Genomic DNA, 72,089 nt, shown 5'->3' with positions numbered 1-72,089 from the left:
ACACCCAGAGCACAAGAACCCACTCCAGCAGAGTTGTGAGATCATCTGTAATAAATCAAGTCCACTATGTTTGGCAATGACTGTATTAAATAAGAATCCGTAGCTGAGGGCAGTTTTGCCACCCTAGAAATACCAGAAATACCTAGCTGCATGAGATTCACACATTTATACATATTCCTGGTGTCCATCTCTTTCGGAAATTCAGTGAACTTAGAGCAGTTAAAGAGGCAAAACCTGCTTCACACAGCTTTCTTTGTTTACGTCTTGGGATCCTGCTATAGAACTGAAGTTAGAAGAATCACCAGTTCCACCTTTCTTCATGGGGTGGCTGAATGGCTTAAATCCCTGGTCTGCCTTCATGTCCCAGTAAGCATAGTACTTTTCCTTGGCATCCCATTTTACCATGAATTTTCTGTATAGATGGGAATTCTGTAATGATCCATGCAGTTCTCTGCAGATTTTAATGCATTCCCTGTGTCGAGGAGCACAGGCCAGTATGCTTATGAGTATGTGTTTATTAATTTCATTATCACTTTTCTTACATGCTTTTAAAAAAAATCATCCAGCCTCTCAACCTCCAGGGTTATTTTGGTTTGGTTTGGTTTGGGGTTTTTGTTTGATTGCTTGTCTGGAATTTTTTATTTGTTTGCATGTTGGTTTTGTGTGTGTTTGCTTTTTCTTTTGTTTGGTTTTTAATTTTTTTTTCCCTGAAGGGAAATGTATTTGTGTTATACAGCTTGATTTTAATTTTAATAGTGGATTTGCACAGATGTTCAAGAAGGTGAATTGGTTTATTTCTTTTTTGTTCTCCATACAGTTCAATGGCAATGAATACTAGTAATAATTAGAGTTCTATAAAGGAATTTCAGATTTCTTTGTTATTTGAATACCTTATTTGCATGAAGGGAAAATAAGTGAATATTTCCTCCACTGTAATAATATCTAATATCAATTGCTGTCTTTAGTGAAAAAAAAAATTAAAAATACAGCATGCACAATAAAAATGGTGCTGTATGATGTAAAAGATATGGACGGAATTTTACTGAGGCTTAGGTGTAGTTTATTAAATAACCCCTCGAGCATTTTGAAAAAAAAAATAGAAGATTGGTTTCTGTGTGTTCAAATGTTTGACCAGCACCCAGGCAGTTCAGAGCTGTGCAAATAGTTACGGGGAAGCAAGTACATGAAATGTGTGTGATTAGCAGAAGTATTAATTTAACCGTACTCACAGACACTGAGGAGAGTCCTTTGAATCTGCATTTTGTCATTTCTCTTGCTGTTGGAGTGTGATGTGTGGTGTAATGCAGTACTCTGCATTTGGGTGCTGGAATTTGCTTGGGCACTGCTCTCTTTCCTTAGGTATTCAGGTTTACTTGCTGCATTGTTTGGTGCTGTTAATAAGGATGAGCTCCTCTGTTTCCTGGATGTGTTGCTTTCAGAAAGATGTTCAAATCGAAGTGTGGCACTCTGTGGGGCTCACTGTGTGAGGGGGTTTGAGCGTCACCCCTGTGTCCCTCTGTCCGTCTGTCTGGACTGGTGTGTCCCTGTGGCTGGTCCATGCAGAGCACCTGCCTAATGTCACTCTGCTCGTGAGCCCTTGATTTGGGGTCTCATGGAGGTGTCCGTATAACGCTGGCTACATCTCTTGGCCTCCTGTCTTGTAAAATAGGCAGTTCCCTGCATTGCAGGTCTGTCACATAAGCTCGCAATCATACCTTAAATCTGTGAAACGGTTATATGGTAGTGAGGGAGATGTTAGCACCATTGAATTGTTGCAGCTCATTTCAGGATGCGTTACCGTGACTTTAATGCAGATATTTATGTGGAGTTTTTTTCTAAAATTTGCTGGCTGTTCTTCTCTTAGTGAAATGCACTGTCATTATCTGGTAACAGTGTCACAAATAAAACTGAGAGTGCATCTATCCTGGATGCCAGGGAGTGTGTGTGGTGTTTGCGATGTGAGTGGAAGGCTTCTCCCTGCTCATCAGGATTTTCTGTTGTGACAGTGCCTAAATACATCTGTGGTAGATTGAGCTAATTGTCAGGGGAAAAGGTGGGAGCAAGGAAATGCAAATTGAGATCCTGTCTTTCCTTTAGCCCAAACCATTGGAAAAGGAAAAGAACTGTGGAAATAGTGTGGTTATATTTTCTCATTTGTAGGCAATGTTTAATTAACACCTGGAATTTTAAGGAATCTCAAATTGTGCCAAGTGTGTGGCACAGTAAATTTGACCAGCCGTCTCTGAGCTGGCCATGTGTGAACACCAATTAGTGTGGTACATGGTAATATAATTATGAGAATCAAGATGCAATTAAGAAAAAGGGAAAGGTAAGCAGAATAATAGGTACTTTGTTACTATCAGGGGCTTTTAAAACTGAACTGCAGAAGCTGTGTGAGAAGCAGCTGTATTCCGAAAAGGCCTGCACTTGGTCACTTCTATCTCCAAGTTGTACGGTCCTGTGCCTGGTGAAGTGCTCTCTCAATAGCCCCTCACTGGTGTGCGTGGGAGAAGATGACTTCTCTGCTGACGATCCAAACCAAACCGAGTCAATGCTGGTGGCTGTGTGCTGCCCCGTGGAAGCTGTCTGTGCTTCTGCCTTGCAGCGGGTAGTGGCACTGCGTGTTTCTGACCTGTGCTACATCCCTGTGATGTCCCAGCCCCTCTCCTCGCTCTTGCTCAGTACCAGCCAGGTTCTTAGAGGCTGCATATCTACACAAGAGGGAGCTTGGGGAATCCTCAAAAGTTCTATGTGAAGAGTGTATTTATGCTTCATTTACTAAGTAACATGCAATGAGCAGGCAATGAATTTAAAGTGGACTGTAGTCCTTTTTTCTCCTCTCTGGATCCCTGCCTAGTGATGTTGTAATATTAGTGAAGGAGGAGGTGGATGTCAGAAAAGAGAAATACTGTTGCAGAAGGGTGAGGAATATATATGCCCTGTATAAACCATCTGGCATGGCAGGCCTAAGTGTGGCTGTGGCTCTTAAGATATTAAATCCTTTTTTCCAGCTGGTCGGCTTTTGCAAAGGCTTGAAGTCCCAAAGAAGTTTTGGGGTAATAGATGAAATGACAGCAAAATGAGTTTTCAAAATCAAAGTAGTATGTGAAATTGTGCAAAAGAACTTTAATGTCAGCAGGATTCTCTTCTAGGTAAAACTCAAGTGCACAGAAATAGCTTCAGTGCGCTATGACTGAAGAGCCCGGTTGTGTGTATAAGGACTTGAGATTGTGGATTAGGCTCTTGATTTCCCGGTCAAATAAGTGCATGGTATCAAACTTTATATTCTACACAAGTATTAGTTTCAAGCTCTGTGAATTTTTGTTACCAGGAATTAGAACACAGAAATACTTGCCAGTGCTTAAGTGCTGCCCCTGGACAATACCTCAGTACAGTCTCATAATAAAATTCATAACTCCCTTTACATCACTGTTTATCTCAGGGACACACAACTTTTGGGCATTTGGATTCTGTCCAAGAATAAAACAAGTTTCTTAGACTGGCAAAAGTTTTTTGTAAGATTTGTTTGGTTTTTTGTTTTTTTATGTTGGCTTGAAGATCACTGAGAAGGAAACCAACCTTTAATCTTTTAATGAATCTTTTAAACTGGATCTCCTTTTTAAATTCTGAGTGCCCACCCCATTCTGTTGATACCAGACATCTGAATACAGTTAAAATAAGAACTAGAAAAATAGCATGATTGCCATTGTTGGTCAAATTGCCCTTATTTGGACTTCGATGTTTCTACAGAATCTCAATAATAAAATATTATAGAGAAAATAATTTCCCCCACAGTGTGAATTTTATCTTTTTAAATAAAAATCTGTCATAGGTAATTTCCATTAGGCCAATCACAATGTTCCTGATACATTTTATAAAAAAAAAAAAAAGAAAGTTTAATATCTTACTTAAGAACACTTGTGAGAGGCAGAGTGCATCATCTGTGACTGGGTTTTATTTCTTGTCATATAATTTACTTAGCATGTGCTGGTTTATACATTCAAACTTCTTTGTGACTCCAGCATTACAAATGGGCTTCTTGGAAATTTTCAATGCTGTGGATATGCCAAGTGGTCAAATGAGAATGCCAAGCATGTGGTTTGATTTGATATACATGCAAGCGGTTCTATGATGCTTGTATGCTTAATCTTTGAAACCAAAAAGAACCCAAGCCCCTCCAAAAAACCACCAACCCATAAAAAGCCCGAGGGAGAATAGACTCAGTAAAAACACATTTTAACAGGTCCATGTCTGTTGTCATCTCCAGGTCCCTAAAAACATGTCTAGGCATACTTGTAGAGAACCCTGTGTTCCGTTTAGCCTGTACATTAGCCTTGACCTGATGCAGTGTCAAGGGGCACCTACAGTGGCTCGGTATCTGGAAGTATCAGTATGCTGTACCTCGAGGGTACAGCAGTATATTTTAGTTGACGCAAAATCTGCTATATAATCCTTAAGAAATACTGCTTTCTCCAGTTGGTGATGTTTTCAGAGGTGCCACTATTATTTTGTTGTTTTTTTTTCATTGGTGCCACTGCACCAGTCTTTCAGAATGATTACAGATTATGGGAAAAGTTTAAATTATCCAAACGGAGTCTACACTGGCTCTTTCTCCTGTGCATGGTATAAGTTTGCTGGCATGAGCTTTCACCAAGTTTCAGTGTTCATTTGCCTGTGTTCCTCTTGAGGATTTATGTGCTGTATTATTTTTTAAAAAGGACTTATGTTCACGTTTGTCTGCCATTGGCACCCTCATTGCACTTGAATGTTTGCTCCATTTCCCAGAAAACTGATGATTATGGAATACACAGAAGTCCTGTAATGGAGTGTTTTTTCACCAGACTTTTGAAAGCTTATTCCTATATTTTGTTCTTTCTTTTCTTTATCTGTTTTTAAACACAGTAATTAATCTTCTGGCAACCTATTTTCCCATATGCTATACCTAATAGTATTTTCTTTTTCAAACATTTGTTTCATTGCAGGTTTGTCATGAGAGTAAGTTGAAAGCATGAGTGCATTGATAGCAGCTAGCTAGCATAGATAATAAATGTGATGGAAATGGAATGTCAAAGCATCAAATACAGATGAAGAAGTATGTATCTTTAGCCTTTGCACAGTTGTGTGTCAGTCTGGGGTCAGTTCCCTCTTTGCATGTCTCCCTTAGTCTTTTACCTGAAGTTAACTGAGGCTGATCAACCTGCTTGCTCAACAGGTGTGCCACTGTTATGTATCAGTGCCTCTGCAGGTAGACTCTAAACAAAATGGGGGCTGGTTCAATTGAGAAAATCCATTGAGGAGACTTATATGCTGGCCAGCTCTATGATCAACACATAAAGAGGTAAAGAAACTGTTTTATTCTCTGCCATCTCCTCATTTCGTGTCATTGCTCTCTTTTTTTTTTTTTTTTGCTGATATTCTATCAGTTTGTGACTTGAGAAATTTCACAGAAATGCTAAACCAACTAGGTAATTCTTTACACTATTTTAGATACATCAAATATTTATACTGCACATATAACAACTGAAATTAAATGAACAGGAATAGACTTCCGTTTCTTGGCTGCCATTGCATTTGAAGATTCTGCTCTCTTTTGATTCAGAAAAAAAGGCTTAATCCTGATTCTTTCTTTGTCAGCCTGTGAACAGGCCTCTAAAGTGCCATTAGTGGTGTTCAAGAATGTGTGATATCATTCAGATATTTTGTAGGACCAATACCTGTGTGTTGGGCTGCATCAAAAGCAGCATGACCAGCAGGTCAAAGGAGGTGATCCTGCCCCTCTGCTCTGCTCTCGTGAGAACCCCCTTAGGGTGCTGTGTGCAGTTCTGGTGTCCTCAACATAAAAAGGACATGGAACTGTTGGAACAAGTCCAGAGGAGGCCACGAGGATGATCAGGGGACTGGAGCACCTCCTGTATGAAGACAGCCTGAGAAAGTTGGGGCTGTTCAGCCTGGAGAGGAGAAGGCTGCGTGGAGACCTCATAGCAGCCTTGCAGTAACTGAAGGGGGCCTATAGGGATGCTGGGGAGGGACTCTTCATTAGGGGCTGTAGTGACAGGACAAGGGGTGATGGGTTCAAACTAAAACAGGGGAAGTTCAGGTTATGTACATGGAAGAAGTTCTTTGCTGTGAGATTGCTGAGGCGCTGGCACAGGTTGCCCAAGGAAGTTGTGAATGCTCCATCCCTGGCAGTGTTCAAGGCCAGGTTGGACAGGACCTTGACTGACATGGTCTAGTGGAAGGCATCCCTGCCCATGGCAGGAGGTTGGAACTGGATGATCTTAAGGTCCTTTCCAACCCTAACTATTCTATGATTCTACGAATACTGTCTTATAGGTGAGAACTGAAACGCGGTTTCCTCAAACAGCAGTTCATATCAGGACAGCAGATTCCCAGGGTAGGCCTGAAAAATAATGTAAAAAAGAAAATCAGTAATCCTATAGCAAAGCTTGAATTTGGCTCATGGGACATCTGCGTGATCAGGACAGTCCATTAGATTTTAATCTTCTGAGACAAACTCAGGCTAGTATTTAAGTGACAGATACCAAGACTTCTGGTTTTGTACTCCGTTCAGTTGTATGGCTTCATATTAGCTGAAAGACTGATCTGGCATTATTTTTATCAGCAGTATGTGTATAGCATGGTAGTGTAGAAATAGCTTGAAGCTGTTAAAACACTTTACATTCTGAGTTTTCTAGGTCTCTGTCTGACATTGCCCCCTAAATTCTATGCAACCTGTGGAGGACAGTAGATGAATACTAAGTTGTCATTTGGACAGCTGCAGCAACTGCTGAGCTGAATGCTTAAATTTTAATTTTTTATAATTCATTAATAGCTTCATTCAAAGGAGTAGTAACTGCAACCGTTATAAAACCTTCATGACCTCATTATGAGTATTACTTAACTCCTGTCTTTCAGACAACTGGAGTCCATGTGCTGGACACTTGCATAAAAAGATGTTTTAAAATCTGCAGGAGGCCATGTAGCTCAGCAAATGGCTTAGCTTTATGACAGGACATAAAATCTGAATTGACACTTAAAAATGCAAAACTTAAGGCTTCATAGGTGAGTAGTTGTGTTTTATAGCTTAAAAACACATCCCAAGCTTTTCAGTAACAGAGTGTAGTTTAATCCTTCTTATGACAGGGGGATGGAGCCAGGAGGGGCTGGGCTCTGTCCCAAGGGATGGGACAAGAGGAAACGGCCTCAAGCTGCACCAGGGCAGGTTTAGATGGAGCTGAGGAGCAATTCCTGCCCCAGAGGGTTGGAACAGGTTGCCCAGGGCAGGGCTGCAGGCACCGTCCCTGCAAGTGTTCACACACCGTGGAGACGAGGCCTCGGTGCCGTGGGGCAGTGGTGGCCTGGGCAGTGCCGGGCAATGGTTGGACTGGGTGAGCTTAAACGTGTTTTCCAGCCTGGCTGAGTCTATGATTCTGTGTCCTACCATATGTCATGCAATAGTAACCATTTCAAATTCTGCTGCTAAGTGGGCAGATACCTCTATTCTGTTTAAATACAATGGGTGATGTATACATGTCTGAATTTATATTGTGGTCCTTTCTACACTGAACACTTTACATGGTATCATTTTCAAGGATGGCCATTTTGACTTGGAAGACTTGTTCTGGATTTGGTATTGTGGGACAAGAGTGCTGTGGCAGCCCGTGCATCCAGCTGTTCTCAGAGCTGGGATTAAGGGTTGCTCCTGCCTCTGAGTTGTGTGAACATGAGGCTTAGGGGACTCTGGAAAGCATGTTGCTACGGAGAAGAGAGTGAAAACTTCTAGCCTTTCTGCTGAATAACAAATAGACATGGTGAAATATTCTTTTACTGACTATGTGTAGCATACACTCATTAATTTGTGTTTTGCAGATGAGCAAGAGCTGAGTATTCTGAAAATGATTATAAACTTTTCTAGATTCCAGTATACCATGTAGTAATATAGTGGCTGCCGGGTACGAGAATTGGGACTTTACACATTTCCTAGGGAGCTACTTCGATTCTCAGTCACTTATTCTACTTTGTCAACAAAATCATTGTCAAGATAACCCTGAGATGAGCTCAGAACTGAGGACTAGCTGCTCTTGTGGTTGCTTCCTTCTGAGCTGCTTAAGTAGACACAAAGCTGATTCAAGCAGGAGTCTGAAGCTGTTCTCTGTTCATTGCACTATTCCAGCAATTCTGCTCACTGTATGCCTGAAGGGAATTTGCTGGAATCTTGGTACCCTAGTGGCACAATTTTTAATTAACTGTTCATAGAGAGTCAAACAGATCAATGGCAAAAGGCTTGTGAGTTTAGAGGCACTTGTTCAGTAGGAAGGAGCTGGTGGCAGCACTAAGTGTGTCATTAATATGAATATGATCAGCTCTTATGCTGTCAGTGCCGTGATTTAAAAGGTGGGACTTGATAACTCTGCAGAGAAATATGATCAAAAATACTGCTGGGGCTGTGACCTCCTCCTCTTGTGCTGTGCTGGGTAGGATGGTGCAGCTGAGCTCAGCAAAGTCCTGCTCAGGAGCAAGATGCAGACCTTTCTTGGGGGAGAAGTACTTTCAGCACTTGCTTTCTGCTGCCAGTCACGATGCTCATGTCAATCACAATGTCACTGAATGGCTGTTGGATGCCTCGTTCTCAAGCAGCTACTGGGTACAGGTCTTGAGTTTTCTTAGCAGACCTTAAATTTGTTAGAAGGTTATAGCCACCTTCTTGTCCCTTTTCTGGCATCCTCCTCATGACATTTGAATGCTACGTCTTTTGTTCCCTGGCTGGGACTGGGCTGTTCTTGCCTTGCCATTGTCTCTGTGGGCAGCCTAACCTGTTAAGGAACACCAAATGTGGGGTTTTCATTTTGGGTTTGGTTTTCTTTTGGCTATGGTTTGCATCCACTTCTAAGGCATCCAGCAGAAGCATACAAGGGAGCTGTTAGTTTGTACCTTCTGTGACTATTTGCAGAGTATTTTCCATCCAGCCTGAACTCAGGACCAGCTAAGGAGTGAAAGTGTTTGAAACTAGCACCCTTCATACAGGCCCTGGTTTGAAGTGAGGAGAAACCCTGCTCCCACCAGGAGCAATCATGTAGAGCTTGTTCCTATGCAGTCTGGATGCAAATTTTACCTTTAACTCACTTGCTTATCATCATACAGACCTAGCTGGATGCCTGCATTCAGTCTCTTTCCCCAGCACCATTCAGTGATGAAGAACCTTTTAGTGGCAAAAGACAGTTTTCGAAAATGACTGAAAGCACTGGAAAAACACTGAAGTGTGTCTGGGTTTATGTGATTTGAAGGTGAGTGAAGTTACGTGACAGAGCATAGGATGGTCTAACAGCTGTATCAAAACTGGAAGAAAACCCCTGTTCCTTCCTATTCCTCCTGCCTGCCTTGTGTTTATTCTGATGTTAATTGAATGGGTTTGAAATTATTCAGCTGACTAGCCCAGCAACAATAAAGAAAATTATTCTTGCTTTCTAAATTCTGACCCAGTGAACACAAGAGCTAGAGCAAGAGAAGGGATGGGTCTGTCTGGCCAAAGGATGGAAAGTTGAGGGAATGTGGCTGCATGGGCTGCTTCTTGGCACTGCTTGATTTTGTGGTTAGACTTCATTGTGGGTTCTACAAATAAGCGGATTCAAACACTGTTGTGTTTTTGTGTTTTGGTTTTTGGTTTGGGTTGGTTGGGGTTTTTGTTTGTGTTTTTGATTGTTTGGTTTTTTAAATAAGCCTTGAAGTCCAAGGGGTGCAACCTGGTATTGGCTTCTCCTGTGTTTGCACAGTTCTCCTCTCCTAAAGCTCCTGCCTCCACAGTTGGCAGCCAGTTACCATATACTTTGCTGCCTTTACTAGAGAACATTGGCATTGGTTTCTTTTGGGCTTGGATTAATATCAAGCAAATCAGCCAACCAGACAACTCCTAAAACCAGATTCGAGGAGATGATCACCCCATTGTCCAGAGTTTGGGTGTGCCTTTATCTTGCAGGAATGACAGCATTGTAGTTTAAAGATTTCTCAGCTGAATACTGGGGCTGTTGTTGGGATCCATCTGTAGCATCATGGAAAACTCTTCTGGCAAAGTTTCCAGGAAGGAAATGAACTAATAGCAAGCTGTGGTCTGACAGGGCTAAATCAATGGTGTATGTAAACCTGTCTGTGACTGCCACTGTGCTGCATTGCTGATGCTTCCATGAAGGCACAGTTGATGGTTTTGATGGCATTCAGTCCTGCCAGCATATGATGAGAGGCCCCAGTGTGGCTGTGGTCTTCCCAGACAGGAATGTGTGATACACAGTCTGGAGTTGCAGAGCCACAGTCAGCACTGCTTTTGTGTGTATCTCCCTGTACAGGATCTCTTCTGTGGAAAATCCCAGCTGTTAGTCTCACCATGTATTTCTTTTGTTTCTAGACCAGAACCCTGTTGTGACCATCCAATGGTTTTCCTTTGTCAGGGTTGTTACTCTTTTAGCTGGCTGATTTGATGAGCTAACTCAGCATTGAGCTTCAGCCAAGACAGAAATACTTGGAAATGTTGGGACTTCTTTTCCAGAGTTAGAATCTGGCAGATCTCTTACCGTTTCTGCAAGCAAGAGCTAAAATAAGTGTAGTACTTAACAACTAGATAGTGTATTACTAACTCTTAAGCAAAAGTCCCCCTTAGAGTTGTTTCTTGAAACTAAGGAAAAAAGCATATAGGGTATTATTTCAAAACAGTGAAGAATCAATAGCTGGGGGTTTGTTTTGGTTTTAGTAGGAAAATTAAATAAAAGTTAATAAATTTCTATTAAATTCAATTTAAATTTATTGTAGAGGAAAACCAGCTAATATGTCTTTTTGGGCATGAAAGGAGAAGAAATTAATTGTTCTCTGTGAACATAAAGCTTTCAGTGGTTCAAAGCAGTGAGTGCAGACAATGCATTTTATTCTTGTCACTTGGACGCAAAAAGCCAACACAATTACTGAGACATTTCATCAGCTCCAGTAAGGAATCTGAGTATCATAGATGCAGCTGCTGGCACACTCTCCTGTGATAAGCTCAGTGTAGCAGAAATGGAAAAAAATCAGTATCCAGCTGAATAAGGTAGAGGTTGATTCTTGGTTATGTGATCCATTTTAATGAAGACCGTACTTCCTTCCACTCACTCCCCTTTCACACCAAACAGTGGAGTTCCCCCATAAGCACCTGCATGGTAATAAACAGTCTCCCACAGCAATAACGAATTTCACCAACAGTTCAGAACATTTTTGTCAATAAATCCATTGAAGTTTACTTGAGGGACATCATGTTAGACGAATTGAAGGGAGGGGTGAGAAAGGGGGATAGGTTGGGGTTTAATAAAGAGAAATGGTTTCTCTCAAAAATTAATGACCCATAACACTGTAATAAGAAGTTTTGTGGGTTGTGTTCCCTCTCACAACAAGTGCAGCATAGGCATATGTAACACAGCTTTCCACACACTTATGCAGGTTAATGGTCATAACTTTCCTACTAAAAATGAACCATTTTTTATTCTGGTGCAAAATAGTGAATTACGTTAATGTAGCTAAGATCCCAATTTCTACTTTGGGGGAGAAAAATTCAGAAATGCTACATTTTATTGTTCTGTAAAATTAATTTCTTCAATGGATATTTGGATTGATATAGCTTTATTTATAATTTTTTTCTTTTCTATCAGAAATAAATATGGGAATTTCATAAATGTATGTAACAACTGAAAGATGTAACTTGCCAATATTTTTTAGTTATAATATTAAATATTGATTGTTTTACTGCATGATTGCCAAAATGAGTGTGTTCATACTGGCACACATTTATAGCAGGTGCTAAATTACATTTACGTTAAACCTCTTTTTACCTGTAGGGTTTCATAATTTAGCATTTGTCAATATCAAATCAATCCAGTGAAGATTGCAGATGCTCTGTGATTTCCAAAAAAAAAAAAAAAAGTAACTTTTTTACAACTAGAACAAAATTTCAAACTTTCAGACTGTCGTGGTTTAAACCCAGTCAGGTAACTTGTTCACTCACTCCCAGCGAGTGGTGCCGAGCTGACAACAATCGAGGTCCGTGTCCCCCCCGCACTGGGGCTCTCCCCTTCCCCGCTCCCGGAGGAATGGGGAGGAGGATCGAGAGAGTGCAACTCCTACGGGTTGAGACAAGAACAGTCCAGCAACCAATGTACAACACAAATCACCACCGCTACTATCAACTACAACAGTGATAAGGGAAAATAGCAAGGGAAGAGAATACGATACCACCGGCCAAGAAAACGAGTTCCACCCGGAAGCCCCTGTCCTTCCGGGTAACTCCCAGTCACCCCCCACCCCGGCCATGGCGTGCTGTGGTATGGAATACCTCCCTGGCCAGCCCGGGTCAGACGCCCCGTCTCTGCTTCCTCACAGCTTCCCCTCCTCCCTGGCAGAGCATGAGCCTCACAGAGTCCTTGGTCAGGGCAAACATCACTTAGCAACAACTGAAAACATCGGCTTCACCAACACTGTTCCCAGGCTGGAAGTCAAAACACAGCACTGCACCAGTTAACACAAAGGAAAAACATGACTGCTACTGCTGAACCCAGGACATTATCCACCCCTTATTCCATACCATTCACGTCGTGCTCAGATCCCACATTTTCAATACACCATCGCTCTCCCACATATATACATCCATATACATACAGACCAAGACGAAAAAATCATTTTCTTAGTGCATGGACCAATCCCTATAATGCTGCCGAGTCCATTCGGTCCATGATGTTCCAAGTTCATTCTCTGTTGGGATGATGGCTGGAGGGAAGTCAGGGCCAGTCGCTGGTGACCTGTAGACATCTAGTTGATGGGCTATAAAAGCATTACACAGCAGGCAACAGCATACAATTGAGTTCACTGGCTGTTTTCCCCTAAAATCAAATCCCCTTGAGGTATACATCGGACTTCCCCATCTTCCCGCATTACCCACCAAGTATATCCAGGTCCCTGAGCAAAAGCAATCCCACGAGTGGGTTTGCCTTTACCTGAAGCAGGAATTACCCAGACTGTCTTCCCCAGCAAATTCTTCATATGCACCATGGAAACTTTGTCCCCCTCTACAACATGTAAAAGTTCTGACTGGGCTGGGCCAGCCCTGTTGGCAGATCCTCTGGTGTTGACCAACCAGGTGGCCTTTGGTAAATGTGTATCCCAATGCTTGAAAATTCCCCCACCCATCGCTCTCAGTGTAGTTTTTAACAGCCCATTGTACCGTTCGATTTTCCCAGAGGCTGGTGCATGGTAGGGGATGTGATATACCCACTCAATGCCATGCTCTTTGGCCCAAATATCTATAAGGTTATTCCAGAAATGAGTCCCATTGTCTGACTCAATTCTCTCTGGGGTGCTGACTACAAAATCTGTTTCTCAAGGCCCAGGATGGTGTTCCGGGCAGTGGCATGGGGCACAGCGTATGTTTCCAGCCACCCGGTGGTTGCTTCCACCATGGTAAGCACATGGCGCTTGCCTTGGCGGGTTGGTGGCAGTGTGATACAGTCAATCTGCCAGGCCTCCCCATATTTATACTTCAACCATCATCCTCCATGCCAAAGAGGCTTTAACCGCTTGGCTTGTTTAATTGCAGCACATGTTTCACACTCATGAATAACCTGGGCAATAGTGTCCATTGTTAAGTCCACCCCTCGATCACGGGCCCATCTATATGTTGCATCTCTGCCCTGATGGCCTGAAGTGTCACCTCCTCCTCTGGTGACATTCCGAAATCTTTGCCCTCTGGCCAGTCCATGATGACTTCTAGAATGCCTGGACGACTGAGATTTCCTATTCGAGTTCGTTGTGTAATTAGTGCAGCCCATTTACTCCATGTAGCATCAGTTGCATAATGTGTAGAGGAGACCCTGCCTTTGAACATCCAGCCCAGCACGGGCAGCCGGGGTGCCAGGAGGAGCTGTGCTTCAGTGCCAATCGCTTCCGAAGCAGCTCGAACCCCTTCATAGGCTGCCAGTATCTCTTTCTCAGTTGGGGTATAGCTGGCCTCAGATCCTTTGTATCCCCGACTCCAAAAGCCGAGGGGTCGACCTCGAGTCTCCCCTGGAGCTTTCTGCCAGAGGCTCCAGGTAGGACCGTTCTCCCCAGCTGCAGTGTACAGCACATTTTTTACATCTGGCCCGGTCCGGACAGGTCCAAGGGCTACTGCATGAACTATCTCGCGTTTAATTTGCTCAAAGGCTTGTTGCTGCTCAGGGCCCCATTTAAAATCATTCTTCTTCCGGGTCACATGATAGAGAGGGCTTACAATCGAACTGTAATTTGGGATGTGCATTCTCCAGAACCCCACTGCACCCAAGAAAGCTTGCGTTTCTTTCTTATTAGTTGGTGGAGACATTGCTGTTATCTTGTTGATCACATCTGTGGGGATCTGTCTACGTCCATCTTGCCATTTTATTCCCAAAAATTGAATCTCCTGTGCAGGTCCCTTGACCTTACTCCGTTTTATGGCAAAACCGGCTTTCAGCAGGATTTGGATTATTTTCCTCCCTTTCTCAAAGACTTCTTCCGCTGTATCGCCCCACACAATAATGTCATCAATGTATTGCAGGTGTTCTGGAGCTTGCCCCTGTTCCAGTGCAGTCTGGATCAGTCCATGGCAAATGGTAGGGCTGTGTTTCCACCCCTGGGGCAGTCGGTTCCAAGTGAACTGGACACCCCTCCAAGTAAAAGCAAACTGTGGCCTGCACTCTGCTGCCAAAGGAATGGAGAAAAATGCATTGGCAATATCAATCGTGGCATACCACTTGGCTGCCTTTGACTCTAGTTCATACTGAAGTTCTAGCATGTCCGGTACGGCAGCACTCAATGGTGGTGTGACTTCATTCAGGCCACGATAGTCTACTGTTAATCTCCATTCTCCATTAGACTTTCACACTGGCCATATGGGGCTATTGAAGGGTGAGCGGGTCCTGCTGATCACCCCCTGACTCTCCAGTCTACGGATCAGCTGATGAATGGGAATCAGGGAGTCTCGGTTGGTGCGATATTGCCGCCGGTGCACTGTTGTGGTCGCAATTGGCACTTGTTCTTCAACTTTCAGCAACCCCACAGCAGAGGGATCTTCTGAGAGACCAGGCAAGGTGGACAGCTGCTCAATTTCCTCAGTCTCCAAAGCAGCAATACCAAAAGCCCACCGGTACCCTTTTGGGTCATTGAAGTACCCTCTCTTGAGGTAGTCTATGCCGAGGATGCATGAAGCCTCTGGACCAGTCACAATAGGGTGCTTTTGCCATTCCCTCCCAGTCAGGCTGATTTCAGCCTCCAGCACAGTCAACTCTTGGGATCCTCCTGTTACTCCAGAAATATAGATGGGTTCCAGCCCTTGACAGTTTGATGGCATCAGGGTACACTGTGCACCGGTATCTACTAGAGCCTTATACTTCTGTGGGACTGATGTGCCAGGCCATCTGATCCACACAGTCCAGTAAATCCGATTGTCCCCTACCTCCACCTGGCTGGAGGCAGGGCACCTCTAATGGTCGTCACAGGATTGCACACTTAAGTCGTGTTGAAAGGGATTATTCTTCGTTATCACAGGAGCTGGAGTAAAATCAGCTCTTCCATTCCATCTGGGAAACTGCTCACCAGAGACTGAAGCCATAGCTCTCATGGGACGATCAGTCTTGGCCCTTGCTCCCCTCTTCAGTTCACTCACCCGTTCCTCCAAAGCTGAAGTAGGTTTTCCATCCCACTTTGTCATGTCTTCTCCGTGATCCCGCAGGTAAAACCATAGGGTACCCCGTGGCGTATACCTCCTGTATCTCCTCTCTTGAACAATAGGACACCTTTTGTTAATAGCTGAGACGTGTGTTGGTACACGTGAGGAGCTGAATAAATCAGATAGATCGTCCCTCAATTGTTTGAGGTCCTGGGACAGTTTTTTCTCAGCTGAGATGATGGAAGGGGTGAGGTTGTCTTCGAACTCTCAGAGTTTATGAACCATTTCATCCACTGTTAGTGGTACTATGTCATTCCAGGTCACTGTTGCCAATGAATGGGCATATGATGACGGTGCATTCCGTGTAAGTTTTCGCCACATGGGTCGTGTACATTCAACTGCATCTGGATCTATAGGTGTATCCCCGTTATTCGGCTTGATGTGATAGATCATCTCTACGATGGCCGATTCCCTCAGAGACTGGATGCCTTTGTCTATAGTAGTCCACTTGGCCGAACGACTCGTAACATCGTCCTTGTACGGAAACCTTTCTTTCACAGCTGCCAAGAGCCGCCTCCAAAGGCTGAGGGACTTTTTCTCTCTTGCAATTGCTTTGTCAATTCCCCCTTCTCTAGCAAGTGATCCCAGCTGCTTGGCTTCTGTACCTTCTAGTTCGTGACCACCGGCCCCATTGTCCCAGCATCGGAGTAACCAGGTGATGATGTGCTCCCCTGGTTGACGGGTAAAATCTTTTCGCATATTCCGCAGCTCGGTTGAGGTCCGAGGTCGAGAAGTTACCTCTTCTTCTTCATCTTGGTCATGTGATGATGACTCCTGATCAGATTCTGGACCGGGTGGTGAATTCATTGGTTCTTCATCTCGCTTCACCCTTTTTGCCTCCTTTTTGCTTGTTCTCTTGCGTACAGGGGCAACCGATATTGGTACGAATTGGTCCTCTGGTTTGGCTGCAGTGATTATCACTGTGGTTTGAGTAGCAACTGTACTTGTTGCTGGGGGTGGTGTAGCTGCTGTGCTTGGAGCTGGGGTAACGGCGCTGTCTGTTGCAGTTGAAGTTTGAGCAGCTGCTGTACTTGCCACTGGGGTAGCTGCTCTGTTCATTGAGGCCAGAGTTTGAGTAGCGACTGTACTTGTCGCTGGGGTTGGTGCAGCTGCTGTGCTTGGAGCTGGGGTAACCGCGCTGTCTGTTGCAGTTGAAGTTTGAGCAGCTGCTGTACTTGCCACTGGGGTAGCTGTGCTGTTCATTGCAGCCAAAGTTTGAGTAGCGACTGTCGCTTTGCCCTCAGATCCGCCGACATTTTTTTCCTTTTGAAGGTGCTGGATAGTGTTGAACAAGGCCCTGTAAGCATAGGCCAAGCCCCAGCACGTTGCCATGATTTGTCCATCTCTGGTATGGCCAGAATGACCACACACCTCATTTAAGTGTTTTACTAATTCTTCTGGATTTTGCAGTTGTTCGGTAGTGAAATTCCAAAGTACTGGAGGGGCCCACTGACCTAGATACTTGCCCATACTATCCCACACACCCTGCCACTCATGGCTGTCCAGCCTCTGGGAAAATCTCTCGGTCCTCCTACATCGTTGTTTGACCCCAGACAAGACCCAAACCTGACTCTGCTTAACTCTTGAAATCAGTAGTGGGCAAAACACACTCTGTATGCGTGTTAGCATGGTGATTCCCATCACCATCAGCAAACAAGTCTCAACAGCATTAAAAGGCCATTCAAAAAATTCAAAACTCTCAAATGTAAATGGTCTGGGGGGACGACTGGGAGGGTAAAAGGATGTCTCCTTCACAGATTGAGCACCTGAGAAGGAGAAAAAAGATGTGTAATTGCTAAGCACCTCCATCATATACCTCCCAAAGTATAAAGGTGGTGACCACACTGGGAACATAAGCCAGATCAGTTTCATGATCAATGATTCTATTGTATTACAAGTCATTACCATAAAGTACAATGGGATAAAAACCTTAGCCCAAGCCCCACACTTGAAAAACACTAATACAGCAAATACCGGATGGACGTAAGATACGATATACTGAAACTGTGAGATCAAGAGGAACAACCTTGAGAGCCAATAAATCAGCATTGTGACGAGTGACTATCAATCCAGTCAGATCTGTTCTTATCTCAACCCCTCGTGCCCCACGTTGGGCGCCAAAAAGAACTGTCGTGGTTTAAACCCAGTCAGGTAACTTGTTCACTCACTCCCAGTGAGTGGTGCCGAGCTGACAACAATCAAGGTCTGTGTCCCCCCCACCGGGGTTCTCCCCTTTCCCCGCTCCTGGAGGAACGGGGAGGAGGATCGAAAGAGTGCAACTCCTACGGGTTGAGACAAGAACAGTCCAGCAACCAATGTACAACACAAATCACCACCGCTACTATCAACTACAACAATGATAAGGGAAAATAACAAGGGAAGAGAATACGATACCACCGGCCAAGAAAGCGAGTTCCACCCGGAAGCCCCGTGTCCTTCCGGGTAACTCCCAGTTACCCCTCACCCCGGGCATGACGTGCCGTGGTATGGAATACCTCCCCGGCTAGCCCTGCTCAGGCGCCCCGTCTCTGCTTCCTCCCAGCTTCCCCTCCTCCCTGGCAGAGCATGAGCCTCACAGAGTCCTTGGTCAGGGTAAACATCACTTAGCAACAACTGAAAACATCGGCTTCACCAACACTGTTCTCAGGCTGGAAGTCAAAACACAGCACTGCACCAGCTAGCACAAAGGAAAAAACATGACTGCTACTGCTGAACCCAGGACACAGACCCAACCACCCGTGCAGTATTTTGAATTAGGAAGTAAACATGAGGACTATTTACAATGATTTTTTGAATCTGTAAATATGGTAATTTGTGGTATTTATGAGATGGAGAAATAATACAACCCACTAGAATTCAGTCACAGAGAATAATAATAATAATAATGACTGTAATTACAATAATACTTATAATTGTTTCTGTAGAAACAAATACTGAAAGAGTACCCAAAATATGCATTCCAGACTGATTTACCCAAGCCAAAGATACTGCTTCAGGTTTCTAGTTTGTAACCATGGGGTTTAGGAATATAATTCATCACATGCCATCTTCTCATAGTGTTTATTGTTTACAGATAGCAACTCATGAAGATGTGGTAGTTCTTTCTCCCTGTGGTGCCCAGCCACATGGAGCTGTGAGTCTGCTACAGTGCTTGTGCAACCAGATCTGGATAATTTAGTTCAGATGTTGTGTTCAGTCCTTGCTGCCAGCAATCTCCACCAAAAATAATGTTTTAAACCTATGTATATATGGTGTGCTTAAAAATGTGGTCTGCCTATAGTGTCAGCCTGTTTTACTGGTGATAGCTCATCTATATCCAGACATTTCTTCGCTATTCTGTCACCTGTTGCAGTGGCTGGATCCCAATGACATGGTTAGAAGCGTTGTTCTTCTTGGCTTGTCTTATCCTGCTTCTTGTGAAGAAACTGCTGCACCATCCAGTACAGACTTAACGGCAGCAATTTGGAGTGTGTGCATAGGACTTTCAGTGCTTTCAGGTGTCTGCTCAATTCCCTGCCTACCTTCTGCATTCAGCAAGCCACACAAAATGGGTGTTGTCTCTGACATTGCCTTGAATTCCGGCACTCAAGAGGTTAATGCTGAAGATGCTTCTCTTACATGAGGCACTGAATAATCCTTCCCTGTCCCAGTTCAGAAGGCACATAATTCTGTGGACCTATTCTCCACTTACAGTTAATCATGCCAAATGTAACATGGAAGAAATCCAGAGAGAGAGATTGATAGCGTAAAGAATTAAATCTAAGGTCTTTCAAGATTAGGAGTTTCACTGTCCGTAATTATGTCTCAGATTTCAGCAGATAACTGTCTTGGCAGAATGATCATTCTTACAGCTTGCTGTGGATCCAAAATATTTCAGGGATATGAAGTATTTGCTTGGTCATAATTAGAAGGGTTGAAAGCAATTCTTTCTTAATAATACCCTTTCTTTTTTATTAATGTTTCAAGAGCAATTTTTATCCCTGTCAAATGCTAATTTATCTTGGAAGTATTTTCTTGATTGCACTTAATATCTGAAGAAAATACCAGAGGAAATAATTTAGCATACTTTATGCATAGCTCTGTATTAATCTTTATATAGGTAGCTGTAAACCATCTTGCACACACGAAGATTTTTAAGTGACTGAGCAGTTACCAGATGAATGTAAGTCAGTACTGCATTTCAAATACTGTGGGTTTGGCAGATGTAGTAAGCAGAGTAAACTGAAACTCCAGGCAGTTACTTATCAACTGCCCTTAATGGTAACCTAGATTTGAGTAGTGTCTGAAGCACATTTCAAGTTGGATGAAGGCTGCCTGAGCAAGGCAGCTGACAGGATGCTAACAGCAGCTAGACTGAATGACGGGGAGAGTTTCTGATCTCCTGTGTGGAAAAAAGTCTGTCAGAGACATGCAGGGCATGAGCGGTCATGTTCAGTGCTGAGGATGGGGTGGCAGCACGTGCACTTTTCCCTCCACTTGGTATTGCTTTTAAGCCATTTTTGCTGGTGATATGGATGTTGCCTCATGTTCCAGGTCACGAGGATGTAACGCTGCAGCGTGCTGTACCAGGGACAGAGCCCACAGCTGAGAGCCACTGGGAGAGCCCACCCAGGTCAACTGTGATAGCCTTTCATCAGGCAGCGTGTCTTGCAAGAAACCTGGTTCACATGTGATTCAGATTTCTGTTGCCTCCTGTTTCTTTTCAGGTACCCCATAAAGAGCTCGTTTGGGTTCTTTGGGTTTTGTTTTTTTTTAATAATTCCTATGGCTTGTGGCTCTGGTTACATGAAAAGAAGTACTGCGTACAAAAGTTGATGTGGTAGGATTGAGGGGGTGGTACTTTTGGCTTATGTTAGTACTTCTGTTAGAGAGGGCAGGTGGTTGGCCATTCTCCCGAAAGACCCCTGATATGTCTTTATCCTGACGGGGCATCCAAGTCTGCTGCATTTAGATAAGATTTGCTGCTAGGTTTTGGGTTGAATTGCAAGGCCATTTTTTCCAGACAACTGATAGATGTGTCTGGGAAAGAAGCAGTCAGAAGGAAGACTTTCTTCTGAATTTGGCTTGGGGATTTTCTTATGGATTTTTTTAAATCACCTTTGATGTTGCTTTAATAGAATGCTGCAACAGGTTCTGGACAATAATGGTGAAGGTAGCAGCTGAAGTGTAACAGCAAAGGAGTCTTTCTTTCCCTGAAGCTTTTCAAACAGTTTATTGAACCAGTTAGAACAGACTCCCATGCTACCAGTTGGATTTAACATCTTACTTTTCCTCTGAGAGCCATTGCAAATGCAGCAACTTTCTTCATAATTCTTTTGCAGTTTATGCTGCAATATGCCAATATCTGCTGATTGTATTAGAGTGAAACTTCTAAGTGCAGTTGACTGCAAAGTTTCCTACTTTAAGTTGTTGGATTTGCTAGTCATTTTCAGTGATGATGTTGGGTTTGGTGATGCATCAGACTCAGTGTCACTTGTGAGTAAGATTTGGGATGGTGCTATGCATGGTCAAATACTTTCCTCCTAGTCTCGAATAATAGGCCCCAATCTACTTCCAGATGTCTTCAGTCCTGCGCAGGATATGTGAGCCATCAAAGCACAATGTTAAATGTCTTTATCCTTCGAAATCCCCTTAAAATTCTCTCTGGCAATGGTGGCAATGATTTTTCCTTTATTGCTTTGTCTGCAGGGACTGAATCTTGCACTACACAGCCCCGTCTCCCTCCTGCTGATGTGAGTGTTGTTGGAGTCTGCCTCAGTGCCCAGCTAGGGAGATGGTGTCAGTGAGTGGTGCTGACCCTCTGCAGGCGTTTGGGAGTTGGGGAAGATGACACTTGCATTCTGCTAATCCCTGCTGAGCTGTCCCCTCATGCTTGCATCCTGCCGGTAGAAGAGGTGGCCAGTGTCTGTCCCTTATGCTCTAAATGCCATCTGAACCTCATGAAATACTAAGTTTTCTAATGATTGTCTCAGGGATGTTATATATTACCTTCTTACCCAGATGGTTAAACAAATATATGATACTTTTACTTTCAGTGCAGACACTTCCAGCAGAAAAGTGCCAGTTTTTCCGAAATTTGTCATGCTATAACTGCTTTTTGTAATGCAGAAATACAGGCAATTCTTACACCAATAAAAATGTTTTTTTTTCAGTTGTAGATCTCTGGGACAGCAGCCCCATCCAGTTGCTAATTAGGTAAGTGACAGATATTTGTTCCCTTCTTCTCATCTATCAAATGCACATCCTATGACTTTTTCATTCACATGTATCCATTCTTGGAATTTGTATACAGCAGGAGCTATAACACCAATCCCCAGATATTTTCCTTTGCTGATCTATATGCTTCTGGCTCTCCCTGGAGTGTCAGACTCGTGGTCTGCAAGAAGACAAAATTACACATTTCATTGGGACCTGCAGGCGAGGCTGCAAACATTGTCCATATGCATTCCTGCTGATGACAAAGGCTGGAGTCAGGTGTGGCCCTGCAGAGGTATCTCAGTGTTTGGAACAGAAAAGTTCCACTTATTACACTTTCAAAGAGCCCCTTGCTACAGCTTCTTGGACCAGTACCCCAGGGAGAATGCAAGTCACTAGGCAGAGACAGAAACCAGCTCAAACTGTCGTTCCATCCTCCTAAATGTCAACTGGCTTTGTGAAGGGAAGTAGAAAACCTCAGTGCTTGCCATCATCATGCTGGGGATGAATGGGACCGCTTGGAGGCTGGCTTCCCCCTGAGCTGCATCACAGGTGCTCAGCCTTTCAAAAGGAAAGAGATGTGCTGCAGACACAGAAAAGGTAGACGAATGCAATGTTGATGCATGTTGTTCCTTTCTTTGCTTATTCGTCTGTTCTTTTATTTACTAGGATAATTTCCCTGCACAATTGCAGTAATTTTTGTGTAAATGGGAGAGAAGTGGAATGGCCACTTCTACATGCATGTGCTAAAAGCATTTGAGTCTGATTCTTAGGAAGGCACCATTAGTTTCCAAAGTTACCTCTCCATGGAGATGAATAGGGTAATTCACATACTAGATCTGTTGCACCAGTAGCTCAGCCAGGAAAGAGCAACATCTCTTATTTTAGAAGGTTAATCTTAGCAGCTATCAAGAGTGAAAATTAACTCTTCTAGATTTTAAAGGCAGAATTCTATCATGCAGAGTTGGCCTTGGCCAGGAAAGTAAAAAAATGAATCAGATTAGTTCAGAGCCTAATGACTTTTCCGTTGGTTCTCTTCAACATCCAAAGTTAAACTAGGAAGCAAAACAATGTGATGAAATTGCTTCCTTTTAATAATAATTTGCTGCATAATTTTAATCTTTTTTGAAAAAAAAACCTATTAATTGTTGAGTTTTGGTAAAAGGGGTACTTTCTGACCTTCTTACGACATCATTACAGGGATCAGTGCATGCCAGTGCTGTCATGGGCAGGCATTATGTGGTCTTGGGGAAGCACTTCTCTTCAGCAAGCGGAGGCACCACCGGGATGTAGAGGGACACATTACCTCAGGAACAGCTCTGGGCAAACCCTCAACAACCAGAGGGAGGAGTGACTTCCATGGGAGAGCCTTCCTGTGATTGCAGACACAATTAAACCCTGAGGCTAGCTTTGGTCACGGCAAGCTTGATTTTCATCTGCAACAGCAGTGTGGCTATACCCTGCAGGGACTGGCCAAGGTGTCTGCTCTTTATCTGTGCACCAGCCTCTCTGACAGACACCATTGCCACGTGTGTGTAGCAGTGCTGTTTCTCCTCTTTCCTTCTTGGCAGGTAAGAGCTGGAGGCTGCCAAAGTAGATGAAAGACATTGGCAGAATGTGGGTGGTTTGGCATTTCCTCCTTGTAGATGCAGCTGATTTTGGAGGCAGAGTCAAGAGGGAGAACTGTGACTGCTGCTGGCTTTATTTACTCTTTGCTGTAGTTATTTCCACTTGTTGTTAGTATAAACTTTTCTCTCTCTGCAAGCATGTGGCATATTAAAAGAAGTAGCTAAATTTAATGATTGGCTTTGAGAATTTAGCTCTTCCTCTGCTTTTTAATATCATGGGTGATAACATAGCAAAGTGACAGGTGGGGAAGGGAACAGAAAGCAGGACTTTTTCACTGAGCTAAAACGTAAGGAGTTGCATTTCTCTTTACTCACTCAGTGCTGAATTCCTCTGGTGTCAGGTGACCAAGGCTGCCTGCTCATACTGAGGAGCACCCACCCCTCCATGGTGTTTCCATCACCCACTTCCATAACCAGCATGGTCATGGTCATGCTCTCTGTGACCATTTGACTCAGACCTTGCTGTATGGGTATTGTCAGGCTTTTCTTTCATATGTACTGACTATGCTTTTTCTTCCTATTGTAGCCCTCTGAATGGAAGTGATTTTTTGTGATTTTGGGATGAGGTGTTTTCCACATGGCGAATTAAAAAATTTGCATTTAGTTTGAGGCTGACTTGGGTGCAGGTGAAATATTTAGCAGGGTAAGGGAGTAGCAGTTAGAGTCAATTGTAACTTGATTCACCTGCTTTGGCAATTTGATTGATCTGGGCACCTTTCAATGCCTAGAAAAACGTACTCTGTCCTTACAAGGTGGGAATTCTGCTTAAGTGTTCACATTTAATTTGGAAAACTGACTCTTTTATAGGTCTGTATCTGCTGTGATAAATTGGATTTAATGATCAGGAAGGGGTGCCCCTGTTAATCCCTTTGCTATAACCAAATTGTGCTGCATCTAATTCACTTCTTAAGGGACTGTCTGACTTCTGACTTCTCTGCAGTGAGCAAAAGAAACTTGGCACATCCTGTACTTAGATGCAGATACATGCAGATTATGCAGCTTCAATATCTGTTGTACTGTGTTTAATCTTGGTTTATTTTGTCTGATACGCCACTCGATTGTGGCTGTATTTTTTCACTCCGCTTCCAAACTTGTAAACCTACAGAATAGTAGTATTTCACATTTCTGTAATTCCTAGTTTTATTGTAGCCCAATGTTTGGTGTGGCTAATTCTGGAATGAAATACAGGAACTGGCTAGAAATCCAGGGATGTTACACAGCCCTCTACAGTGGGGAGCAGAGTGCTGTCCAGTGAGGGAGCAGTGGAAAGAATGTTTGGAAATGAAAACATAATTAACCAGGAGAGAATTTGGTAGGATATGGTAATGATAAATGCCACTGTAGAGGGAGCCGTGCTTAGGCTCAGGTTCTTATCCAGAGGTTGCCACTTCAGTATTCCTCTGAGGCATGTCTGCTACTGGAAGCATTTAATTTAGACCAAATTCAAATGAATAGAAGAGACTCAGAAGATGGCTGGTATCATTATTGCACTCCACTTGGTGATGGAAAAAAGTTTGTGCTCACCCTTATCTTTCACAGGGGGAAAATGAAGTCTTTAAACCCTCAGTATCTGAGCACTGTTTCTGATGCAAGCAGTGCTTCGGAGTTCTTCCATTAAATACCGACTGCACCACATCCTGCTGACTTGCCATTTCTAGCAGAATGGTTGTATGCAGGGTAAATTAGTAAGATAAGGTATTTCTTTCTTGTACTATATTAAGTTTGTGTTATAAGACATGACATCTAGAAGTTCATTGGGAACCTCAAGACAGTGGTTATACAAGATGTTCTACTTTATTTGTGTACTGAAGTGCATTTACTGTAACAGGATCAGCTTTTAGAGACTTTTCTTTTACAAAGAGCTAACACAATGGCTTGGGCTAAAGATAGCTGATGTGCATTGCCAAGACCTAACAAAGACTTATAATATAATGATGATTAGCAGACTAAATCACTTCCATTCTGCAAAAGGAGTCAAATTCTATGTGTCACTGGAGGTGACGGTGGAGGTTTCAACACCAGGTTTTTTGCATGCCACCTCCTGTAAATTCTTGTTCAAAAGAACATCTTTTCTTTCTAGGTATAGTCACAAGAGCAAATATATCAGTGTTGAGAAATTAAGCTGAAATGTAGAAATTGTAATATTCATTTAAAAAGTATGTATGCTGCGAATTAGTATGTGTTTGTAGAAAGTCATCTACATATGCATACATGTCTGATGAATTAATTTTGAGGGTCTTTCTAAACAGTAATCAATTTCTTATTATCTTTTATGAGGTCAATAATAGGGTAACTGACTAAGATTTTTCTAGACAGATATAGTCTATTTCTATGGAAAGTGCTTTTTTTAAGGCTGTATCCAAAAGGTCACCACCCTGGCATAGAGGAGAAAAATAATACAGAGCTCTTGCAGTCAGAGACAAATAGTTTTCTACCTCAGTACACATCTCTGTTACTAAATGCATAGTGCAGCAAGGAAATCCATTTACATTTTTTCTTTTACATAACACATGCAATGCCCTTAAGAGCCCCTGGTTGTTTCCATATTCTGTTCTCCACTTGTCCTGCAGTATAACTGCAATAAAAAGACTGTTTATGGAGCACTGGTCTGTTCTGTAAAGTGTTTCTTAGCAAATATTAAAAGTCAAAAGTATTCTCAGCTATGGAGGCTCCTATTAGTTTCATTACAGTTCTTTACCTAAGTGTGGATACCTTTTACAGGTTTTTTTCACATCACTCCGACCGTAAGCACCTGCAAAGGTAAAACACCAGTGGGAATGGGCTGGCCTTGTAATCTCCATGTGCCTGACTGGCCCTAAGCAGTGTCTGGGGTGGCTGCTCAGACCTGTGCTGGATTCCTTCCCTGCTGGCTGGTGGCCACCCTTGAACCCTCTGAGCAGTTGTAATAAGTTATTTGGCTGCTTTTAGGTGTATTAGCTCAGTTTCTTTACTCCTGCATCTTTGATCCTTTCCTTCTACCTATGCATTCAGTGACCCAATTTTTTTTTTACAGCAACAATAATCTTGTTTCACAACCTGTGCTTACAAGGACTACTTCTCATTCAGACCTGCCATTATTCTCACCAGTGTTGCCCCTGGGCCTTTTGTCGAGCTCCATAAACTTGGTCCCCACTGCTTAGCTGGATTAGGAGACTCCATGAATCCTTCGCCATGTTCTCCTTTGATCCTACACCAAATAGAAGCTTGTTTAATATCTTCTGCATCTTAACCTGCTGATATACCTGTTTATGTAAGCTTACTTCTGTGTCTTTTCCACCCCACTAATTCTGCCACCTTGGTCAGGCATTGGTTCTTCCTAAGCATTTCCACTTGCTGTTGTCTCTCCTGACATGTTTTCCCCAAATGAAACCATAAAACTTATGAAATTGTCTTTTGTCACCAGCAATTTTGTTTATACTGTTTAACTCAAAATGATCTCAAGGTGAAGAGCTGGACTCAGGCATCAAACAGGTTAAGTGCAAGGAAGGAAACCCACAGACAACAGAGATAATTTGGCCTGGCAGCTGCTCAGCAGAAGCAAATCTGATGGTTGTAGCATATTGTAAACTGAATATATAGAATATGTGGCAAAAATGCAGTGCAGTTACCAAAAAGAAAAAAAAAAAAAGCAGCTAATTTGGGATGTCTTAACTGGAGTTTTGTATCTAATGTGAGGGAGAAGACTGCTTGGTCTGTCCTGGGATTTTTGAGCCTTCAGCTAGAACATGGGTGCAATCCTGAGCTTCACCCAGTAAAACAGACATACAAAAATGAAAGAAATATGAAAGGGAAAAATAGAAATGGGAAGTTCAGCAGATGTAATGTTTGAGAGAAGATTGTAGAAATTAGATTATTTAGCTTTAGGTATGGAAGGCAGATAACGGAAACCACAGTAACAAATACCTAGTCTGTAAAAGATGCTATAAAGATTGTGATGTCTTTTGTTTTCTGTATGCTCTGAGGGTAGAACAAGAAGTAATCAGCTTCAGTTGTAGGAAAGAAGATATAATGCAGGTACTTAAAAACCCAAAACTTTTCCACTGTAAAAATAGTGGAGCAGAAGAAGCAGGCACCTATGTATGTGGTAGGACATCCTTAGAGAGTTTTCTTCAAGTTGGTGTTAAGAAACATCTGTCAAGTGTTGTCTTTTGTATTCTTGATTTTCTCCATAGCACAGGAGATGAAGGAAGTTATTTATTGAAATTTTCTTTAGACTATTTGTGTGTTCCTGCCATAGCCTCTCAATTTTACTGTATTTTGATTGCAGTGATACAGAATTGAAATAGTTCAACAGAACTCTTCCAAAGGCTGTAATAAGATCTCACAGTGAGAAACATGGTGGATATTGCAGGAAATTCTTTTTCTGTGCCACAGAGCAGGTGTATGTCTCCTATTAGAGCAGGGGGTATTGTGGAGTTATTTTTTTCAAAGTCCAGCCTGAATGCATTTCTTTACATAGCAGCATAGACATGCTCTTACCATTGCAGCTCATCCTGTCTGTAATGGAAAAGAGTTTTTGTCGTGGTTTAAACCCAGTCAGGTAACTTGTTCACTCACTCCCAGTGAGTGGTGCCGAGCTGACAACAATCAAGGTCCGTGTCCGTCTCCCCCCACCCCTGCACCGGGGCTCTCCCCTTCCCCGCTCCCGGAGGAACGGGGAGGAGGATCGAGAGAGTGCAACTCCTACGGGTTGAGACAAGAACAGTCCAGCAACCAATGTACAACACAAATCACCACCGCTACTATCAACTACAACAATGATAAGGGAAAATAACAAGGGAACAGAATACGATACCACCGGCCAAGAAAACGAGTTCCACCCGGAAGCCCCTGTCCTTCCGGGTAACTCCCAGTTACCCCCCACCCCGGGCATGACGTGCTGTGGTATGGAATACCTCCCCGGCTAGCCCGGGTCAGGCACCCCGTCTCTGCTTCCTCCCAGCTTCCCCTCCTCCCTGGCAGAGCATGAGCCTCACAGAGTCCTTGGTCAGGGTAAACATCACTTAGCAACAACCGAAAACATCGGCTTCACCAACACTGTTTCCAGGCTGGAAGTCAAAACACAGCACTGCACCAGCTAGCACATAGGAAAAACATGACTGCTACTGCTGAACCCAGGACAGTTTTAAATACAGAAAGCTAACATTCAGAGATATTTTTTTTTCTTAACTTCCTTTTCTTAAGGTCAAAAGGGACCTTCTAGGTTATGTGGTCTGATCTTGACTTGCTTTGATTTGTTAACATCAATGCTGGTGACAAACTGGATTTTGATGACACAGAAACACAGTCATGTTCACGAGTTGGTGTATCTTCATGAACCATCTCAGTATGTGTTTCTGTGCATGATTATATATATATGGGCACATTCCTACTGATGCATTTATTTGCATTAGTGAAATATTGGGTCTTCTCTATCTTGCCCCTGTACACTGCCCTCTTGAGATCCCATTTGGAGCACTGTGTGCAGTTCTGGTTTCCTCGGAGTAAGAAGGACATGGAGGTGTTGGAGCAAGCTCAGAGGAGGCCACAAGGATGATCAGGGGCCGGTGCACCTCCCATACGAACACAGGCAGGTTTCCTTCCTACCGCACCCTCCAATTGAGGTGCTGCTTCCAGTTACGGGTCAGAGCTTACACCCTTCCAGAAGAAAGTCTAGAGCTGGGCTCTGTTGCTACCCAGGACACCTTTGGCCAAGAGCCACCTGCAGCCCCTCTTCAAGTTTTCAGTTTCCACTTCTGCTCACTATTCCTTCATTATTTCCAGATCTGGTCTAGAGTTCATCTTCCAGGACGCAGATCAGACAGTGGCGTGCTCTGAGGTTTTGTTGGGTATTCAGCCGTTCCCAAACTTTACAAATCTCCTTAAACCAAGACAAAAACTTGACAGAAATGCTTCCTGCTTCCCTAGTTAGCTGTATGCACGTACCTGGAGGGATCTGGGTCCAGCTGTCCCAGCTGGCTCCAGGCTGGTTTAACTTTCTCTTAGCAAACTGCTGCCCTCCAGTATGTCTTGGCAGTAGAAAGAGTGAAGCAGCTAAAAGCTCAAGCTTTCTGTACTGATTTTAATTAAAAGTCTGTCACCACCAGAATTATTATTACTGTTACTTTAGGGATTTTAGGAATACTGTTACTTCAGGAACATAAATTTTGTGGGTGTGAATGACTGATTTAAGCATCATGGGTGACATGGTAGAAAGGAGCTTACTTGCATGGATGGTAAGCTGGAGGTCAGCACTGTGGGCTGTTGAAGGTGATAGATTGGGTAAGAATAATGCAACTTTAAATCATAGCTGGCAAATTAACATTTCCAGGTTCATGGCAGAGTGTGGTGCCACTTGGCCGCCTCTGTTGTTCAGGTTCATGCTAAGACGGGGCTGGGCCATTCAGCTCCCCAGGTCTTCCTGCGAGAAGCTCTGTGTGTTTCTGTGCGGCCACACTCGCTTGTCTGTGGTTTAATGGCTGAAGTTTCTGCTCCCACAGGTCAAAATCATTTTTGAGATGATTAGGAAATGTTTCAGTAGTGTGTTCCCATGGGGGTAAAGGGGGAAGGAATACATCGTTGGTAGTTTGATGTTTTAAAGAGAAAATCGGGGCTGTTCAGCCTGGAGCAGAGAAGCTGCGTGGAGACCTCAGAGCAGCTTCCAGTGTCTGAAGGGGGCTACAAGGATGCTGGAGAGGGACTTTTCGCAGAATCACAGAATCTCAAGTGTTGGAAGGGACCTCAAAAGATCATCTAGTCCAACCCCCCCTGCAAGAGCAGGGTAACCTAGAGTACATCGCACAGGAACTTGTCCCGGCGGGCCTTGAATATCTCCAATGTAGGAGACTCCACAACCCCCCTGGGCGACCTGTTCCAGTGCTCTGTCACTCTCACAGTAAAGAAATTTTTCCTGATGTTCACATGGAACCTCCTATGCTCCAGTTTACACCCATTGCCCCTTGTCCTATCACTGGAAGCAAATCTTCAAGATTTTATTAAGAGTTGCAGGATCAAATTTACAAACATAGTGGTCCAATAATTGTCTTCTTGCCATGTTATTTTATGGAATACATCATTTTTTTAAAGTCTTGCTTACATTTGTCCTAAAATGCATTTCCACACCATCTAAGATCTATGAATATGGAACTCCTGTGGGCAGTTCCTATTTAGCATATTTCACCAGTGGGTAAATGATAGTTTCAGTCCTGATGATGGTCTATTTCTTGTTAATTAGAAAATACTTGCTATAGAGATTGAGAAACGAGTTACTGGAGCAGTCGCTACTGATTGTCTTGCAATAGAAAAGCAATTTAAAAAACCCAAGTAGACAACTTTTTTTTTTAGGAGACTTTAAGATGACATGAGTACTTACAAAATTTCTTACTATCTTCTTGTACTTCCCATATTTTTTTATCTTCTGTCATTTCTCTTATTACAAAGGGAACTGAAACACTGTCCTGTTCTGCAGTTGTATACTCTTAGCATAATATATACTGACTCAGACTAATGGATGATTTCCAATACAAGTCGGAATAGTTCCCTATGGTCTGACTAAGCAGTATATTTAAGAGCATGCTTAGCTTTAGGTATGTGCTCAAATCTTAAGTACATTATAAACCAAATTTAAGCACTGAGCTGAAAAGAATGGAGGCAAATCCTTCAGTCTTATTTAATATGCATAGATCAAAAAACATTTCCCTTATGTCGTGGTTTAAGCCCAGCCGGTAACTCAGAGCCACGCAGCCACTCGCTCACCCCCTCCGTTCTTCCTCTCCCCCTCCTCCCCAGAGAGATGAGGAGGAGAATCAAAGGAATGTAACTGCCATGGGTTGAGATAAGACCAGTCCATAACAAAGGTATAACAGAAACCACTGCTGCTACCACCAGTAATAATAATGATAAGGGAAATAACAAGGAAAGAGAATACAACCGCTCACCACCTGCCAACCGATACCCAGCCCGACCCGAGCAGTGATCTACCCCTTCTGGGTAGCTGCCCCCAGTTTATATACTGGGCATGACGTGCTGTGGTATGGAACACCTCTTTGGTCAGTTTGGGTGCAGTGTCCTGTCTCTGCTTCCTCCCAGCTTCCCCTCCTCCCTGGAGGAGCATGAGGCTCACAAAGTCCTTGGTCAGAGTAAACATTACTGAGCAACAACTAAAACCATCAGTGTTATCAGCGCTGTTCCCAGGCTGAAAGTCAAAACCACAGCACTGCACCAGCTACTAAGAAGGAGAAAAATGACTGCTACTGCTGAGCCCAGGACACCCTATAACCCTTATTCATTTCATGTTTACTCTCAGAGTACTTTTAACAAAAGTTCCAGACCAAAGCCCAGCTTTGCAGGCATTATGTGGGGGTTGCAGACCCAGTACCTGAACCAGGACACTGTTATGTAGCAAAGTAGCTTGCTGTTAATCAATTTATCTTTCTCCTCTGTTAAGAAGTTCATTGTTTTCAATAACTAAGAAGTTTTTGATTATCACAGAGAAGCAAACTGAAATCATCTGTGAATTGTAGGGACTCTGCCTGTGCTGTGTGAGCTTTTCTGGCACAGGTAAGATTCCTTCAGGGTTGGTGTACTACGCTTTATAGTCAAGATTGCAATGTTTGGAGTAGAGAGCTGTTAAAAAGGATTGAAATATAAGAACTGTTTGATTGTGTCGTGGTTTAAACCCAGTCAGGTAACTTGTTCACTCACTCCCAGTGAGTGGTGCCGAGCTGACAACAATCAAGGTCCGTGTCCGTCTCCCCCCCCCCTGCACCGGGGCTCTCCCCTTCCCCGCTCCCGGAGGAACGGGGAGGAGGATCGAGAGAGTGCAACTCCTACGGGTTGAGACAAGAACAGTCCAGCAACAAATCACCACCGCTACTATCAGCTAAAACAATGATAAGGGAAAATAACAAGGGAAGAGAATACGATACCACCGGCCAAGAAAACGAGTTCCACCCGGGAGCCCCTGTCCTTCCGGGTAACTCCCAGTTACCCCCACCCCGGGCATGACGTGCTGTGGTATGGAATACCTCCCCGGCTAGCCCGGGTCAGGCGCCCCGTCTCTGCTTCCTCACAGCTTCCCCTCCTCCCTGGCAGAGCATGAGCCTCACAGAGTCCTTGGTCAGGGTAAACATCACTTAGCAACAACCGACAACATCGGCTTCACCAACGCTGTTCTCAAACTAGAAGTCAAAACACAGCACTGCACCAGTTAACACAAAGGAAAAAACATGACTGCTACTGCTGAACCCAGGACAGATTGAAAAGGTACAGAGTAATGAAATGCACCTAAGCAGTGAATTATGGGTCACACAGTATTATCAAGAGAACAGAATTAGTAAGGCCCAGAAGAAAAGTGGGTGCACAGTATGACAATAGCCCAGGGCATATCTGAGAGGCAATAGTAAAATGAGATTATTTGCAGTACACAGTGCAGACACAATGAACAGTAATGGGCTAAAACAAGAAAGGAAGCAGGTATAAATAGCAGGAAACATTTTGGAAAAACACCAATTAGGCACTTGGGTAGCTGCTGTTCATTATGCATGACATCCCTGAAAACCTACCATGGAAAGGTTAGTCAAGGAATTTTGTGTGGATTTTACAAGATCAACAAGCACTGTCCTTCAGGGCTCTGTGAAGTCTGTGTCCTGGGCTGTCACTGCAGTCAGTGATGACATGATCTGCTCAGTCTGTTGGAGTAGATTATTTTGGCAAACAAAATAAACCCAAAACAGATTAGGGTTTGTTCCTCTTTTTGTACTTTGGAGATAGAACATACTGATACATGAAGGTTTTAAGCCAAGTCTAAGGAAGGGACAGAGCAACAAAAAGAACTTTTCTATCTCTGGGATCATTATTTTGTTGTATCAGCAATGCATTACTCTTAGTGTGCATGGGCCACTGGAGATTTTTTTTGTTTGTATGTTTTTTTTTTAAAAAAACAACCTAAGAAACCCCAAACAATTAATTGCCTTAGAATGAGAGCACCCCATAGAACACGGTGTGCTTTATGCAGTGGACAGGCGTTGCGACGCGGCTGACTGCTGATGCCACATGCACCTCTGAGGCCTGAGCCCAAGCCAAGGTCCCATTAATCAGGATGAATTGTATTCTCAGGGGCTCACACCCTCTCCATTTCAGAAGGCTGCTGAAGGATATATCTAATGATAGATGTGGCTTGTTCTTGCCAGCTCAAGCATTTGTCTACTGGTAAACTTTCAACCTGGAAGTGATGATTGCCTAAGGCACATCTCTTCACCATTATGAAATCAGGAAAAAAAGTTGTGTGAAGGATCCAAGAGATTATAAAGGTTGAAGGAAAGATGGGAGAGCAAAGCTGGCACACTACTGATGCTAACCAGGAGAGACTAGGAAAAAAAAATATTTCTAAGAAAAGAAATTTGACCACAAGGACACAGAAAAATTGTATTTTTGCTGTGTGTCTTTTAAACAAGTATCCCATGGAGTTCAGTAGGGACTTCGTACAAATAGAAATGCACTATGTGCAATGCTTCTTTCATTCAAAACTTTTTTTTAAGGCTATGTGTATCCTAGTTTTACTGTACTAAAATTGTTTCGTAGGCATTAGTCCAAATCAAACAGGAAGCTGATGTGTTTATTTTAGTGCTCCTAAACATGATTTAAGATAATGATTACCCAAAGCTTATTTCTGCACTCAGCAATACTGAATTATGCTACCCTTCTAGCCAAAGCCATTCAAGATGGAGTAGGAGGGCCCAGTAAAATGTGTATGTTGTCCTGAGGTAAAACCAGCTCTTTCTGTCAATTCTTGCTTCGAAGGTTTTCCAACATCTGTAAATTAGGTGCTATAGATAGTGTTGCCTGCCTGCTTTTGACAAGAAAGTCAGAGTTGATGGACACTGATTTGCCACTGGGAACCAAAACCATTAATTGAAGCTGTGGTGAGTAATCCATTGCTTTGCTCTGCTTCATGGATCCTGACTTAACACTTGTCACTACAATCAAAAATTTGTTCATGCAGATGCACCTATTGTCATCTGAGTAATCCATTTTTCTGGCTCATACTCAGCAGGCTCCAGGTTCTAGAAATGTATCCAGATACTGCTGAATTGCCCAAACTGATTGCTTCCAGGGGTGGGAGTGTGTGTGTGTGTGTGATGGGGGACTGGACACCATGGCAAATGGGAACAAAAAGTAGTATTAATGCTACCAGATGTCATAGTGGTGTGGAACAGGCACCTGAGTGGAGAGCTGTGAGTTGAACATGCAGGGTTTGTATGTTTGTTTTGCATTTTTTCCTTTGGATTTATGTAGTTTATAACCACTTTGAGTGTGCAAGAAAAGCTGCAGAGGGAATACAAGAACAATCTAGTGAGGTGTTTGGGTATTTTATTTGTTTGGGGGTGGGGTTTTTGTACTTTAAAACTTGGGCTCTGGAAACATGCCCTGGGTTTTTTCCATCTGTTACTTCTTGTGATGGAGGAAAAGAGAGCATTTACTCAGAACAGGTTTGAGAGAGAAGCTTTTAATCTAATTCATGTAAAGTACAGTGAAACATTAGTAATGGAAACCTCAAGGATGCATATACTTTATTAGTTGACATTTGAGGAATTATCTGAGCATACCAAGAATAAATCCCCTTTATCACTTATTGATAGCACTTACATTGATGTAAATCGCAAGTACCTGTGCTGTCAGATTCACACTGGCTTAACGGAGATTAGCAAAGTGCCTTTTCTCATCTGTACAGTTCCTGTATGTGAGTAAATAGACAACTTTGATGCTATATTAACCAGCAAGTGCACGAGATTCTTTACATCTTGCTGGTGCCTTTTCTTAGCCCTAGTAGACTGAGGTATTTCAAAAGCTTTTTTTGTTTTGGTATATTGGAAGCAGATTCTTCTAAGCCTGTGTCAGTGTAAAGTGCTGAGGTGAAATACTAATAGGATATTCTTACTGTGGGAGGAGGAGTGATATGTGCTTTTTTTTTTTTTTTTAGAAAAGACTGTCTTGATGTAAAATGTACTTGTTAATGTCCTCATTGAAAATAGTGTCTTCTGATTATACCCAGGATGTGACTTATTACTCTGTTCTGGAACGTGCCTTCATAAAAGAAAAAGGTTGCATTGAGGAGCCTTATGGGGAAATCCATCTGATCCATCTGTATTCATCTGAAGAGAACGCTGCTGTTAAGAGTTCTGCCTGTGGTGGCCGAGGTTGGGGTGTTCTCAGAGCCCTGTCTCCTGCACTGCAGCTTTTGTGGGCTAGGGAAACACTCCCTGAGATTTTTCAGGACATTTTTCTGGTTTTATGACAGAGCAAACATGAGGGATTGCCACGAAGGTTAACGCAGACAAGGTCTGAGCAGTGAGTCCATGTCCATGCTTGAGGTGCTAAACTGACAGCATTGGGAGGCATCAGGATAGAAATGTTTATCGGTCCTCTTTCCACTCAGCTTGTTGACTTGCAAATATCCTGTAGTTTTAGTGGAAGTCCCCGTTGAGCTGCTGTTAGGCCTAAAGCCTTGTTGAGTTTTGGTGGAAGGTTTTTATTTATGGGTGGAAGGGAATTTGAGGAAAAAAAACTCTAGCCCTTATTATACAGAAGAACTCTCCAATAAATCTATTACCTAAATTCCCTAATTTGTGAAATTTCTCATAACTTCTCATCATTATGGGACAGTCCAATGCCCTTGATCCTGATTTCTTCTGAAACTACTTTGTTATAGATAATTAGGGCTAGAAAAGTGCTCTGAAATATTTAGGCTAGCATAAATGTCCTATTTATAATATAGCTGCCTTGCATAAGGGCAGGATCTCAGGTTGATTTTTTACCTTCATAGTAATTAACATAGATAAAATAAACTTACATGTCCTTGGTAAAGACAGCAGTTTTAAATACTGTAGTGACAACAGCATGGGCTTAATTTCTCAGCATTCCCTTTAGAGAAAATCTCTAAGCCTGTTGTATTCTTAATTAGCAAAGCCATATTACTTTGCTGAACTGAAGTCACAATTCTCATTTAATAGGCTTCATTATAAAGTATACCCAATTGCTTATCATTGCTCACATATACATGTGTGCATATCATTGACAGAGCCCTAGCTGAAGGAGAGGGAAAGATACCCTCTGTGTGAGTAACCCACTGAACCATGTTAAACCGTTGTGGGAATGTCATTGTCCTGATTTCTGCTTGTGTAGCTCAGAACCATGAAACTCTATCCAACCTGTCAGGGTTGTTACTCTGCATTTTTAGGCATCCAGGGTGGATCATGCAGCATATGTGCAAAAAGGGAATATGAGGGTACTACAGCGGTGGGACTGTAGGTGGTGGAGTTCCCTGGCACTAGTTTTGTAAGGCAAAGTTCCTCTGACACTCGATCTTTTGCACGTCCACTGTGTTTACTCATTACTTTTGAATTCATATTGAAATTAAGTAAATTTTGTAAACTCCTTGAAATACATATATGAAATTAATTTCAAAGGCAAATGCTATAAATAGTGTCTGACCTGCTCTCTTATTTATTTATTTAATATTTATATTGTATGTGCCATAGAAGCTATGCAGTGCTTTCCAGGAACTTCAGCATCTGGCTTCCTTCCAGCATGTTTTTCTCTAGGCAGTGTTGAGGAATAGGCGGTGATTATATATCTGTATAAGTGATTAAACACATTCTCATTCCAAGTGAAGCTTAACAGGATTTTTCCTTGTGGTCCAGGACAATGCATTCCTCATCAGTGTTCTTTAATAACTTATCTATTTCTCTTTCTCTTCCATTTCATTTCTGTTCAGGACATTTTCTGACTCTGCTGACCATGTTAATCTTCAGTAGTGCCTGGGGGATTTTGCTTGTGTGCTGCTTTGGCGTAGTCCTAAATTAGCTCTGTTCACATTTGTTCAGTATGTAGCACTGTATTGAATAGGACAATCTCGTTCTTCTGTTGGATAATTAGTATTCCAGGATAGTCTTTTCGTTGACTGGTGATTTCAAGTCAGGACATTTGCTGGCATGATATTAGTTTTTTCTTCCTCGCTACTAATACACAGAACATTTTGTCAGCAAAGCCAATAGTTTGACTCTGCTCTTCCTGTGCTGACGGATCGCCTGGTAGATAGAAAGAAGTGGTAGATTCCAGTTTCTTCAGTAAAGCTCAAACAAAGCAAATAATTCCAGTGCTGGGCCCCTTCCACATTTTATCCTGGCTGGTCAGATGCATCTTTTAAAACATAGCTCAGTGGGGCTTGTTTGATAAGGTTAACTGACATTTCATTTTGTTATTTAACTAGTATGTGTTGTAGCGATCAGGAGCCCTGGTCAAAGGTCATTGCACGCTAGGAGTAACATGAGAATTTTCTGGTTTCACTTGCACAGAAAACAGAATTCAGTCTTTCACAGTGAAAAAAGCCTGTGTGTATGTTTCAGGATGATTGTTTTGTTTCTTATGGAAATATTCATAGAAAATGGTATGATTTGTTTTCAGGGAATAAGCTATTTTTTTCCTTTATTAGTTTTCTTGTCTTTCTGAAAACCTTTAGCTCCATCTGCTTTGGAGCAGATGCCTGAAATTTGGTAACAAGGTCTCAGTTGTATTTGGCACATTTGTTTCATTGAAACAAAACCCAAATTCCCAGTTTGATCTAGTTGCAAGCCACTAACATTTCCAGTTTTGCTGCACTTCTTAAAACAGCCATTATGCATGGATATGGGGGGATGAATATAGAATGTTTTGGCTAAAGGCCAATCTTTAAATAGTAGTGCTTGGATCATTACATGAGATGCTAATGGCATTAAGACTTCCACAGATATTTTTCCAGGGCATGCAAACGAGGGTTTTTTGCAGACGGTGGGTTCTGGTGTCAGTTTTCACTCAGTTACACTCTGGATGATACTATGGAGCATATGGGAGACCATGGACTCTCCCCACTTCATTTGGAAACAAATTATGAAATAAAGAAGATCTGCTGAAAATTTATGGTGATGTTTAGATAGAGATGTTTTTTAAAAGGGAAATAACAGGCTTTCTGTTTCTGTAACAGGACCAATACATGTAGGTAAGCAGAATGTGTAAGAGTCTGGATTAATGATTTCTGACAAGTATCCCATCTCTGCTATCACCCGCAGCTGATATCCAGATCAGAAAGCCCCTCTTGGAAGGTAGAGCAACTGTGTGTTGAAAATACTTACACTTTCTTGGCTGCTGCAGTTATACAGTGCTGATGATACTCTCTGTGATGGTGCTGGGTGTTTTCTTGTGATTTACTCACATTTAATTTCACAGAACGTGTGGAGACAGATCCTGCAGGTAAAGTGAAACACGGGTCTCTCTCAGGGCTAATCTGGCTGTACAAATTAGTCTGCTCAGACATATTAGATGCATTTGTGTTCTCTGTGTGCTCTGGTTGTCCATATTTCCATGTATGGAGGATTGCTGGCAGAGCTGTACAAGCTCAAAGGGAGGCGCAGTGACCATTCTGAACTGCTCATCCATGTTCTCCTGCCAGCACTTCTGTGAGGTCCCATTTGGCTTCAGCAGGACTCCTTGTGAGAATAAACAGCCTTTTAATGCAGCAGTGAATACTTGTATATGCTGTGTTACTCTCATCTCTGACCTTTCATTCATAGAGTAAGAAAGAACAAAATCTAATTAATCTAACCGTATTGGATGCTTGTTAAAATTCACCTGTCCTGGAATGTCCATTTATCATGGTTATGAGTGAACAGGCAAACTAAAGAAGGTGCTGCTTCTTCATTTGATGCAAAACGATGATTTATTACCCGTTTTTTAGTAATGGTTAAATCTAATGAACATTTCTGCATGACAAATCATTCATCTTCAGAGTAAAATTAGACGTGTTATTCTTTCATGTAGAACATTTCACAGTAATTCGTGGAAAACAGAAATCTTCTGTCACTAAATAATTGCCAAAGCACTGGCTGCCTGTATAAATTTAAAGAATGCGTCTGCATATTAATGTTTTAATGATATGGTCTGTTTGTTAAGTTATGTAAATATTTTAATTTAACCATAGCAGTTTGCAAACTGTGTTTTCTTTCATGCTTATAAATTCCATGTCACAGATCTGAAAAATATATGTCATGATGAATAGTCACATTCTTCTTACTTTGATTGTATGTATGTATAGGAGTAGCATAGATATTAACAAGGTGTGCTTACATCACAGGGAGAAGAGCAGTGGGGCAGATGTTAAAGGGCAGGTACTACTGTCAGATTACATGGCCTTCATACACATGCTCCATTTTTAATTACTGGATTCTATAATTAGTAATAGTACTTCCCATCTGAAGAAATTCCTGGAGTGAGATTCATTCAGTCTGTTAACTCAGCCAGGTATATACGTTTTGTAATCTGAAGTGCAGTGGAATGAATATTTCACTGAGTTGAAATCTGGTAGGTTGGCTGAGCCCAAACAGTGGTGATAAATGGTGTCACATCTAGTTTAAGACCGGTCACTAGTGGTGTCTCTCGGGGCTCAGTTTTAGGGCCAGTGTTGTTTAATATCTTCATTGATGATTTGGATGAGGGGATCAAGGGCATCCTCAGTAAACCTGTGGACAGCACCAAATCAGGTGGGAGCGTTGGTCTGCTGGAGGATAGGGAAGCTCTGCAGAGGAATCTGGACAGGCTGGATTGATTGGCAGTGGTCAGTGGGATGAGGTTCAAGATGGCAAAGTGCCGGGTCCTGCACTTGGGCCACCACAACCCCCTGCAACGCTCCAGGCTTGGGGCAGAGCAGCTGGAAACTGCTCATGGGAAAGGAGCTGGGGGTGCTGAGTGATGGAGCTGCACATGGGCAGCTTGTGCCCAGGCAGCCACCAGCATCCTGGCCTGGATCAGCACCAGTGTGGCAGCAGGGCCAGGTCAGCAATTGTGCCCCTGTGCTAGCCACTGGTGAGTCCACACCTCGAATCCTATGTTCTGCTCTGGGTCCCTCACTACAAGAGAGACATTGAGATGCTGGAGTGGGGCCAGAGAAGGGCAACAGAGCTGGTGCGGGGCCTGGAGCCCAAGTGTGATGGGGAACGGCTGAGGAACCTGGGGGGTTCAGTCTGGAGAAGAGAAGGCTCGGGGGGACCACCGGATGGCTCCCTACAACTGCCTGACAGGAGGATGGAGCCAGGAGGGGCTGGGCTCTGCTCCCAAGGAACAAGGGATGAGACAAGAGGAAACGGCCTCAAGCTGCCCCAGGGGAGGTTTAGACTAGCTTGTGTTTTATTCTACTTTTAGGCTCTTCTAGTCATCAGAAAAGCTTCTGGCAAACAGTATTCTAATAAAACCATTTGTGTAAACTGAGCTAATTAATCCTTTGGTTGTGGGATTGGGCATTTGTGTTGGAACTAGGGTTTATGGAAACCTCATGCTTCAAAAGTCCATACTCTGGCCTGTCTACTCCTTGTGCACAAAGTGGTTTATTTTTGATAGTAGCACTATAGAATCTTAATAATATCAGCAGGCCAGCCTTGGGACATGTTTTGCTGAGTGCACTGCCACTGGAGAGTTTATATGGTGAGATGTAAGACCGAGAAGATTTACACACTGAGAAGCTGGTCTGCCATCTAGGGTCTCCTTTCATGGTCTTGAACAGTAGAGAATATGGGAATCAGAGCAAGCTTGGAATGAGGTAAGGGGCAGAGATTTGGTGATGATCTCTCTGATTATGCTGGCAAGAGCCAGTGCTCTGGCAAAGGTGATGGTGGTACAAGTGGTGTGAGAGTTGGAACAAGTGAAAGGGTTGCTGCATCACCTTAGAGAGGCTGAAATTTTGGGTTGTGTTCCTACTCTCCAGTGCAAGTAATAGGTAAGAAAACCAGCTCGTGCTTCTGGAAGCTGTTCTGTGCCTCCTGCAGAATCAGGCAAAGCTCCCTATTGGATATTTTCCAAGCTTTTCACAAGGTGGAATCATGTGGAGATCAAAAGATCATTGAAAGTTTAATTGGAGAAGCTAATGAGCAGTTGGAGGGGAGTTCCTAGACTCAGTAGATTAATATTTACCTGCGTGAAATACAGGTGGGTATTTGGTTCCAACTTTACAACTGGTGCAGTGCAAGAAACATGTCTGGCTGGAGTTACTGTTGTCAGAGAGGTTTTCAGCAAATCTGGGCATTCTGTGATCTAACTTTCTAGTAAGTATGGTGCTGCCTACTGCTGATCCCAGGATTGCTGTGTTCTAGGATGAGCTTCTGTATTTGAAAGCAATAAAATAAAAAAAAAAAAAAAAGGAGGGGGAAGGGTGGCCTTCCAGGTTTAAAAATACAATAAAAATTCTGGTGTATCATTGTTCTTACTGTTCTGTTTTCTAATCAAGCAGTGCTTGAGCAATACCTTGTTGCCCTCAGCAGTGATTTATACCTCTGACATCTTTCTTACTGAATTTACAGGCAAGATGTAGAAGGCACAGGGTAGTAAAGGAAAGAATGTATATCTTGTGACAGATCACTGAGCGAAAGTAGTGCAAAACAGCTTTGAAAGCCTCTATGAAATCTCTACAGCAAGAATCAAGTGTGTGTACTTGTATTTTTTTTAGTTCTTGGGTGAGTGGTGGAAGCACTCATTTTGTTCTTCATTTTCCTCTCCATGGACACTTCTGTTACCAGATACCTAGAGAAGTTTTCTGTAGTGGTTTCTTGTCAGTAGAGATGGGAGTGCACACACAGTACAGGTCTGTACTTCCATTAATGAAGCTATTTTTTCCTTTTTAACTCAAGATATTTTCCGTTTGCATCCACAGTATTTACACAGCTGTACACACCTTCAGTTGGGATGGTGTTTCAGTACTTGCTGAGTTTCCAGCCTTGAGGCAATTCTAGCTATTTTTCAGCTAGATATCATATGTGGGAAGTAATGTGACACCATGTAAAAGTCAAACTTTGGAATTCGTAGTGTTCTGATGTGTAGCTAAGTCTCCAGAGCAGGACTGGGCCACTTAACCTGACTGTCAACGTCTTCCATAGAATCATCCTGGCTTTGTGTCAGAGAGCTAGGTAGAATCTTCTTAGCAGATAGTATGTATTTTCGGAACAAAAATTGAAAACACTGCAAAATGCATTTTACAGATGCTTAGTGTGAGAGGTCATGCTCATGTATGTTAACATTTTATTTCCAAGCTGTGCAGATGAGTGCCCCTTGGATTTGTGGAAGGAGAACTTTATAGTTTCTTATTAAAGTTATATAGACACCAGATTCAGTTATGAACTCTGAAGAAGGAAAATGTATGTCTATTACAGAAACCAAAAGAGACACAGTAGAGTACAAGGTTTTGGTTTTGGCTGTTGGTGTCATCAGCAGGAATAAAATTAAATGTATATTTCAGAGGATTTAACCAATAAAATACCACCAATTAATAACTTCCCTGTTTGTCAGAGCTGATGAAAGTTTCTGGGACAAGAGAAGGTCTCTTGCTTCTCTTTAAAATGCAGTATTGGGTAACTAGTACTGAGAAGTAATAGCCTGCCTCTTTTCTGCCTTTTTTTGCTGGAGTCATAAAAGGATGTGAAGGTCCCCGTGGATTCCAGAGTACTTCCTAATGCTGCTCTAAGAGGATCTTTGTCTTAACGTTGTCCTCTCCTTCTGAAGGAAGGTGGTATATGCTTGCCATGATTATCTGGACTTTCAGACTGTAATTTAAACATTTTAGCACACTGTTACTTGAAACAGAAAGAAAAGCATTACTGTTGGTAGCTAAAGGGCATTTCAGGCAGAACTAGTCCATTGAGTGTACAGTAGGTAGCAGAAGGATTAGTCACAAATTTCTCTGAAGCAGAGTAATCCCCAAGAATCTTCCTTGTTCTTTAAGAGCCCAGCATACTATCTTAACAAAAGGCTTCCTTCCTTACACAGGGTCTCATTTCTTTATTTTTAGGAATTTAGATCCTCTTTTCCTCTCCCTTAGTGCCCCTTTGACTTTGAATAACGTTGGCAAACTTTGAAGAGGACGCCTCTCTGGTCAGTCAGCAGTGCAGTGCCCTAAAGGCATGTCTGAAAATCCCAAATTTTGACACGCATTCCCAGGGAACAGACTGAAGAAAATAGACTAAATGTACTGTGGTTATGCTCATGTAAATGAAAAAGCTCTTCTGAAACCAGTGGTGTGTCACAGAGGGGGGAAAATGGAGACGATGGAAGAAAAATTAGGCTAAGCTGTATTTTAAAGATGACGTACATATCTTGATACATGTTAGAAACTAGTCTTAACTTTTATGTGACATTTAATCAGAGCTCTGAATTTGGTGTTCACATTATGACACAGAGCTCCCTAGCTTGTAGAAGAATTTATTTAAGAGGATTTGTGAGTTGCAGTTCATGCCTAAAGCTATGCTTGTCTATCAATAGGCTGTGGGTAGCTCTGTACTTAGAGTTCTGCAGTTAATTAGATGGGGTTTTATAGGTTCAGGAGTTCTCATGCTATTTTCATTGCTCTTACTACTTAGAAGTAATAAAATGTTGTAACAAAACTTTAGAGTTAGCAATGTTTTGATGGATGACAATAGTATTTGAAACAGAAATACTAATTTGTATCTTTCCTGTTTGGTAAACATTCAGATTAAATCTTTGTCTCATAGTCATTTAATATGCTGAGGTTTAGACATTCAGAGCTCAAGTCTCTCTCCTGCCCCTGAGGTTGCTAGTCATATTTTTCCAAACTGAGTTCTGTATGTTTGTAGCTTAAAGACACTGGTTCTTAATCTCTGATGCAGCTTTATAGATTTCATCCACTGATATTCTGTGAAATAGTATTTATTGACTCATTGATGCTATATACTTCATTTCCATAGACTCCTTTCCTTTCCTTTCCTTTCCTTTCCTTTCCTTTCCTTTCCTTTCCTTTCCTTTCCTTTCCTTTCCTTTCCTTTCCTTTCCTTTCCTTTCCTTTCCTTTCCTTTCCTTTCCTTTCCTTTCCTTTCCTTTCCTTTCCTTTCCTTTCCTTTCCTTTCCTTTCCTTTCCTTTCCTTTCCTCTTTCCTCTTTCCTCTTTCCTCTTTCCTCTTTCCTCTTTCCTCTTTCCTCTTTCCTCTTTCCTCTTTCCTCTTTCCTTCCCTTCTTTCTCTCAGAATTTGACAGCTGAGATTTTGGAACTCTTGATGTGACATTCAGTCAGGAATCTTTGCAATGTTTAACAGTTGGGTCAGAACATGTATAGATGCATATTGAAGCAATATTGATCATACACCATGTTTGGGAATAACTTATTTCCTCTGTGCTATTTTTTCAATGTTTGATCTGGCAAACATTATTAGAGGAATGCTTCAAATTTGTTTATTCTTCTGTTTGACTGCTCACCTGAGTCATGCACATGACCTGCCTGGGCAAATTATGCACATGGTTTGAAATCTTTATGTCACTGTTTAAAAATATTTTTTGAAAAGAGTAATTATTAAAATATGAAGGTAAAAGCATTTAAAGAAGTCTATGGCATAACTCCAGAATAACTGTAGGACACTGGGTTTTTTCTTAATTTATTCTTTCCAATCCCAGCTGTATTTTTTTCTTCTTTTTTTCCTTTTTTCCTTTTTTTTTTTTTTAATCAGTGGGGAATTAAATGAAACAGTAAAAACAGTGCAACAGGTCATCCAGAATTTTCACACAGATCAGGGGTCTACCTATTGCAGAACAATTGCTGAACTGGAAGATGTGTTTACTCAAAATTCTGGAAGTGCTGCATTATATTTTTCATTTCTCAAGTATAAATCAGACATTGATGGAATACATGACAAGAGTGACTTCAAGGGGTATGGGGAGCTGATCTGCGCGGGGGATACTTCTCAGTGTGATGCAGAAATTTTAATCTATGTTGGTAGAATTGGGCTTTGTCAAAGTCCACTTCAAGGTACTTAATGTAAGTGAGCAGTCTCTGCTTCAGCGACGCATGTAGGACAAACACTCACCTGCCCAGGTTGGCATTACAGTGCTTCCAGCCCTTCAGGTTGTGAAAGACCACTCTGGGCAGACTGTCCCAAGCATCCTCTCAGCATGTTGGTAATTGCGGTGTCTGCTGTAAGTTTGTGACTTTCACCCCTAACTACCTGTTGAAAAGAGAATATTAAGGGTGTCTTACATAGATGGATTTTCTTCCTCTCCATTTTGTCCTCATTATCCACACTTGCCCACTAATGAATCACAAACATATTAAAACACATTCATCCAAAGCTGATAAGCAGCTATCAAAACTATGAGACAGAAATGAAATTTCTCAAACTGTATGTTAAGCAAGCAAAATACCTGGTTAGAAAACTATATGTTGATTTACCTGTTAACCTTAGACAATGCGTTGTGGGAGAGCTTTCAGTTACTAAGCTTAGTTGCTTTGTCACTGATGCTCCATTTAGCTGAATTCTGCCTAGTGAGAAAAAAAAAAATTACACTTCAGTCTTTTTATTTGTCTGTGTGTGAAAAGAGAGGGGAGCGAGTCTTAAATGCAAATAGCCACAGAATGCCTTAGGGACTACTACTTTCAGTAGCATCAGTGGGATCCCTTTCTTTTCATCCTCTCTTTCCTACTACTTTTAACTGGATCAATAGATGGCAACGTTAAATTTTTATGATGGATGTAGCCTCGAAATGGGGTCTCGTGTTAAGACTCAGAATAGGGAGAAAATGGTATTTGTGTTGCCTTTTGTATTCTTTCCCAGGGCTGCTGGAGGTCAGAACAGCCAGACTGATGGGTTAAGGCTGAGTATGATACAGTGGGACTGTAGATGGAGGGGTGTAGAGGAACTAGAAACAGGATGATGCAAAAGAAAAAAAAAAAGGATTTGAGAAAACAGGAGATGTAGGAGTAGGAATGAAATGGGGATCCATTACCATGTGTAATTCCTGTTAGATCACATGAAAAATATCATCTGTCACCTGTTAAAACAGCAGATGTCTGCAGTTCTTTGGAGTTCCTGACTAAAATACAGATTATAGTTGTGTGGTATTAACATAGCAATTCCTCACTCTGATGGTCTAGGTTAGGGCTGCAGTTATTTTGCAACTCATATGATCTGTACTGTTGCTGAAGAAATAAACAATATTTTTTCACTGCATGTCATGTAGCATATTCCTGATCATGGCATAGTTCGTTGTCTGGCTCACTGAAGTTAGGGCTAATGGCACTCCGTGCAAGTTAGCCTAGTGACTATGTTATGAACAGTCAATATTAACTTGCATTCAACCTGTGCTGTAACACCATGTGAAAGCTCTGCAGATTAGCAAAACTAAGGATATTTCAGGTCCCTCTGATTTTGTTACACCAAGAGTTAAATCCCGTCTCAAAACCAGATATGCTTGCAAAACAGATATCTCAGAAGTATTATGAAATCTTCATGTGCAGAGTACACCGAATTTCTGATGTAACTGTTTGGAAGCTGTTCTTCAAAAGATTTTTGACTTCCATCTCTCATCTAAGTTACTGAGTGCTACTCAGCACTGCTATCTTCAGGACTTCTAAATGTGAGTAACAGCTATTGTCTTTAGCAGCACATTAGTAGTTCATTCTGTGCTACTCTGTTCAATAACAGCTCTGCCCAGTGCATTGACGTAAAGGAAATATTGATAGAATTGTCCGTACTAGCTGGGCTTTCCTCCTCTTAACCATCCTTCGTATAACAGCTGAAGAGTTTCAGTAGTGGTGAACAACTGTGCTGCAGTTCTTTCATCTGGGGAAAATGGAAAACATCTGGAAAATCTGAGGAAAATGGAAACTTTCTTCCCTAGTGGCATTTTCTGGAAAAACAGCAAGTTGCAGGCAGTACATGTATCACCCTTCAACCATTCACCTTAGTAGAGATCAATGGTAGGTTCATATGCTCAACTGGAACAAATTAATCAATTAATAGCAAAAAAAGGGCAAAGTCAGTACAAAGCATAAAACAGTGTTTGCCTAATTAAAATGTCCTGAGCATCTGGAAATTACTTCTTGCCTTAAACTAGTGAGTAGTGGTTCCCAGTCTCCCGCAGGAAGAAAACAAATAAGAACAGACTCCCATCACCTGAAATACGAAGCTTGAAAGTAGTGTGTATGTTGATTAGGGAACCTGAGAACATGTAAGTACAGTGAGCTTCAGAGATTGCCTTTCTGGAAGTGTTTAGCCCAAATCCTGCTGACCTTGGTGGAGCTTTGGGGCTGTGTTCTCAAGTGCGTGAAGAGCTCTTGAACAATCTTCCTGGTGTGTCAGGCGTGAGCAAGTTTTCCATTAATTTCAGGCAGTCTTCATTTCTAGCCTGCTATTTCTCTTCCTTCAGAGCACCTATTTAAATGTAGCTTTTACCATAAAAACTTACTGTTTCTATCTTGGCTTCCCTGTACATGTGTTACCATTGCTCTGAGCAGTGATACAGTAGATGGAGCTGACTCTCCTCACACTTCTTCGTTTTAGTTGTGAGTAAGATACCTTCAGTTTCTATTTCTGTTCATCTAACCCTTTAATAAGACTTATCTTGTTCATACTAATCTCTTTGGATATTTTGGGAGAGGAGAAAAATAGGGCAGAAAATATGAAGGAAGGAAGCTAGCAAGCAAGCAGTTAGGCAGTGATTAACATTAGTATCCACAGTGGTGTTGTGATGGTAACAGATGAAAAATTGCCTAAATATAGTTATGTTATAGCATATATTATTTGTTCTTGCTGTGTTCATTGTTGGTTGTGAGTCTTAGGTTTTGGTTTTGCATCTCGTGCCTGCTGTGGTTAACAGTAACACCAGCGCTACCGTGCATCATCTCAGCTGCTTTATTTTGTTAGAGTTGCTCTTCGTGAAATACGCAGTTGTACTGACAGCTTCAAGAGAAGACTCTGTGGCAGGAGTTGTCTGTGTATCAATGACTTCTATCAGCCTGGTTATTCTGATTTTGAGACAGCATCTTCTATACTCATTAGTCTGCAAGAAGATGAAATAATAGCTGTGATTTTCTAGCATGGCCAAGAACCCCATTTAGCAAGTTCTAACGTGTGAGCTTCCAGAAAAGTAAGGATGGGAGGACAGCGGTTATCAAATTGAAAATTCCCCAGCTTCAAAAAAAGCTTAGGAATTTGTGAAAGCAAGTCAGGTGCCAGGTTGCAGACCTGCCAGAGCTTTAAAACTAGTTGTCATGCTTTAAGAAGGACAAAACTGACTGCTACTGCTGAACCAAGGACTCTGATGTGTTTTGGTTTGAGTTCCTTATAGCTTCTTCTGTAAGAAAGATTTACCAAGAGAGGAAATAATTAGGTGCTACTGTACAGATTTCTACATCCTGTAGATACATGAGAGTTGGAAATCTTGTGATATAAATAGCACTGGGGCTGATTCTTTAAAGCTTTCATTATGAAGGGAGGTTTTGTGGGAAAATTGTCCTGCCAGACCAAGTGCAGACGGATGGTTGAGGGCAGTCAGATGGTAGTGAAAAGCTCAATTTCAAATCCTTATACTGTGTAGCCAATAGACTACACAGCTGCCTGTTCTGGAAAGAGTGCACCTCATTCCTGCCTATTATTTGATCCAGCCTCTATTAGTTATTTAAGGCAAGCAAACCAAAAAAAAAAGGTTTATGCAGATGTTGTCACTGAAAGTAAGATAAGGCAGATAGACAAACACCCAACGTCCAAGAATCACAAAATGAGTTTCTGACACAAACTATTTCACAGGAAAACTCTCAGTAAACTTCATTAAGTACAGGAAATAAACCTGGAAAAAAAAAAATCCCTCTGGTTCTTCAGTTGTAACACTATTGGCTTTGGCAGCTCCATTTACACCAAATAGTGACTTCAAGTTGATAGCCCCATTAATTTATAATACATTATTTTTATTACCAAACAGTACTGATTAAAGTATTTGATACTGGAATAGTAGTGTTACGTCATCCTAGTGTATCTTCCTGTAGTATCTGTATTGAATTGACTGCTTTTCTGATTAAACAGAAAACTGAATTTTTGGTTTTAGGAGTTGAGACTGAGTGAATTTGCATATCGTCCAAAAATGACTTAAAATGATCTGGATATTTTTGGGCAGTGCTAAGCTATGCATCCATGGATTTTTTTAATTTATTTATTTTAATATTGCAACCCAAATAACCACATCCAGCAACCAAAACTGCTTGGATTGAATCAAAAATTACTATTACTCTTCTAGTCAACAAATAGGTTTTGATAAATGATCTATGCCACCAAGGGAGACTAAGGCCCTGTGGAAAACAAAAAGCAGAGAAACAAAGTAGAAAGTATGCAAGTAAAATTAAATGTCTTACTTTTGGTACCACAGACCAAGAACTCCACCTGGTCAGTTCCTGGTAAGTTTAGACTTATCTAGCTCAGTTGGGAGGGTTTGGAGGTTTTGTTTTGTTTTCTTTCTGAACATGTCAGTGCTTTCACAGAACTGGACAAATGTGTGTGCAAGCCTCAGCTGAGTTACGCAGATGATGCTGTGTCCTGGGTTCAGCAGTAGCAGTCATTTTTCTCCTTCTTGGTAGCTGGTGCAGTGCTGTGTTTTGACTTTCGGCTCGGGAACAGAGCTGGTAACAAGAATGTTTTGGTTTGGCCAAGGACTTTGTGAGCCTCGTGCTCTGCCAGGGAGGAGGGGAAGCCGCGAGGAAGCAGAGACAGGACACCTGACCCAAACTGACCAAAGAGGTATTCCATACCACAGCACATCATGCCCAGGATGTAACTGAGAGTTACCCAGAAGGGCTGAGACTGCAGGGTTGGAGGAGGTATCGGTCGGTGCTTGGTCGGGCTGGGGGGGGCAAGTTATCGATCAGCTGGTGGTGAGGTGTTGTATTCTCTTCCCTTGTTATTTCCTTTATCATTATTATTACTGGTGGTAGCAGCAGTGATTTGTGTTATACCTTAGTTCCTAAACTGTTCTTATCTCAACCCGTGGGAGTTGCATTCTTTTCGATTCTCCTCTCCGTCCCTCCGGGAGTAGGGGGAGGAAAAGAAGGGGGGGAGTGAGTGAATGAGTTACCTGACTGGGTTTAAACCATGACATACTGCTTCATTCTGTTCTTATTAATGCTTGTCTGTCTCCTGAAAGCTCTTTTTTCCCATATATGAAACACAAATATTTATTTCATAAAAACGCTTTTTCCTACCCACTGTTTGTGCCGGTGTTGCTGTGTGATACCTCTGCTGCCACGGCCATGCTGTGTCTGCCTGGGCCAGCTCCCAGCCCAGCAAAGGTCGGGCTCCACAAACGCTTCACCCCTCTGGGGAGTGGGCAGCTGTCAGCACTGAATCTGGCAAAACATGCTGAGATACCATTAGTGAGAAGCTGCAGCAGGTGTGTTTTGTCTGCTAAATTTTAAACAGTGCGATTCCAAATATCATGGAGGTATTATCCCCTTTTGGTATTCATTGAAATGTGCTAATCACCGGTTTTGGGGGAACCTTATTATCCTGGTGAGCATGTTTACATGTATTTCCCATCCGCATCTTTCAGGAGTTACAGTCATATTGATGTAATTATGTACCTGCTGAATGGCCCACAAAGTTTCAGTGGATAAGACTTTCCTGGCAGGAGCAAGGCTGTGTTGTTTACTTCTAGAAATTGGACTATTGACACTGTTAATAGTGTTTAAAGTAGATGGTTAGAGATTCCACTGTTTGTGTATAAATACTTTATAATTAATTGGAAGTAAACTTGAGGAAAGCTAAGCCAATAGGATCATAACCATAAGGCTGGTTTGTTGTACTGATTGGCACATTGCGTGTCTAATTGTTTGTTGATCTGGCATGGCTCACAGATGCATTTAATGATTCCCACTTGGGTTGCCTTGGTTTGCATTGATCTTCCCAGACACATGGGAGGTTGAGATGTGAAGTATGTGGTTTAATTAGGGTACAGCTTTATTAATGTAGCTCAGCTGGGAGCTCTTCAGCAGTAACTTAGAAAGTGCAGGTCATGATGTCCTGAGTTCCTGCCAGCTGGTAGAAGTTTCCATGTGCATCCCTGGGCTTCTGGTGGGTGCCCACTGAATCCCTGTCATGTGAGGATTAAAGTGCTTGGGATTTCTTAGTCTGGTAGTAACTGTTAAACTATGACCTTACTCCCCAGTTTCTAGTTCTTCCTCAGTGTGGAATCAGGTTTTTCTTGATACATGACCTGAGCTGTGTAAGTGCTAGAAGGGCACTGGTATTGTTTAGCTTATTTGTCCTGCCCACCATTTCTGGATTGCTAATAGTTACTAGCTTTTACAAAGCTTGAGTGAAAGGAATACCCTCCTTGCTCTAGAGTGGCTCAGACCAGATATGATTATGGTAAGTAATCAGTAGTCACTGATTTCTGTTGTTGCTTTTCCTGTCTATAATTTACACACCTGCTGCTTTTGTAACCTGTAATGGGCTGATCTAACATCTCCATTGTAGAGTTTCAGACCACTCTATATTCAGTGTTGCAGAAAGGGCTTGTGTCTGTCAGAAGTATTTGTGATACTTATACAAGATCTCATATAATGTTTTCACCCAGCTATCTAGATAATCCCTGCATCTGGCTGCTTCTAACTACTCAAAATTTTAAAAGAACAGAACTGGCTACGGTGCAAGCCTCTTGTGTCACTATTCTGCTTTCACTGCAGTGAAATGGAATTAGACCTGTGGGCCTGCTGTACCCAGCTGTAGCCTCTGCAGTCCAGGAGAAAAGGAGTAGAAGCAGACATATGCAGACAGCCAGGACTTGGTTTCTGGGATGTCCTAGAGGAAGCAACCCTGCCAGCCAGGACAGACCACCAGACTCAAGGGGTGTCCTGGGTTTAGCAGCAGCAGTCATTTTTCCCCTTCTTAGTAGCTGATGCAGTGCTGTGGTTTTGACATTCAGCCTGGGAGCAGCGCTGATAACACCGATGCTTTTAGTTGTTGCTCAGTAATGTTTAGTCTGACCAAGGACTTTCTGAGTCTCATGCTCTGCCAGGGAGAAAGCAGAGACAGGACACCTGACCCAAACTAGCCAAAGGGGTATTCCATACCACAGCACGTCATGCCCAGTATATAAACTGGGGACAGTTACCCGGAAGGGCTAGATCACTGCTCAGGTCGGGCTGGGTATTGGTTGGCGGGTGGTTAGCGGTTATATTCTCTTCCCTTGTTATTTCCCTTATCATTATTATTATCGGTGGTAGCAGCAGTGGTTTTGTGTTATACCTTAGTTACTGGACTGGTCTTATCTCAACCCATGGGAGTTAGATTCTTTCGATTCTCTTCCCCATCCCTCTGGGAGTAGGGGGAGGAAGAAGGGAGGGAGGGAGCGAGCAGCTGTATGGTTTTGTGTTACTGGCTGGGCTTAAACTATGACAAGGGGTTAGATGGAGGGCTAGGCTGACAAATGACACCCAAAATGCTTATTGTGTTTACATTACTGACTTGCCTCCTCATTAAAACTGTCTTGGGCTGCATTTGGCTTTCATTGATGATGAACATAAGTTTTGGAGTTCCTTATAATTGTGTCATGGCCCTAACCATGCCACCTGGATTTTTATTTTTATTTTTTAATTAATGGAACTTTTAACATTGCTGTGTAGTTCCATGTTCTTTTTCTGCAGTTATTTTTTCCCTTTGAAGAAAGAATAACCCAAGCATTAAAGCTAAGCAGGATTTCTGATTGCCCTCTGTTTCTATAGGACTCATCTGCTGTTGCAGGGTGTCAGATCTTTGCTGTGATCCCCCCCTGCTGTGAGCAGCTGTATGCAGGTTTTTATTCAGCTTGATGGCTATAACCCTTCCTATAGCATTACCAGCTACTTCTTGGCACTGAATTAGTTTGTGTTGTTGATCTAGGCATGGGTCAGCATACCCCTGCAGGCTGCAGAAGAGCCAGTGATTGCTGGGTACTGCCACCTGCTTCCCTGCCCTTGTCCCATGAAGCCATTCTTTCATTCCAGCAAAGGGAGTAATTAAATCCTATTCAGTTTATCCTGATAATCCAGATGTAGCCTGCAGCCCTGCCTTTGAGGTAGGAGTGTGGTTGAGGATGCATTTTCAGTATACACTCTGGTATTCTGTTTTTCTGAATGCAGAGCAGTATATACAGGTTTGATTTCAGGAAGACACAGTGTTTTTCGCATGATATTCTAAATTCTTAGATACTTCCCCTAAGTGTAGCAATTCCTGGTTGTTCCATTTCTTACACACAAAAATAGTGTTGTTGCTGACTTTTTAAATAATTTGTATTGAACTGTAATGTATAAACTTGAAGAGCTGGAAAAATATCTTTTAAATATCTTTCATGTTCAGTTGTGGGGCATGTCTGGTTATGTGAGCACGGGAAGGAATTTGGATGAAAAGCACTCCTGATGTCTGAATATGTCTGTAAAGCTCATGAATGATCATGGGAATAGACATTTACTTCTTCATAAGCATAAAGCCTTTGCCATTCATTCTTTTATTTCTACAATGTCAAGAGCAACAGAGTAGACTGAGTCTAGCATTGACATGCTATTATTACACAAACTTGTATAAAAGCAAATTAGATTACCTAATTAGGAAGAGGCCTTGATTCTGCCATGCTTCTAGATTCTGTTGTCTCTATAGCACTGGCATGACAGAAGAATAATTTGCATGTTGACTTGTTTAGTGCAGTAATGCTGCTCGTTGTAGTACGTGTGGTTAATTAGGACTCTGGTATGCAGCTCATGCCTTGTTTGTTCTCAGCTGGCCCATGCTTACATAAACTGATAGAAAATGCTACACAAGCACAATTCTCTTGGAATTGGGTTATAGTTAAATTGCAAATTATTTAGTCTTTTAGCCTCTTTGAGATAAATATCTTTAGCTGCAAGTTTGCTGGCAGACAGTTCTCCCATTGGAAAGAAATGGGTGAATTCCCTTTCTGTGAGTAATTAAAATTATAGATAAATTAGTGCTATGAAATAATAATCACAAAGAAATTCTGCACTGTTTAACCTTGGTTTTGTTCTTTGGCTACTTGTATTCTCAAAAGGGTTTGCTTTGTAATAACTTAAGTAGTGGTGAAGCTATGGCTGATGGTGTACATGTTTGTCCTGTGTCTGATTATTTCTGGAGTGCTAATGATGTCTGCAGAAAGCACCAGAATTATTGCCAATAATTGTAGGGCAACAGTGAGACATAATCTCACCCAAAAAATTAACTGTTTTGCTCTGTTGCAGTTTTCCCATGTAATGATGTGATAGTTTAGTGAACAGCTTAGTGTACTAGACAGCCATGTGTTTCACCTTTAGACCTCTGCTCGCCATGTATTTCACCTTTAGACCTCTGATGACTGTGGTTAGCTTTGGTGGAATTGAAGACCACTTGTTACAAGTAAGGATCAAGTCATTGCTCCCTACAGCAGGCGTGTCCCAGTGTATCTGAATCTATTTTGTCTTGATCTGGAATCTCTGTTCTTGTTTGGTTTTGGGGTGTGTGTATGTTTGAGTATCATATCCCCAAGTAAATTTTGCAGTCTGTAAAGGATTTCCTTAATTAGCCTGATAATCCATTAGCTATAAAAGGCAAATAACTTTTTAATTATGGAAGTGTCACTCGAAGGGAAGCAATTTTGCCTTTCACAGAAAGGAGAATGAGGGGCTGAAGAGAAGGTGGAGCCAGACTCCTTTCAGGGATGTGTACTAAAGGGACAAGAGTCAAGATGAAAGTTTTAGCAAGGGCATTCAACTAGGTATCAGGAAAATGTTCTGCACCTGAGGATGGTCGAACACAGGGATGAGGTGCTGGGAATGTGCAGACCCCACATTCCTATTGCTTGGTCCAATTTCAACACCAGCCCTCCTTCATGTGGCCCCAGAGGTCCCGTGCTGCCAGGGTTATTTTAAGGTTCTTAGTTAAAACGAAAGAGGCAAACTCACCTTGGTCATGCCATGAGGGTAAATCACACACAGAGGGTAACCCTCTTGCAATGTGTGAAGTTGGAGTCAACCCAAATCTGTGGGGGTGCAGCGTTATCTGTTTCTTTAGTGCCACTGTGCTGACCTCAGAGGAGAAGGACTTAATGACAACTGGTTGACTTTGAAACCTGGGTTATGCCTATCCCTTAGCCTTAGTGTGGTACTCCCAGTGCATAATCCTAATATCCAGCTTCGAGCTTTGAACTGATGCTTCACAGCTCTTATTAGACTTTCCAGCTGACCATTCAATAAGCTAATCTGGAAGACAGTTGTAAGATACAAATGAAACATCCCACGATTAACCTTCATTGCACCACACTGACTGTAGTAGCTCATTTCTGCTTTTGTGAAGAAAATATGAGACTTTAAATGGATTTTCAACTGTAAGCACTGATGTCCTATCTAGAAATTTGCATTGCCGGGGAGGGTTAAAAAAATGTATATTTTCTTCTCTTAGCTGGCTTTGAGGGTTTGGGGTTTATTTTCTTCATTGAAGTGGAAATTTTGTTGTCAGAGAGCCTGATGCATATGAATTCTCAGGTCTTATTCCTAATAGGAATATTTACATTGTGGAGGAATATTTTTGAATAGTGGGATTTTTCAAAAATACCCAAGGAAAAAACTTCAGAATATTGGCCCTTTATGGAGCTGCATTATATTTCTAGCAAGTCTGTGCTTTTACTGATGATTTTCTGGTGTAAAATGTCTTGAGTCCAGGAAACATAAATGAATGAAGATATACTGTACCCAGTAATCTATAAGCACTTTGAAGTATCTAACAGATGTGTGAATGTTTCTATTAAAATTATTAGCTCTTGTTGGTTATGTTGATGTTGCAAGACAGATTTGTGGATCATAAATGTCGACAGTACATGTGTGCTGCAAACACAGATGCTGATTTTTGCAGTTGGATGTGTATGTGTAGAAACTTGCTCATATTGGGACCCCATCAGCAAACAGTGGGGCTCAGTGTGGGCACGTAGGTATGTGTGAGGCAGATGAAAAATCCAGACCCAGATTTTCAGCTGTCTGGAGACCAAGGACTGAAGGTTCATCATTACTTTAAATCTTAAGTGGTAACAAAAATAGAAGAAATTGGCTCAGAACACAGAGAGAGAGGTGTGTCTGGCTAAGGGGTGGAGCAGGGGGGATTATGGAAGGACCCACAAGAACATACTTAAAACAAGCCTTGGGAAGCTGGAACAGCATTATTTGTCTCCAGCTGTACACACTACATGACTGAGCAATTACCTGTCATTCACTGATTTGTGCAGATTTGAAGCAGGATGTGTTTTTACCTGAGAAGCACTAATGTAGTTGACAGCAGCAGCAGACCAACTCTGTGTGTGTAAGCAAATTTTAGGGAAGTCCTTTTTTCAGGAAACGGAAGGAAGCATAGCTTATCTTTTAGCATTCCTATGTATCTTCTGCTTACATGCCTTGGAGTAAATCTAATACAAAATTCAGGCTTAATGGAAAAGGATAAAACTAGCAGCGATATTTTGGTCATATTGTAGCAAATGTCCTCTGATAAGCTAGTCTTGGCTTAACCATGCTGAAAAGCAATGAAATCTGGTATTAACATCAGCAACAGTCACACAGATGCATTGTATACAAGCGTCTCTTCTTGTCCATCTGCGTCTGTGAGGTAAAATCATGTAAGAATTCATCAGCTTCCTTCCTGTCAGCTTGATTTGGTACTTTTTGACCTGAGCTGTGTGGCTGGAAGTGCAGTGCCTGAATTACAGCCGCTAAGACTGCAGGCTTAATAACAGTCATTGTCTGAACTGCTTTAGAAAAGCATCCCATATTGTTTGTTCGGCTTCTTTTAAGCTTGTGTAATTCGAAGCTATTATTTTTCCACAATCCAGCGTGGGGTTTTGTGATGGTGGTGGTGGTGATTATCTTTAAGCATGAAAAAAAACCTCTAAGCTAACGTATTCTTTTTTAAGTGTAGTTGTTTTGTGGTAAAAATACTTCACATAGTCATTTTTTGAATTTAGATTTATTCTAAATCAAGGATGTGAGGCAGTATTTGCCCATTTCTTCCTATTTTTCTACCAAGAGAAAAAATAATAAAAAATTAAATTAAATGTCCAAGAAAACAAGCAAACAAAACCCTGAACAAAAAGCCAGAAAGATGCTTAATTATGGCAGCCCATTCTCATCATTTTTAAACTGATCCTGTCAAACATTGTCTTAGCAGTGCTGGTGTGTTGTTTTTTTTTTGTGGGGGGAGCGGGATGGGGTGTTGGGAAGTGGTGAGACCTAAAGGGATTGTTTTATCACAACAGTTTTGCCCCAGAGTGATTTCAGGCAGGTTAGAATTAGTAATTGTGAGCTTGCAGAAGAATGGAAAAAAAGAAAGCTTTCTGAACTAGGTACTTTATATGCATTGATTAATATGGAGTTATTAATATGCACTGACTAGTTATTTTGTTTACTTCTTTGCCAAATGAATGTGATTTGCCTGTTCAATAATTCAGAAACCCATGATGTAAGATTCCATTGGGCCATTTGTCATCAAGAGAGAAAAGAATAAGCATTCAGTGAATAAATAGCACCAAATTCATGGCAGCACCCAGACAGCTGCTGTGGTGCTCCTGGTCTTCTCCAGATGGGAGAGAATACCGTAAGCAAGTGTTCTTCTCATTCAGAATTATTCATGTAAGTACAAATCAGTCACAGTAACGATCTGCTGTAAAACCTATTATCATTATTGCCCAAAATGGAACAAGTGTTTTAGAAAGCAAAGCTCTGAACTGGAACCAAAGCCAGCCTAAATTTTTTTGTCAGGTTTTGATCTTGCTTCCATCAGTAAGAGCAATCCCAGTGAAGCTGATGAAGCTGAGGAATATCCTGAGCACATGACCCATGATGCTTGTGACCCACTGAGATACTTGTGTTGTGAACATTCTTACTGTGGGTGCGAAGGAATTAATTTGATACTCATTTGAAATTTCTGAAGTTTCTACTAGTTTGTTTTTTGCTTGTTTTTTCTTGGTTGGGTTTTGGGTTTTGTTTTTATTTGGGTTTTATGAGTTTAGGGTTTTTGTTTGGTTTTTTTGTTTGTTTTGTTTAAGTAAAAATCATCTGTATATACAACTCAAACTAGTGCAAAACCAAGAAGTACAGTTTGATGTGCTTGTTGCTAATAAGAAAACCCTTTCGCAAATCATTTATCTTTTAAACTGCTGTGAGATTTTATGATACAACTTTCACAAGAAACTCCATGATGTGAAAGTCCAAGTAGTTTGAAATTGTAGCTAAATCCTACTCAGAATGGTACTTTTGTTAAAGTGCCAAAAAATAACAGAGACACAAAACAAAACAGTGGGAAAACATCTCAGATATTCACTCATCGGCCTAATGAGCTCAGATCACCACATATAGGCAAAGCCAAGTTCTGTTTCCAGTCAGGATGGAGCTGAAATCGTGTGTGTGTTATGCAGAGTTTAACAATAGAATTATAGGAAATTGCGTCTTTCCATTGACAACACTCCATTTACTCAGGGCCCTTAGACTGGTACCCTTCCTTTTGAATAGTGCTCAGAATAGCTGCCTGTGCTGTGGCTTGGAGAGGTTCTGTGCTGAGCAACTAACCATGATTGAGGTGGGATACAAAGAGAAATATGTTGGCTGATGTCACTCACGTGCGCCAGTGCTCTCTGGAAACCAGAGAGTGCTCAAATGTTCCTTGAAATGCTGCACAGCAGAGAGGGAGTCTTTTGGCAGTGATACAATGAGAGATTAAAAGGAATTATTGTACCTGAGGTGTGGGAATTTATGGCATCCCATTGTATAGGCAGTCTACATGTTAATTGGTAACATTAACAGTTTCCATGTTTTATATCTTCAAGCTTAGCATTAGCTATTTTTTTCCTTACTTGCTTTGCAGTTTTAGTTACTTTGGTTTATGATGAAATATCTTGAATGTGAAGCTCTACGGCATCTTAGTCTCTTAGAGCACAGAAGCAATAAGCTCATGGAGCTATCCCCTAAACCCAGCGCAAACACAGAGCATAACAGTATCCATCACCTGGAATCCCTGAAAACTGCCATTTGTCCGGAGCTCCCAGGGGCGCTTGCTGATTTCAAGACCCAAACTACATGCCACAAGTCTGGAGCCTTTTGGATTTTGTCCTCCTCGCTTTCACCTGTTAACGGCTTGTAGTTCCTTTGGAGCCACCTCTGCAGGACACAGTGCTAGCCCTGGGCCTCCCTACCTGGGAGTAAAGAGCTGGAGCCACGCTCGGCACAGGGGACAGCCAGGGCAATGATGAAGGTCTCTGACTTCAGGAATTTTACCCAGGTCTGGGAACTGAACACATTCATCCTTCCTGACAGGTCAGCATTTGGTAAAGCAAAAACGTTTAGGAAAATGCAGTATCAATTCAGTGTGAGGTTATAAACGGCATGTTAAAATTCCAGGTGAAATTATTGCTGTTAAAGCACAAATACTTGCTTTTTACGTTTCTTTGTAATTCGAAGGCAGAGCTTGCTGAGTCTTGTTCTGGCTTGGGTGGGAGGGTTTGTTTGGTTGGGTTTGTTTGGTTTGGTTTGGTTTTGGGGGAGCGGGGGTTTTGTTTGTTTGTTTTTTCACTGGGTTTTTTTGGAAATGCAAGAGAAGCCAATTCTTCTGTATGTTGGCAAGCTGCACAAAAGTCGATGTTCAAGAAAGTATTTTTGACCTGAGCCAGAAGTTGCAGTGTTTGTGTAGGCCTGTAAATTGCAGAAGTAATCTTTGAACCGCCTCCAGAGGTGCAGAGTGGTGTGGATCAGCAGCAGACATGGAACATGGCATCTGCAGGGATATTTTTGTCTGCTATGGAGAGGGCAGAACCATGCCTGAAAGGACCTAGAAAACACATCAGACACAGATGTACTGTGAAACTGGAACATAACCTGTCATTTTGGTTGGGAATTTGATTCTTTTGAAAGAGCAGAGGAATGACAATTGATATTTTTGAGCTTTAGCCTGGTGCAATTTGACATAGCAAAGTTATCAGCCCTCTGAAAAGTGCTGTTTATAACAGTAACACCAACAGACCCTAAACTGTAATGGCAGTGCTAAGCTATGCAGTAATAACATTACAACACGTAGGGCTGTCATGCTTATTGCCACTGAACTGTGCCTAGACTGTCAAGGCAGTGGATGAATATCCTGATTGGCAGGAACAGGTCTCCTCAGTCCAAAAGCCTGTGGACCCCCAAAGTAACTGCAGGCAGACTCATGGGCACATTCACTGAGCTGCACCAGAGGACTTTGCTCTTCAGACAGCTGACAGCTTGTCAAAACTAAAAGCAATTACGGAAATACAATACTGAAACATAAACCAGCTGGGATACTTTGTGCCTACTGCGGCTACCAGAAAGATGCAGGATTAGTGATGCAGTGGTGTTTTCAGCCTTGGGCTTCCCATCCTCAAAGGAAGAACTTCAAGGAGGCCACAAGGCACCCATGTTCTACAGAGAGCTGCACCTTGCTTTCAGCAGTGACTGAATGGGGTTTGCTGCACAGAGCAGAGATGTCTTCAGTACCTCATGAGAAAACAAAGCCCAGAGTTTAAACCTCGTGCCTCCCTTGCCTGTCAGTTAGCATGAGCACGTAGCTCCAGTGCAGAGCGATTACCTCTGGGTGCAGATGCAGGGAAGCTGCCACACAGTGTGCGGATGGAGGCTGGGCAGTGATTAACAGTGTGATGTGAATCACCCATGTGAGCAGTGGGCTCGGCTGTGGGTTCCAAGGAAGAGTGGTGTCTTTCAGAAGTTGCATCAGAAATCAGTGTGTATTTCCTAATGACCTGTCGTGGTTTAAACCCAGTCAGGTAACTTGTTCACTCACTCCCCCCCTTCTTTCCTTCCCCCTGCTCCCGGAGGGACGGAGAGGAGAATTGAAAAGAATGCAACTCCCAGGGGTTGAGATAAGAACAGTTTAGTAACTAAGGTATAACACAAATCACTGCTACTACCACCAATAATAACAATGATAAAGGAAATAACAAGGGAAGAGAATACAACACCTCACCACCAGCCAAACGATAACTCACCCCCCCCAGCCCAACCAAGCTCCGACTGATACCTCCTCCAACCCTGCAGTCTCCCAGCCCTTCCGGCTCACTCCCAGTTACATCCTGGGCATGACGTGCTGTGGTATGGAATACCTCTTTGGTCAGTTTGGGTCAGGTGTCCTGTCTCTGCTTCCTCGCGGCTTCCCCTCCTCCCTGGCAGAGCATGAGGCTCACAAAGTCCTTGGCCAAACCAAAACATCACTATCAGTTCTGTTCCCAAGCCGAAAGTCAAAACACTGCATTGCACCAGCTACCAAGAAGGAGAAACATGACTGCTACTGCTGAACCCAGGACATGACCCTACTCTTGTGCAGGATTCACAAGAACATCATTTTGAATACTTCAGTTTTGTTTTCCTCATTTTTTGTGCATGTTACCTAGAAAAGTTCATTAACATTTGTTTGGGGGTTTATCAGAGACAGGATCAGCCACTGTTGAGGCAATCCAGAGAAATAGGTATGTGTGCAGGAAAAATATTTCATTTACCAGTAATGTATTGCTTTCCTCTCCATTGCTAATACACCTATATGCATACTCATTCGAAGTAGAATCGTTAAAATAAAAAGGTTAACCGGGTTTTATGGTCATACTGGGGCCTTTTAAAGAAGACCTGGTAATCTCTTCTTACACAAGCCATGTACCTAATCCTCTTGTGGTTCTAAATCCTATAAGAAGTACAAGTAGAAAGAGCAAACCACTTTGTCGTACTGCCTGCACAACCTAATGTCCTACATGACCATCTTCATAATGTGGGAGATGTTATCTTCATTATAATAGCTTTATTTCATCTTCACGTTACATAGATGAGAAATACATATCTGGTGTGTGGTTACTCATTACTCCATATTTTAATGTACATTCAGATCCCAAATTCTATAATGGATACCCTTTGAGAATCCAAAGGTTTCAGCCTGTTTCCTTTTCAAAACTTAGTGTGTGACCTGAGGTGGTCTGAACCACTATTGAGGTTCTTTTAATACTGATCTGAATATAGACCATGGGCCCAACAGTAAGCTGTGCTCATCATACCCTTTTCAGAACTTACTCTTGCCCTGGAAGATCTAATGGACGAAACCAGGCAGGGTAAGCGACCTTGCTGATGGTGTTCAGCTACCCATGGATTTGTGGGTTACCTTTTGCAGGCACAGGAGTTGCATCTAGTGTCAGCCTTTATATTATGACTGTTAACTTTCCATCCATCATTCCTTGCTGGCATGGTGAAATATCTGTGCTGGAGGAGTTTGGCCCTATACAGCTTATGTTACTTAATGTGTCTCAGTTCTGTCTCCATCTGGCAATTCCTGTTTCTGAACACTTTATTTATTATTGATATTATTTATTAATGTTCTCTGTACTGTGTGCTGGATAATGCTATGAACTATTTCTGCCACTAGACTGGTTTGTAATCTGAAGAATCATTCACAGGGATGCCTCATGCTGTTTGGTGTGCATGCCTTCTGCAGGCTGAGCACATTCCATGGTCTGTCTGCTCTGAGCACGCTTCTGCAGCTTTAGCTGCATCAGAGGATGTAATTTTAAAACCGGGGATTATATTGTTTTTTCTGCATTCACTAGAATACTCTTGGGTGCAAATCTGGTGTCACCTTTTTTGCATTGGTATGTTATTTTTTCTATTTAACCTTGACAAAATGAAGTGAGACTGAGAGTCTATGTTAAAGCCCATTTCATATATGAGAATTAGCTGCTAAATATTTCTCCTAGTGTACAGAGTCCTCTTAATTCCATTAGCAATGTATAATTATGGAAGTAAAATGGCATGGCCTGTGAATCCTTGCTGTCGATAAAAATAGATAGAGAAAATACTTTTTGCATATGTGCTCAAACAGACGAACCTGCTCGAACAAGACTTCCTTCCAAATCCCAGAAAGCAAGCTTTGCTAGCAGCCTGAAGCCTGTGCCTGGGAGCTGTGTGTAGAACATGGCTCCCACAAGTCTGGCTTCTCCCTTTTAATAACCAAATCTGTATCAATAAAGACTTCCAAATGACTGCCTAGAGATCCATGACTCTGCTAATGCTGTGTGAAAATAAAGTAGATGTTCTGAATAGAATACAGGTGTACATCAAGAGTGGTGTCAAACTTGGTTATTGAGGCATAATGGGTTTCCAAATGTAAGTGACAGTGGCACATGGAACTCACTTTCCATTTAAATACAGGCAGCATGTACAACCCCATGCCTGCAAATCAATTAAGCTGGCTATTGTGGGTCAGATTTTCCAAAGCCAAAGTCCATCAGTGCAATAACTGCCATGCCTGTGTTAATAAATATCAAATGCTTTATATGTAACCCTGGAAAATGGTTCAATTCACAAGTGGAAATTTGCATTTGCACCAGGTGTAACCAGGATGAACCATGATTAATCCACGGAAGAGGAAAACATGATTTTGTAGCCTGCATTCTTCATATTAGTAAGGATGTCTTGCCTGAGGAGTAGATGCAGGATCATGCTTGAAGTAAGGAAAAAGAAAGAATTAGTATAGTTCATAAACATCTCATAATAAACCACACAGATGGCAGCAGTAAAACAGGGTCAATAATTCATTGAGAGCAGCACCAGTGTATTTCCAACATGTACAGATGTAAGGACGCCTAACAACAAGCCAAGAATACCTATAAATGTTTGCCAGCAGTCCTTAATCGGCACCACATATGTGACCCACCATTCAATCAGGAGTTAATTTCTCAGTATATGGCTCTCTTCACTTTCTGGGCAAACATCTTACAAACAGCACGATAGAGGCCACTGCCAGCTCAGAGTGGGGCATTCCAATAGCATACCATTCCACCTCTTTCTCTTCTCTGTAGAAGATGAAGAATCTGACATTTTTGAAACACCTGTGCCCTTTTTATGTTCTTCTGTTCAAAACACCAGTGCCTCCATCTCTGTGGGTGTCCAGTTGTCTTTTTGAGTTGGCTCAACAATCATTTCAGAATTGACATCCTTCTAAGTCGTCTTTATCATATTTCCCCAGCTTCTACCTTGGGAAATTGAAATGGTGGCAGGATGGGTAAAAGAGGTTGAAAACTTTTTTTTTTTTTTGGGGGGGGGTGGTTTTCTTTGTATATTATTTCTAGTTTTGACTAAGTGAAAAATAATACAGTAAATAATAAAGTGTAACTTCATTGGTAGCTGTAAAAGAAATGACACAAGTTAAAAAACAACTAACATTGAACATTAAGAAACTATAGTGTCTGGTAGACCCATGGTTCAGTACATCTAAGCAAAATTGCTGCTGCTATCCTGTGCATTGAAGAGTGCTTTAATGACTACCTGGGGTCAATTCAGGGGTGGGGTTTTCCCCCCCTTTTTTGCCTTGGGATTTTGAGTTCAGAGAGGCTGAAAGGACTATGGTTGTTACCTACTTGCAGGAAAAACAAACATGCTGCAAGAGTAAACTTGATGTCCCTTTCTTCCCGTCTTCCTCTGAGCTGTATTTTTTAATCTCTTATTTTAGGTTAGCCTGAAGTTGGATGTGATTGGGTGGTTTAAAGCTAGTTGCATAGAATCATGTGGTTCATAAACACATGCTCAGCAAGCACTTCAAGCAACCACACTCCGAGGTTCATGGGCCATGTGTCTGCCATTTCAGTTTTGAAGTGCTGTTCTCCCTGTTGAACTTCAACCCTTTGCTGCTTTGGTGATCTCAGCAGACTATTGTAACACCACTAAAACTCACTTATATCTGTGGTCAGCTGAAGGGGATGACAGAGAAGAGATTCAAATGTAAATTTTACAAGGCAGAATTTATTTTCAGAAGCTGGATTTTATTCTTCGTGTAAATTGTTTCATTCATACACTGCAGAATAGGTGCTTTTAAAATGAACTTAAAAGGTGATTTATTCAAGCAGATAAGATTGTATCTAAATGTATAAAAACTGACAAAATAGTATAAATACGTAAAGATGTTGCAGTGTAATTAGAAAGAAAAAGCTGTACAAAAATTAAGGTAAGAAGTGAAGTATCTAGAAATCTGTTTTATTATTATTATTATTTTGCAGCCTTGGCAGTATTTTGATGATGTTTTTTTCCTGGGATAAAAATCACTAGTTGAATGCCAGTAAATTCTATGGAAAATTTTCACTTAGTTCTCTCTAAAACCAGTATGGGCTGTGGGGCCTGGCCAGCTTGGTGAAGCTCTGTGTATGGTGGTGGGAAGCAAGAAGAAAGTTCTGAATTTATAGTCTGCTTTTTAACCTTCAAGGTTTTTCTGTGCACTGTGTATGTTTTTGTGGCACAGAATACCTTGGAGGAGTATCTGTGGCTCTGCTTTCACTTACGGATGTTTAATAACTGCAAACAATAACATTTATTTAGTGATGGTGAAACAGAGGAACAGAAATTCCTGAGAGAGACGAGTTCTGATGCATCCACTGAGGTGAAGTTGCAGGAAGTAAGCAGCAATGAAATATGGGTAAAAATGTTCTGGCTAAATAAATGTACAAACTGTTTCAATATCAAATTTTCCTTGGGCTGCTAAAAGAGCTTCAAATCCCTAAAGATCCTGGGTTTCAGATGAAAATGGATTAGCAAGATGCAATTGTTACGAGTATTTGGTATGGAAAAACCATCACGTCTCTGAAACAGCATTCCTATTCAGCCCTGGTGCTGGTTTTCCATGAGTGGTGTGCTCATGGCATGGTGCAGCATTATGCTGGATGGGCCCAGCATTCCGGCTGGTCAGGGTGCTGGAACAATCCATGATCCTGATGCATCTGTGATGCTGCTATGATCCCCACCAGTGGCAAAGAGCAGCTCTCCTGCAGTGAGCTGTGCCCAGCCCTGGCAGCGTCACCCCATGTGGGTCAACTTTCGACCTTGTGGTGTTGACACAGACCCAGACTGGGTACAACAATATGCAGGAAATGCTTTCTCCTGAAGGATGTTTGATCATTGCTTATTTGATAACTGATATTTATCGCTGACTAGATTTCCCATGTGTCCATAAGTAGTCTCCTGGCTTCAGAAATATATAATGTGGTGGTCAGGAAGTGAATTTCCATGTGAAAATTCTCAAATGTAGACTGAAGAGTGATTGAATTGCATTTACCCAGAAAACAAGAACTGTAGACAGCAATAAGGTTTGTAATGAGTAATAAGGTTTGTGATCTTTGAGCTGGGATAAATAAGGCATTTGAAGATATTTTATGGAAAGTGAGTAACACTGCAAACTGGCTAGTGACTCTGAGACAGCAGTAATGAATGGTGACTGATTTACATATTGTGGGACTAGGGACTGATGGGATGAAAAGAATTAGTGGCCAGGACACTAACCTGTGACATGGAAGGTCTGAAATAAAATGTGACTAAAATCTTCAGTGCCCTTAAATATGAATGCATAGTTTTAGTTAAAAAATCCTGTGGAAAATCAAGTGTGCACATTAAGAAAACAAAATAGCATGTGCATGCAGGAGGCAGACCTCCTAAATTCTCTCTTATCCTATACAATAAAATAGCCTGGTTAGTGCTGCTGGAGCAAGTGAAAAAATGAGAGCCTTTTTTATTATGCTTTTCTATGGCCTGTTCAAAGATAAAGTTGCTGATGAGTGTCAGCCCTCAATAATTAATGAAATACATGTTTTCCTTAATGTCTGCACTGTCTCCTGCGTAATACAAATTATTCTGATGCCAAAAATGCATTTTCCTGTGTTTGTGTTGTGCAAATGATTTCATTTTTCATTGTTGTGATGTTCAGGAATGTTCTGGATGGTAAATTTCAAGCTTTCATTCTTGCAGCAGTGAGTCTAAATTTGGGCTCAGTCACAGAGAAATGCAGAACATCTAATTGGGGATGAAAAGAACCTCAAATCTGGGTGGAAAAGTGAACATTCTGATTCCCTGTCAAAGGATGGAAAGAGAAGATGGTGACCACGCTTCTGGCTGGAATGTGGTCCTGCTCACAAGGCAGCCCATTGCCAGGGTGCTAAGTCACCTACCTGAGCGGCTCAAGGGGAATTGGGACAGGACAGAGATTCCTGGGACTGCTTCCCATCATTTCTCTGCAGAGAAGTGAATCATCAAATCAACAGTATAGGCAGAGTTGAATGGAAAATGTGAGGGGAATAAATTTGACAGATCTGTTGTTGCTCATGCCACACTATTGAAATGAAGCGATGTTGGGTCTCCGTTGCCTCTGTTTCTTATGAGGTGCATATGGACAGACAGCTGAAAGAGGAGCTCCTCAACATCATGCTGAGGATTAATCTTTTACAACCTAAAGAAATATTTTACAATTTTTAATCTTTACAACTTTTAATCTTTTACAACCTAAAGCACCTCTGTGCTTTTGGGCATAAAGGAGTTGTTTGCACCACTGTTTTTCTACCCTTTTGTTTTCCTTTTTTTTTTTTTTTCCGTCTTGGCTTGAAAAAGAGACTACGAAGCTTCTTTTAAACTCTATTACCTTTCATTTTGTGCAAGACTATGAAGGGGCACACAGCAGAACTGCTTGTTCATACAGGCAGCTGTGAGATGGGGCAGAGCAGGCGCAAAGCACAGGTCTCCAGAGCTGTTACTGGCAGTCCTGCCCAGCACTGGTTCCAGTAACACTGCTGGAATAGGCACACACAGCGGGATGTGAAGGGGACAGTCTTGCCTCATTTAATAAGAAATGGATTCCTGTCTGTAATTATTGTAGCCACCACAGAGAATTAAAACCCTGTTAGTGTTGCAGAAAGCAATATTCAGAAAACTCTATGGAAACAGCCTCAGTTGCTAAATTCTTTGGGTGATTCAGGCCAGGGGGGGCTGGGGACTGGTGTGAGCAATCCACTACTGCCCTTGGTTCTTGCTCTCCGTCTCACATCCGGGTTCAGCACAGTCCTGTTGTGATGTTCTGGTTATGGTCACTGAAGTGCAGAGGTAGTTTATGAATCAACTTTTCAATTCCATTCTCCAGTAAATGAGCCTCATGCGGTGTTTTTTATGTTGACAGCCGACATTTAGCTTTGATTATTTATGTTTCATAATATTTGGGAGCCTGGATTTGATGGCATCGGTTTGAAAAGTAATGAAGACTTCAAAATAATGAGACTTCAGTGTTTGGTTCTGACACTGTGGGGAGGGAAGGAAGGGGGGGACTTGTGTGCGGGGCTGCAGCGGCGTGCAGGCTGTTGCGGGCGGCAGTATGCCCGTGTCACGAGGTCTATGGTGGTTCTGTGAAAAATTGTCTTATTGCTGATAAAATTGAAGTAAGTTCAGGCAGTTCTTTGTTGCAGAACCATAGAATCACAGAATGGTTCAGGTTGGAAGGGACCTTAGGATCATCCAGCTCCAACCCCTGCCACGGGCAGGGATCCCTTCCACTGGAGCAGCTTGCTCCAAGCCCCTGTGTCCAACCTGGCCTTGAACACTGCCAGGGATGGGGCAGCCACAGCTTCTCTGGGCACCCTGTGCCAGCACCTCAGCACCCTCACAGGGAACAACTGCTGCCTTACATCTAACCTGAACTTCCCCTGTTTCAGTTTGAACCCCAGTAATTGTTTAACCTACTTAAAGTAATCATCCATTCTCTTTGGGTTGTTTAAGGATTTTCTGGTTTAGGAAGACATTTTCCTTGGCCGGTTTTAGAAGAACAGTTCTATGTAGCTAACATATAGCAACTGTTTATAAAATTGTAAGTCAGAGAACATAGTATAGTTTACCTTCTTAGCATAGGCTTCATCTCTGCATTTGTACTTGGGTAAGGTCACCAGGCCTTGATCTTGTTTGTGATAAGCACGGCCCCCTTGTCCTAATGAATGTCTTGTATAAGAGGATTGCAGCTGGACAGATGTACCTTAATGTCTGACAGCGGGATTTACTGTTTGATAAGATTGATTCTGGATTACTGTGTTCATGGTTGGAATATGTCAAACACTGCCCACCCTGGGACACAGTGCTTGTGAGAAAGGAGCTTGGCCCTGCACAAATGCAGAGATCTTTGCACTACCATCAAAACAATTGAAAGAAGTTCAACTGCATGATTAACTAATTGTACTCAAAACTAGCCTATGCTGGACTCCTGAAATACCACATTTAAAGCAGTGATCTGAAGCTGGCTAAGTCCTATTGTGCAGTAGCATAACTTCAGTATCATTAATCAGGTGTTGTATTTGAAACTGTTAACAGTTGTTTATAGCTAAGTTTCTGAACTTACCTCTATGAGCTTGCCTTTCCAGTGTGGCTTGAGGAGAAAAACCAGTTTGGCAAGATGAGGGCCTCAGTCTGTGTTTCCCATACGTAGCTCGATTAACAAAGCCATCTGCTTTCTAGAGGAGGAGTTTAGAAGGCACTAAGGCACTCTCTGCCCTCTCCCAAGACTGTAGTGGGGAAGCTCTGCAGAGGGTTCTGTGCCCCTCAGGGCAGTGCTGGTGTGCCCATGTCCCTTGCCCTGTCCTGCAGCACATGTGTTCAGTGAAGCAGACAGCAGGGACCACACCACGGAACTTCAGCTGTCCCTTGAAAACAGGCACACAGGGACAGCGGGATGTGAAGGGCACAGTCTTCCCTCATTTAATAAGAAGTAGATTCCTGTCTGTGGTTATTGTAGCCACCATAGAGAAGTATAACCCTGTCAGTGTTACAGAAAGCAAATATTCAGAAAACTCTATGGAAACAGCCTCATTTGATAAATCCTTTGGGTGACTCATGTGCTGGCTCATGTAATATATTTCATTACCATCAAATCTTGTTGCCTGTAATTTTTTACTATGGTTGTTTTATTACTTTTAGCTTCGTAGAATCACCCTAGTTGGGATTGAGCCCTGCGGAATGTTACTGCCTGTTAGTAGTAGCTGCCTCCATGTTTCATTCTCACCTTTCCATGTTGTATTTCAAGCTCACTTTGGCTGTTGTTTTGCTGTTCTCATTGGGTGTATTTGTTGGAACAGCTTTCCTCTGATTGAGCACTCAGCATTTCAGCAAAATGACCACGACTTGCTGGACAGAGCCTTGGGTGCCATGGTTTAGTGTGAGGTGTCCCTGCCCATGGCAGGGGGGTTGGAACTGGATGATCTTAAGGTCCTTTCCAACCCTAACTATTCTGTGATTCTATGGAAATTAAACATGGGGGCACGGAAAAAATCCAAAGAAACAGTTTTCGGTTTCAGCAGTAAACGTTTGTCATGGTTTAAACCCAGTCAGGTAACTTGTTCACTCATTCCCCCCTTCTTTCCCTTCCCCTACTCCCGAAGGGATGGAGAGGAGAATCGAAAAGGATGCAACTCCCACGGGTTGAGATAAGAGCAGTTTAGGAACTAAGGTGTAACACAAATCACTACTGCTACCACCAATAATAACAATGATAAAGGAAATAACAAGGGAAGAGAATACAACACCTCACCACCAGCCAACCGATAACTTGCCCCCCCCCAGCCCGACCAAACACCGACTGATACCTCCTCCAACCCTGCAGTCTCCCAGCCCTTCCGGGTCCCTCCCAGTTGCATCCTGGGCATGACGTGCTGTGGTATGGAATACCTCTTTGGTCAGTTTGGGTCAGGTGTCCTGTCTCTGCTTCCTCCTGGCTTCCCCTCCTCCCTGGCAGAGCATGAGGCTCACAAAGTCCTTGGCCAAACCAAAACATCATTGTTATCAGCTCTGTTCCCAAGCCGAAAGTCAAAACACAGCACTGCACCAGCTACCAAGGAGGAGAAACATGACTGCTACTGCTGAACCCAGGACAACGTTCAACTTCTGTAAATGCCTACCTTCGTATTCCCTACCACATCTATCTGAAGGGGTTGTTGTAGTTGTTGTATCCCTTTTTTTTTTTTTTTTTTGATACCCTCTTGCCACTCTTAGCTGGGAAGAAGTTGACACTGGAGTTGGATGTTGGAGTTGAGTGTTATCCTTTTGTTATCACTTGTTAAAGACTTCTTTTTAACATCTTTAACATCCTTATGCTTTTGCAAATATACATGTCTGAAGTACTGCTGCAAAAGAATTTCCTTATCTATTTCTTTTTTATTTCCTCCTGAATGCTATTTGGGAATAAAAGCAAATGTATACAATGTGCACCAAATGGGATTGCCTTTACCTTTAAGGTCTAGTTATTATAGACATTTGCTCTTGCTGTGCAGAAAAATAATGATAACAGCTGCTTAATCTAGTTAGAAATGCATCTTGCTGTGTATTAAAAATTACTTCTACTTATCTTTTCTAGTGGCATAATTTGTAAAATCACATTTATAAGACTGAAACAGCCTAAATGTAACCTGTTCATTCTTTTCATGTGATTAGCATACAAAGGGTGAACATTTCAATGGTCTTTGAGCATATGACAATTAGAATAGACACCTAAGAATTATCAGCCTTTTTAGGCACTGTAGTATCGTGAGCAGTCTTGCCCAAAGGGCTCATAGTGGTGCTCAATTATTTCAATTAAAAAAGAAGAAAAAAAATCATTCTGCTTCTTTTCAAATTGGATTCGCTATTTCTGGAAACTATTAAATGTTCAGATTGAGGACCCACCCTTTATAAATTAATGCAGCCCAGAAGAGTAATTAAATTTGGTAATCTCATTAAAGCTTTTAATGGAATTGATCATTTCAAAAAGTTTTTCTGGTTATTGAGATTTCTTAAGAAAGGAGTCACTATTGGATTATGACTGCTCTGTTCCAGTTGCAGTTTGTTTTCAGCTGCCATGCAAGCTAGTCATTGCAGGA

Source organism: Pezoporus wallicus, unplaced genomic scaffold (genome assembly GCF_028554395.1).
Source record: "Pezoporus wallicus isolate ANWC-B61680 ecotype Strahan unplaced genomic scaffold, APGP_CSIRO_Pwel_v1 contig_7902, whole genome shotgun sequence".
Taxonomy (NCBI): domain Eukaryota; kingdom Metazoa; phylum Chordata; class Aves; order Psittaciformes; family Psittacidae; genus Pezoporus; species Pezoporus wallicus.
The sequence above is the reverse complement of the archived record's forward strand: the minus strand, read 5'-3'. Positions refer to the sequence as shown.